We start from the raw sequence: 65,080 nt of genomic DNA, 5'->3' as shown, positions 1-65,080 counted from the left end.
TGAAGTCCTAAATTGGGCCTGACTTGGAAGAGCTTCCTTTTTATCTATTGTAAGTTGAAACTTGGCTGACCCTGACCAAGAGGAGCCTGGACTTGGCTTTTCTTTACTGGTCTCGTGGGTTCCTTATGTAGTTGCTACAGGCAGTTGTGAGGAGAGCCTGTTGGCGTTCCTTTCTTTGATTGACATGGGGCATTGGAAAAAGGTGAGGGGAATTAGAAACCAGCTAGAAGGAGAAACCAATGAGTCATCCTCCCATCTCCTAGGCCTTTATTACTTGCATTTTCTCTCTGAAAGTTGATTTAGGTCAGTAGGGAAATCATTAGTGAGATAGTGTAGCTCTTTAAAGATTTCTTACTTATTGATGCTGAAGGCCCTTTGTGATGTGCATTTTCTTTGTTCTATTCCTCCACAGTGGTAGGCGTTCTAGATAAAATATTAATCATAAAGGTTTTTAAAAATCATTTCCAATTGCACAGAGATATTAAGAGTTATGGCCACAAAGCCTTGGTACAGCTATATTTTACTGCCCACGTGTCTTCCCAGAGATGACACATATGCTTTTCATTTTGCTGTCATTATTCTTCATGAGATCACAGGGCATCCATCATCACTGTGGTGGAAAAATGAAGATGGAGGGACAAAAGCACCAATCTCTAAGCATAAGATGATGTGTTTGTCTGTAGTGGCTAGGGACAATCTCTAAATGCAGGAACCATAAAAGGCTCTGTGACTTGTACCTCAGGAATGAGATTCATCAGCAGTGAAATCAGAATCTCAACAGCAGTTTGATACGGAGGGATTTTGAGAAGCTGTGTCTCTGTCCGCATGTGTGGAATTTCATCCCCACGGGCAGGGTAATGCCATCAGAATCTGAGCTGGGATGAAAGAGTAGCCTGCTCTCCAGAAAGTCACATCAAGTGTGGCTTAGTTTATAGTGAAGATGAATGGGGTGGTGATGTCCCAAGAGAAGGGGCTCTCGGCGGACAGTGCTCTTGGCTCTTTGTTGCCGGTGGGAACCCCAGCTGGGCTTTGAAAGTGGCGTGTGTTCTCAAGTACCTGACATGTTCTACATGCTTCTATTGTCATTAGAATGTTGTTTTCCATTCTCAGAAGCCAGATCACAAGGGCAGAGTGCTGTGATGAGCATAAATACTATCAAACAAGGTCTACAGCAACAACAATAGTTATTATGTCATGAACATCTGCTTTGTATTTCACAAAGACTCTGTCCCAGTTCCTATCTGAGATGGGAGGTGTTATTCTCAGATGAGGAGACTGAGGCTGAGAGTGGTTAAAGTGTCAGGGTCACATGTCTGGTAGGGTTAGAGCTGAAATTTGGACTTCTGTAATGCTAAGTAAATTTGCATGCTGCCATGATGGCCAGTTATATGGAATCATCTAAACCTCTTTTTTTTATTTTTTTTATTATTTATTTATTTTTTTTTTTAGAGATGGAGTCTTGCTCTGTCACCCAGGCTGGAGTGCAGTGGCGCGATCTCGGCTCACTATAAGCTCCACCTCCTGGATTCACGCCATTCTCCTGCCTCAGCCTCTCTGAGTAGCTGGGACTACAGGCGCCCGCCACCACGCCCGGCTAATTTTTTGTATTTTTAGTAGAGACGGGATTTCACCATGGTCTCGATCTCCTGACCTCGTGATCCGCCCGCCTCGGCCTCCCAAAGTGCTGAGATTACAAGCGTGAGCCACCACCCCCGGCCATTTAAACCTCTTTTTACATTAAGCCTGTGGAAAATGAATTCCCAGTTCTAGGGTACCGCCTGCCCTGGTTCTACAGCATGGTTCCTTGCTTCTTCTAAGTCTCTAGGACCTTGTCAGAGTAGCATACAGTGGTGAGCAGTCTTCTTTTGAGATGAAATGGGCCCAGGGCTGCCTCCTTCATGACTTCATTGCTCCTCTCTCGCCCTGTTTCTGTGCAGCCACTTGTCATGTCAGTTCCACTTTAAAAGCAGAGTAAACAGTTCTTGATGGGTGCTTTTTAAGTTTAAAGAAAGATGGAGAGGATGTTCAGACCTAGGGAAGTAGACCTGTCTCTCAGCAGCCGAGTTATTCTGCTTCTGATGTTTTTATACCAAACTGAAAATACACAGTCCCACACTCACCCCTGGGGAAATGCAGAGGACTCTCTCTTCATGGGGGGGCCAGTGTTACTCTTCTGTCCTGAGTGAGCATTTAGTTTATTTTGATCCCTGGCCTTAAACTCAAATACCCTACTGCAGTCAAAAAGAAACTCCAAAGTCAGAATGGGGATGGTCAGAATTCATGCACTCCTGCCAGTGGTAATAAATGGCTTCTCTTTTGGGTCAGTAGGAAGTAAATTGGATGACTCCTCAGCTAGTCACCCTTTATAAAGTTCTTTCTGACGTTGAAGCTTAGAGGAAATTGACTGGAGGGCAAAACAGTATTTCCTAAAGTGTTTATGAAGTAGCACCCCATGATTCTTCATGGCCAGCGCTCTGTCCTTTGTGTCTGTGGCTTTGTTTTTTAGTGTTCAAGAAGTATTGGAGAAAAGAGTTCCCCAGGCATCTCATTTGGTTAAGAAGATTGCATCTCCGCATTGGGACATCCTGGCTATTTCCCAGCAAAATGCTGTGCCTCCCTCGACTGTACTACATAAGCTAATTAACCTCTTTATAAATTCTCTTTCTCCTTATTTTAATTCTCATCTGGTATTTCTCTAGGCCCTGGGCCTTGGGAATTGGAGACTCATTTGTTGAACTTCTGGCAGTGTGAAAATTTCTAATAGTTTGCTTTCTGTTCCCATGCCTAGTGAAGTAGGCATCAGAATCAAAGAAAATAATTGATGAAAAAAAAAACAAGGCTTGGAAAAACCCCGAAACAACAGCCATGCTCAAAAGAGGCAAGAGGACCATTGGGTACTTTTTTTTTTTTTCCTTGTTGGGAGCTGTTTTCCTTCTTTTTCCTCTGTATGGCAAAGTAGTAAGTGGTCGTCTTATTGGCTGCTCAGAATACTTTATCCTATATTTCTGTGTGTTTCTGTGGTTCTATACAACTGCCTTCCTTTGAGTTCCTCCTGGAGAACTAGACCCCTTCCCCCATCACCACTAAGCCATACCCACAATGAATATAAATCCAAGGAGATGGGATGAATTTCGAAACCATAGAGGGCCTAGAAAGTAGAGAAACTGTTGTGGCATTTACGGCTCTTCAATGTCCTTCCAAACAGAAGAACGTTTCTGAAACACTGAGCAGCAGCCACACCTGGGGTCTCTAAAGGCACTCCAGGATATGAACCATGACACCTGAGAATGTTCAACAAAATGAGCTTTGTTCTTTTGGGCCTGTGGCACAAAACATTCCTTTGCCCATGTTCAGGCACCTCAGCTTGAATTCATTTTGTCTACTGACTAATCAGACAACTTTGTATTTATTCTCTGCTGCTTTTGAAGAGGTGGTATAGTGGATAAGTACTTAGGCTACCTTTTTTGGAAATTTGCCTCTGCAAGATGTTTTAAAATCTGTTGATGAGCAGGTGATGTCTAGGTAGTGAATAGAAAAATCGCTTTAGCTTGTATCCGGAGTTTGCAAAACAGGAAACTTTCAAAATGATTTGTAGTTTGATTCTGAAACCATCTTAGCTCTAGCTAAGATGGAGCATCGCTTGTAACCAGACAGCATTTGTCACCCAGGGAGCTTTAGAAAAATCTACTGTTTCCTCATGGGGAGTAGAGGGATAGATTTTCAAGAATCTTTTTGGTTTATTTGAATGTGGGATTTTCCATAACCCAAAGTAATGATTAATAGTTTCTCTGCTCATATCAGGTTTTGTTGGCCAGATGTTTCTTTCAAGAACTTCACTCCTTTATTGTCTAAGTTGAATCAGCATCAGATAAAACATATTGCAACCTCAAAGTCAGTTGCAATCCAGCAAAATAAGATGTGGTTATGAACCAAAATTAGAGGAAGAGGCTAGGATGGCGCTGAAAATTTCAAGTGATTGTCAGATATGTTAAAAATGGCTTTCTCAAAATTTTGAATCTTTGGAAAAGCCATATGATTAATCTACATGCTAAATCCCTTTTTATTTTACTTCTCAGAACACAATTCCCAAAGCAATTACCATACTCCAAATTATAACATTTATCTTGCTTATTCAAAAACTGTGAAAAATCAGATCATATTTTCTGAAAATAGCTTTTCTGTACTTATATTTTGCATATCACTTCTGATTATGAAATTGAATTAAAGGAATGAGTCGCTATTGTGTTATCTGCCCGCAGATTATCGCAAAATGATAGATAAATGCTGTACCACCAGGATTTCCATTTAGGCCTGATATGTTAGCTGTAAAGAGAGGGATAGACACATGTATCTGTATTTGTAGTTGGGAGTCTCCATCCAGTAATGGAAATTGGATCAGTAATGATCATTGTTTTCTGCCCCAAAGAGAGGCTTATAGGATTATTAATATGAATACTACAAAATATCTGGATGATGCTTGTATCTAACAGTTTATCTTGGTGATGTATATCCAGAAACTGAATTTACAGTTGCAGGCAGGAAATCTGGGTTTATATTTGAGACTCTGCTTTATATGGGGAAAGGTGAGCAAATATTAAAACCCTAAGAACTGCATTCACCACTGGTCTAGGTAAAGCCTAAAATTCAGTGAATTAGTTGATCATTCCTTCATCTTGTAGCAGCCTGATAGAGGAAGAGTGTGGTGTGGTCTTTGGGGTCCGAAGAATTTGGAGAATGGTCCTTAAGAAAATCAAATTATCTTTTTAAGACTATTTGGGGTTTTATTCTGTAAAATGTCTTTAGTAATAGACAGGCTACATTAAGATCAATATAAATGAGGTATGGAAGGTCTTTGTTCTGTTGTTCCACAAGTACTAGAAGTTACTGTTTTCTTGCTAAAATAAACATTCTTAAGAAAAAAGGAAATTTAATATTAATCATTTGCACTTTGGGGTGAATTAAGAATTTAAGAGCAGATATTAAAAGCACTAAATGTAAAGAGGGCTTTAAATGGCTGGTTGTCTGAGTCATGTCCAGAAAAATGGATCCTGAAAGACACACTTCATAATTTTGCTAGTTGTTTGTTTTTGTTTAAATTCTTGAAGACCAGCTAGTTACATTCTTTGTTTTATTGATTTCTCTGGAAGTTTTAATGTGTAGAATAAAGACATTTCCTGCTGTTTTCCAACCTTCAAGAATGAATTTTTAGCTTAATTTTGTGAGTTTTGCTCTTTAAGGGAAAGAGTGGCTAGATTTGTTTGATCAGAGTTTCCCTTGGGGAGGGTCGTGCAAAGGTGATCTGTTCAGAGAGGATTTGGAAGAAGGTAATATGTTTGTTACTTCAGTTTATCCTAGGATCTTGATGGTCCATCCAGCCTAAACTTCCTAGCCGTGACATTTGAGAAAACTGGGGGTGGGGTGGGGGGGACCTGTCTTCTGATTTCTTTTCTTTTTTTTTTTTTTTTTTTCAGGCAGATCTATGAGAAAGGAGGTTAACTGAGCAATTTGGTCACAAGCTTAAAGTGAGGGTTGGGATGCAGAGGAGCAAGTTGAAGCCTCATCACAGATTTTGCTTTTAGCTGGATCTATCAGACAACCATATGTGCGAGTGAAAGAATTAAGCCAGAGTGAGGGGTGCCTGAAATCAGAACCTTTTGCACCTCACTGAGGCTGCAAGAGGGACAGCTTTGAAGTCATGGTTTAATATTCCCCGATACTTTAGTTATTTCTTTTTTGTTTGTTTGTTTGTTTTTTGTTTTGTTTTTTTGTTTTTTTGAGATGGAGTCTCGCTCTGTCACCCAGGCTGCAGTGCAGTGGCGCGATCTCGGCTCACTGCAAGCTCTGCCTTCCGGGTTCACGCCATTCTCCTGCCTCAGCCTCCCGAGTAGCTGGGACTACAGGTGCCGGCCGCCACGCCCAGCTAATTTTTTGTATTTTTAGTAGAGACGGGGTTTCACCATGTTAGCTAGGATGATCTCGAGCTCCTGACCTCGTGATCCGCCTGCCTTGGCCTCCCAAAGTGCTGGGATTACAGGCGTGAGCCACCGTGCCCGGCCCTAGTTATTTCTTAAAGGTGACTAAGAGTGCTTTCCTTCGGCCCCAAAAAACTATGCATTCTAAAATACGAAATGCTTTTCTACACCCCTACTCCATTTAAATTTTCTGAAGTGCCCGTTTTTCCTGTCTTACATGGTGAAATCCTAGCTATTTATTTTTATGTTCTTCAAGATTTAGATGGTGTCACCAGGAACCGAGTGCTCTCCCCATTCCACTACCCCATTATTTTCTTACAAAACCCAGATTAAGTTGTTTCCAGATAAACAGATAAAACTAACCTGATTTCTTTTAACATTGTGAATGTCAAAGAACCAATGCTATGCAATGATGTAAAATATCGCTCTAATTTAATTCCATTGGCAGGCCACATGTTTGCTTCAGTATTTTACCTTCTAAGTAGGGAGAACAATGCAGAGATAGCACAGCTATATTTTAATATGCATGTTACCCACCTTGAATTATCATAAGGCAGCTTCCTAATCCTATGAAATGGAAATTTATGACACTTTCAGATATAATGTCGTGCACACAATGTGAGTTTTTGGGGTGATTTTGTTTGTTCCTCTCTTCTCCTCCCCTCATTTTTAATTACATCTGCCTAGGTAAGTACACAGTTAATTTTCATCAGCTGCCCATATCGCTTGAGTTTTCTACTTCTTGTGTTCGGAACACTTATCTATAGTTAAGTTTTGAGGCTTAAAAGTCAGTCATTTATTTAGTACCTACTGTATGCCCAACACTAGGTTGTAACCAACTGGTGAACATAGGGAAAACAGAGGCATTTTCTCACCCACAAACTGCTTGCAATGAAGATGTATTTTGGAAACAATGGCTGAAGGTAACATAGGAGATTGTTCTGGTTGTTAAGTAAAGAGATATAACACACACACACACACACACACACACACACACCAGAGTTTATCTATGCAAATGAACATTTCCCTTAAAGTACAGAATTGCACCTATTTCCTTAAAAAATGTTGCAATTGCCTTATACATTTGGGAGCTGCTTTCTTTTGGTGATGAAATACACAAACCACAAAATTTCTTTTTGGTCCGTTATCATATTTACTTTCTAACAGTTTTATCCAACTCAACCTTTCACCTTCCTTACCAGTTTAGAATGATATTAAGTGTAAAAGATTAAATATACTTTTTAACAAAGATGAGCCATATTCTTTTTCAATATTCGAAGGGATGTGAGGTAGGTAATTTCAGAATGATTTAAACATCAGTGGTATTAGTGCCTAGAGACAACATTCATTTCGAGTACAAGTTTTGCTAGTTTTGCTAAATAAAATTGGGTACATTATTTATATTAAGTATCAAATAATGTATGTGTGGAATACAGGTTCTGATAGTTCAGGCCCCAACTAAGTGCATATAGTCTGTGGGTCTGCATTAGATGAAAAATGTCCTAATAAGGAGCACCTTGCAATGGCCCTTGCTGTGTGCTTCAGCCCCAGCCAACTTGCCCAGGACAGAGGAACTCATCCCAAGACTGTGGCAGGAAGGTTGATAACTATTATGGCAGTACCTGTTTCTCACTTCTGAGCCTAGCTATCAGTTCCTATCATCCCAAATCATTACCCAAACACGGGGACATCATCTCAGGCCTCTAACAACACAAGTAGCCAGCCTTATTTTAGAACAGACCAGAGGACTCTTGACATTCTAAATTGTCATCTTTTAATGGACTCATCCCTTCCTTCTTTAGGAAGTTCTCATATCTGTGTCCCGGTCTCTGCTGTCTGTCCCTGCTGTTCTCTGCTGTCTGTATCTGCTATTCTTCCCAGACCACAGGCAGGTTCCAACATGTGCTTTAATTTAGTCTCATCTCTCATAGGATGTTGTCCACCTTTAACCTGTCTGACGGTTGATGTGTGTACATGATACCTTTTGTTGGGTTATTCTGGTTTTCCTTCTGCTGTTTAGACGAGAGCTTCAGTCATTCTTTGGTCACTCAAACACTTTCAGACACAATAACACACTAGGCTTGTGACCATTTGGTATTTGGGGTCTTTGAATAATGTACACTGTATTTGACAGTGGTCTGGGACACCATCAATTGATCATTGTTGCAGCAGGGGATTGCAAGATAAAAACAAATCTCTATCATGAAAGTCAGAAATCCCAAATGTAGAAGAATAATGGAAGTTTGTAGCATTTTTAGAACACTATATGGTTTACAAAACTTTCACATTAGCTATTTTAGTTCTTATAACGGCCTTAAGTATCATTTCTCTGGTTTTAGTGTGGAAACTGAGATCTAAAGAGATCTGAATGATTTCCTCATGGTCACACAGCCAGTGAGTGACAGAACTTAAGGTATCTGACCACAGGGCCTGCGTTGTTCCCACCTCCCACAGCTTGAAGGAGTTGGAGTTCCTACTTTCCTCTGAGCTAGCTGCATGGCTTTAGAGAAGTAGGATGGAAGGGGTTAGTATCAGTGGACATGAATGTCTCTAATATTCTTCATTTCTAATTTTTTAAGTCTCTCAGGTTTGGACACGAAATTTTTAAAGGGCATAATTTAGATTTCTAGGAATCCCTGTTTCTGAATATTTGGGGGGACTAGGGCTTAGGTTACATCTTGGAATTTTTAAGGTACTGGAGCTATTTAACCCAAATCTCACTACCACAAAGAAGCTGTCCATCCATCAACACCAGTTTCCAGGCAAACAAGACTGGTCAGTCTCTCCAAGGCCTGCCCCATGAAAATTAGAGGGTGCTGGCATTACCAGAAAGCAAAGCTTCCATCCAGGTGTGGATGAGCTACTTCTGAGAAGGGAGTAATCAGTATGGACTGAAATAAATGGGAATTCTTCCTGAACATGTGCCATCAAGCTATAGAGCAGAAGTTGGGTGAAATTTCAAAGGTGGAGTAACAAAGGCAGAAGCATGCGGGCATGGCTAAGAACTTGGCCTTACCAGCTGGCTGACTTTGGGACTGTGCTTTGCTTTCTTCATTAGTATAATGGGAGTGGTAATAGCACCTACTTCACATGGGCAATGTGGGGATTAAATAGTCATCATGTAAAACCTTAGCCTGACGAGTTGATATACAGTAAAAGCAAACTATTTGTTACTAGCTGAGTGAGAAACCAGGGTAGCTAGGAACAGTTAGAGAGTCTTGGTAGGTTGGGTTGGGTGGGTTGGATTGGTCCCAGCTGACAGGGAAAGACCCTACTTGCCTCAAGAGTGGATGAAATAAATAGCTATGGAATAACTGTATGTGAGAACGTGCAAAGTATATGCTTTCCTGCAGGCTCATCACTTAATATGTATCGTAAAAGACAGTAATAGCTAATATCATAGGTAGCAAATTTGACATTTGTTCATTTGTCTTTTTGTAATGAATTATTCACGGTGAATTATGCTGATGTGTACCACCATCATTCCATTTGAATATGTGTCTTAATGTATAATGTCCTAAGGGCTGCCCAGGACTGGTGAGCAGTAACTCACTGCAGGAGGCCCCTAATTTGCCATTTCCACACCACTGCCCCATCCCTCCAGCCCCCTTAAGTTGGCAGCAGGCCACTCTGTCTTGTCTAGTAATGGTGATGGAGAGCCTGAGTTATTCTTAATCAAAGAAAATGACAGCTCCATTTACATTTGTACAGATCTGATATTCACATTTGGATGTAAGCCTAAAGTACCTGGCTTGAAAATATGTGGTGTAACATTGCTTAATCTTCCTAAATCATCCTGACACAGCCTTGGACTTAATAGGGAGTGGGACCCAGAATTGTGAAATAATAGCAGACATGCCACTGGAGGCTGGATTTATGTTTTATGAGATAAAGTGGTTCTGAACTATTTTTTGTTGCCATATTCAATAGCTAGTTACTTTTAATGTTTCTATAATAAGAAAACACTATGCAAAGATACACTTTAACAGAATTTCATAAGCTCCTACACTATGGGTAATAACCAGAGCTCTGAAAATAAGACTGTTACTTTCACTTGCATTTTAAGTCAGATTTATAGCTTTCTTTCATTTATAACTTCATCCTAGTCTGAAAGCAAAATCACCATTTTATTATTTCTTATTCAAAGGTTGAAAGAAAAAGGTACCAAGTAAAATGATTTTGTATGACAAGATCACAGGACTTGGCAGCAAAGACTTAGATTGAAACTGTAGCCTTGCCATTAACCAGCTGTGATGCTGAATAAGTCATCTAGTCTTTGTCTCACTTGTAAAATGGTATAATATTGATACTATAGTTATATTGCTATTACCTGGAATGACACCCCACTCTTATGATTCACAACCTGGACTTTTTATGACCCAGGTCTGTTTTGCTTTTAAAATCTTAAATGTACAGCATCCCAATCTTAGACCACAGCCTTTGATGCTTCCAGCCTGTACTCCCTCACACCCTACACACCTGTTCTTTGATGTTGACTAAGCCCTTGGGTCTTTTGTCAGTCTCTCAGTCCCCATGAAACTTTAATAACTTGTCTCTCCAGCCTTGGGCCTCATGATTTCTTAGTTTAATCATTTTTAGACAACATGTACTAGCTCCTTTATCCTTTGTTCTTCCATAATATCCACCTTGCAGACCCCTTCCCTAAGGTCAGTCTAGCTGTTTATTTTTCTGCATTTGGGCTGCACAGCTTAACAGCACTGCTTAATAATCAACTGTGTATGTACCTGCTCAGTTCCTTCTCCTGTTTTCCCTGGAATAGTTGCTCCCAATCTCCACCACTCTCTTCTCCTCCCTTCCGCTGCCCCTGCCTTCATTGTTCTCCACAGGTGACCTTCTTCTATGCCTTCTAGAAAAACTGGAGCCATTGGACAGGTATCCCTCATTGGGTAAATATCCCACAGGTCTCCCTCTGCCTCTCTTCTCAAACTCATCTTCTTCCCACATTCTTATCTTCTTTCATCCTACCTCAAAGTAAGACTTTTCCCTCTGTGTGAGAGGACTCCTCCTGCTGTTTCTGTTGTCTCCTCCCTTGCCCAGAATTACCTCTTTCCTCCAAGCATGCAGACATCTTCAGCAAGACTTCAGGACCAGTTTCATCTCTTTTCAGACCAAGCAACTTTTTTCTGCCCTCTTTGCCTCCACATAGTCACCTCCCATTTTTTCCTTCACTCTATACAAAGTGATGTCTGTCCCTGCATTGCTGGGTAAGATCCCAGGGGCTTCATAATTGCCAGATTGAATGAGCTCTTTTTAGTCTTTATTTCACGTGGTCTTCTATAGCACTGGCTCTTACCATACCTTCCTTTTTGAAACTCATCACATCCTTCTTCCTGAAACTTTCTGTTTCCTTGATTTGCAGTCATATTGCTACTTTCTTTTTTCCCCACCCCCTGCTTGTTTTTTCTTGGTGTTCGCTGTGAGTCCTTCTGTCTCCATAGACTGACTTGACCTCCTGAAGCCCAGCCTTCTCCACTGGACTAATGGACACATCTGTCTGGATGCCTGCCAGGCCCCCGAAAACCTTGTATGTCCTCGACTAAAGTCACCTCCTGCCTTCTTCATGTTTTCCCGAGTCTCAAAGAATGGCACTCTTACCCACCTAGATTGTACACACCAGAGACGTTATCTTCCTGGAGGACTTCTCTTTCTCTTTCAGTTCTCCAAAACACCATCTACATGTCCTGTTGATTCCACTTCTTATTTATTCTTTGGATCTATTCTCTTTTCGCTGCCAGCCTTTGTTTCAGATCCTGACTGGATTAATCGTCTCCAAATCTTGGTAGAGGACAGATGAACTGCAATCCTGGATCTGAGTGGTAGTGGGTAGGAAGGTGGGCAAGGAGTGGGGAAGGTGGTGACAAGGTGACCTTTCTGGAATCCAGTCTGATCCTGTAACTCCCAAGTGTAAACTCTTTAACATCGTACTCCTTAGCATGACACAGGAAGCTGTTCTTGATTGGGACTTTGTCTTCTCCAATTGCATATCCTGCTATTTTCTACACACATGTGATGTCATAGCCATACACAGACTCCAGCCCTTCCTCATACATTGGCCAGTGCCTTTACTTGGTGCTTGAAATGTCCTTCCTTGTCTTCCCCCCAATCTTATTCTTCTGATCTTTTAGGACTGAATTAAACTCCTACCTTTTCTACCATTTCTGTTCAGCCCAGTCTAAGTTGGTTGCTCTGTGGAAATTTTGGCCATCTGTTCATCATAATATCAACTTCTCATGCTGCCAGCCCCCTGCAAACCTTGTATGTCCTAGACTGAAGTCACCGCCTGCCTTCTGAAAACTCCATTTTGAGAAATGATAGCTGAAAACTCAAGATCTTGAGGGAAAAACTAGTGCTAGAAAGACTAAGATTGTAAGTGAACTCTGAAAATATTTTCAATCTAGTGAAAGCTCTTAGAAATATTTTTTTTGTTTGCTAAAAGGAAGCAATAAAGAAAATGCAGAAGTCAAATGAGATGCTGCCTATGTTAAATAATAGATACTTTCAACAAGTCATCTAACTTCTTTGTGCGTTTCCTTATCTGTAAAATGAGGGTAACAGTATAATGGGCTATGATGAGTTAATGTATGTAAAATGCTTATAACAGAACCTGACATAGTAGATATTAGCTATTAATAGTAACTTTCATTTACCAGCTACAAATCTTACAAACTATCTATTATTTCCAGCCCTCCTATTTTTGCTGAGGTGATTAGAATCTGTTTTGAAGTATGAATATAAAGGCATTTTTTTTTTTTTTTGGTCTGGTTCTCTACCCAAGTGTCAGTGGGATCTAATTTATTACTCATGGTTGTGGAGCCATCTTAGTTTCCACTGTTGTCTCAAAGGTGTATCTTTTTCTTTGACTTGAGAATGGCTTTGGGATTCTATCTAAGCAAATTAGGCTCAGGGAAGAAGGCAGAACAATCCAACCTTTCTCACCCTCTCCTGCAGCACTCTCTCTTCCTCCCTCACTCACACATAGCTCCTTTCCCTCTACCTGAAGCTGCACCCTCCAGGCCTTCTTTGCTTTCCTTCTTGTGTGTTTTCAAGGCTGCCCTACACAAGCATCTACTTCCGTTCTTCATCTGCTCCCCTCCCCCAAGTCTGTCTGTCTGTCTCTCTTATTTCCAATAGGATTTGATATTGATTTACTTAAATCAAAATAGTCATAATACCACAAATGTATAACAAAAGAAAGTCATGATTATAAGTTCCATGAGGGCAAGAAATGGCATTTTATTCAGACCTGCATTTGAGGCATTCAGTAGTGAGTGAATTCTTGGACAAAGGAAAGTTACCAGAAGCAAATGAGATGATCTACAGAAAAGAAATACATAAACTGTAAAAATTAGTACACAGATTTTAAAAATCAATCTATTCTTCCCCTCTTCCATTTGAATAATGGTAACACCTTGATTTTACCAAAATCTTGAGGATCTATTTTTTTTTTTAATTGTAAAAGTATCTTAAAAACATGTCCCAACCTTCCTGGGTAACTCTGGCCCTTTAATCACCTTCACAATCTACTTTATAATAAAATTTAAAAATTTAAATTGTGGTTTAAATGTTGTTTCATTTATTTTTAGTATGATAAGGTGATCAGCTGTTCTGGTGACATTCATGTATTTGTATGTTATTACATATTTTTTTGTCAGCCCATTCCTGAGGTTATGAATGTCTTGACAGTTTTACCCAATTGTGCTGTGTATCAAATCATTTCAGATCATGCTCAAAGGATTGTCTAAATTCTCTAACTTTGATTTAGGTGGTGGAATTTGTTTTAATTACATCCTTACTTAGGTTGAGTGTTGAAGAATGAAAGTTCAAAGTCTTTGTTTTTAGACCCCAAGTCCCTACACAGCTGGCACCTTTATACACAATGGAGATAGAAGTACAACACGTCTGAACTACTGCATCCTTTATTCAGACTTCTTTTTTCCAATCATTTGCTTTAATACTGTATTTCTTAAGAGTTTCTAAGAGTATTGGCAATCCAGGAAGAAATTGCTCATGAATCATTATTGGTATAGTTAAATGCAAAATAGCAGTTATGAAGTTTATACAAATCTCAGTAGCTTCATTGCTCCTTTTTCATAATCTTGTAGTAATTTCAAGCCATTTGTTGAAATCTAGACAAGCCCTATGATATACTCCTTATTAAAATTATTAAATTTAAATAATTTTAATAATAAATATATAATATTTAAAGAGAAGCAGTAAGTTGTCATCCCATCGCTATTGAGTTGATTTTTCTAGTAAAGTATATCAAATATCGGTGTCAATTAATGAAATACAATAATGAAGTTCATTTCTATCTCACTTTTGTAACATAGAGGCCAGTAGATTAAATTTTGAGTTCAAAAACATGATAGTTTTCTTAATAGTATATTTCCTTAAAGCCATGGTAGAAACAGTATGTGACCAGATGAAAAGTATGTACTGGCTAATATATTAGCCAGTACAAAATAAATTGGAATGCAGCAAATCCCTTTTTTGCTGTCATTTATTAAGCTCTTTGAGAAAAGTGGTTTTTCCCCCAGAATAAGAGTGTGTTTGAGAAGTATTAGAATCCTGATTTTTTGAGTAAATGAGTTCTCTCCTGAGAATAGTATAGCACTAAGCACAAAGTTAAAAATTTTATTTATGGCCGGGCGCGGTGGCTCACGCCTGTAATCCCAGCACTTTGGGAGGCCGAGGTGGGTGGATCACGAGGTCAGAAGATCGAGACAATTCTGGCTAACATGGTGAAACCCCGTCTCTACTAAAAAATACAAAAAATTAGCCGGGCATGGTGGCGGGCGCATGTAGTCCCAGCTACTCGGGAGGCTGAGGCAGGAGAATGGCGTGAACCCGGGAGGCGGAGCTTGCAGTGAGCCGAGATCGCGCCACTGCACTCCAGCCCGGGCGACAGAGGGAGACTCTGTCTAAAAAAAAAAAAATTATTTCTGTCTCTAAAAAAAACAAAATTGCAGTCCTCTTCAATTGTTTTCTGCACTTGAGCTTTTTCTCGAAGGACCTTACAAAGTAAATTAAGGAAGAATACTCTGGGTCTAACATCGATGGTTCTCTCTCAATGAGTTAATAAAGGTGGATTTCTTTTCTCACGATTTTTCTTTAATTATTATGTTTCCTAAAGACCACATATGTTAAAGATTTTCTTTTAGTGGTGTCTTCCCCCACATAAGATGCCATGAGTTGATCTTGGCCATAATTGATTTGGAGAAAGCCTCTGAAAATGGAACAAACGGGGAAAAATAAAAATACATATTTTTCATAAACCTTCCTCTAGGAGTAAAATCCATTAAAAATGAAGCTAAGTTTGTTGTGTGAGATATGTAAATAATTTAATAATAAAATTGACTTAAGACTCAGGTCCCTCGGAAATGAAGACAGTGCTTTATATATAATAGCTGCTCAGTAAGGAGTCTATGAATTTAACTTTTAATCAACAGGGCTACCAACATGTTCAACCCCAGAAGATGCCACTTTTATAGAAAACAATGGGAAGGGTGCTTTTCGGAGTTGCGTAACAATGTGGCTTGTGAGTTGGATAAGAAGGTTTTTTTTTTTAATTTACTGTGAATATTAATGTTCATTTTATGTGAAATTAGATTTTCTTCATAAGACCTTTCTTTGTAAAAACCTGACCACATTTCAAAGGGCACTGAAATCCATTTCAACTTACAGAAATGATGCCCTTTCAGTAAATTTTTATTGGCTGCCCTTTTCCTTAATAGTGTAATAGTGTATGTATTTATGATATGTTGTGAATCCCTGGGCAGCAGTTGCCAAGGTTGGACAACTCCACTGAAAGTGGAGTTCAAAAGAACTCGCCTTATCTGGACACTCCTGTTTGCATTTTAGTTCTGGAAGGGAAAACAGGCATAACAAGTATTTCTATTTCTCTTCTTCATGAAATCCATGAGAGCTAAAAAGATTTGCCTAGAGCCTTATTGAAAAATTGAAAACTGATCAAATTCTAAATAGAACCTATATATTTTTACTCCTTTAGCTCCACTGCATTTATTATTTCCAAAGATTTTTTTATGGCTTCTGAATTTGTTTCCTAAAATGTATTCTTCTCAAAAAGATTTTTTTATGTTTAAAAATGTAAAAACAGAAATAATGTGTTTAAGAGGTATAATTCAATCTTTTAAAGCATCATATGTGTGATTGCTACATATTTTTCAATGTTCAAGTCTGTGAACTGTTGAATGCTCATCAGTGGTTAATTAATATTGTGTTATTAGTGGCATTAAATTACTATCAGTGGTTTATTAAATCTAAGACAGACTTTCTGGTTAGGAGTTCCTGGGATATCATAAGGTATATTTTAATGACGAAATCCAGCAGTTCAGTTATTTTGCTTATATGAGTGCCAATTTTATTTTCTTAATGTCCCTCATGCAGACAGAAGCCACTAATGAAATAAACCATTAATGCTGCAAACACAAGACTGCTGAGTTAAATGCTAAAAAAAAAAAAAAAAAAAAAAAAATTGCAGATTGATACTGATCTTTTGGATCTTAGACAAGTACCTAAGGCCCAACCAATGTGATTGAAATCAGATACTGGCAACTAGGTTGAAATTAGACTTGATATTTTCAGATCACGTGCTGTTAGAAGAGATCTTGCTTATGAGTCTTTGACCATATGCCTACACCTATTTCACAGTCGAAAATGAGGCAGAGGAGGAAGGAAGGCAATTTTCATGTTTTTGTGCAGGTGTCCTTAACTGACTGAGGTCTTAACAGTTTAGGCAAAATTTCCATCTTTCCATATTTATGTCAGGGAAAGAGGATCAAATGTTCTCTTTGGTTCAAAAAGCACAGCCTCATTCTTTTTTTTTTTTTTTTTTTTTTAAATTTAAGTTCTAGGGTGCATGTGCACAACGTGCAGGTTTGTTACATATGTATACGTGTGCCATGTTGGTGTGCTGCACCCATTAACTTGTCATTTACATTAGGGATATCACCTAATGCTATCCCTCCCCCTCTCCCCACCCCACGACAGGCCCTGGTGTGTGATGTTCCCCTTCCTGTGTCCAAGTGTTCTCGTTGTTCAATTCCCACCTATGAGTGAGAACATGTGATGTTTGGTTTTTTGTCCTTGCAATAGTTTGCTGAAAATGATGGTTTCCAGCTTCATCCATGTCCCTACAAAGGACATGAACTCATCATTTTTTATGGCTGCATGGTATTCTATGGTGTATATGTGCCACATTTTCTTAATCCAGTCTATCATTGATGGACATTTGGGTTGGTTCCAAGTCTTTGCTATTGTGAATAGCACAGCCTCATTCTTAACTGCTACCTGTAAGGTTGATCTATTGGCTGCTGCTAGCAGAAATATATCTTAGAGATGCAGTTACCTCTACTTCTGTACTTTATATTGCTAATATTTAAATAAAGCATATATATTTACCTAGGTGGAAAATATATTCTGATTATCAGGCATTTTAATTTACAGTTCTGATCTTTATTTTTTAAACATTAGAGAGAATTTAAATAGAATTTAAAAAGAGACAATATCTTATTGTTTCCTTGACTTATATGCAAGGCCAATATGAAAGGAAAATATGACCTGGAAAAATCTTGGTTTTTTTGAGCCTCAGTTTGAAAGTCTCATAACAGTACTTGTTCTATCGGAGTTGTTATGCCTTCAAGTAAGAAGTGCTATGAATTTTTAAAAAGAGAACAGAAGTGCTGTAATCCCAGCACGTTGGGAGGCTGAGGCAGGCGGATCACCTGAGGTTGGGAGTTCGAGACCAGCCTGACTAACATGAAGAAACCCTGTCTCTACCAAAAATACAAAATTAGCTGGGTGTGGTGGTGCACACCTGTAATCCCAGCTACTCGGGAGGCTGAGGCAGGAGAATCACTTGAAACCAGGAGGTGGAGGTTGTGGTGAGCCAAGATCATGCCATTGCACTCCAGCCTTGGCAACAAGAGCGAAACTCTGTCTCAAAAAAAAAAAGAAGGACTTGGAAAAGTATTTCCACAAAGAGGTTAGGAATTCATTCATACAGCACATATTGATTGAGTACCCACCATGCAGGCGCTGATCTGCTACTGAAGACGGAACAGTGAACAAGACAAAGAGAAGCCGCTGCCCTCAAGACACTTCCCTCCTAGAGCAGGAAATGCCCAATACACATGATAAATAAATAAACTGTATAGTTTGTTAGATGATCTGTAAAGCAGGAGGATAATAAGAGTTAAAATGGAGTTGAAGTTTTAGATATAGCAGCCAGAAAAAGACTATTGGAGAAGAGTCATTTGAGACTCTTGGACACATTCGAGTCAAGACCTGAAGGCAGCGAGCATTCAAGTGTGGCAGGCAGAATAGAAATGTAAAGTCCCCATGGTATATTGGAGGAAAGGGAGAAGGACACTAGACCTGCAATGTGGGCAAGTAGGGGACTGGGGGGGAATAGTAGGAGAAGAGAACAGAAACAGAACCTCAATCACACTAAAAGCACTGTGATAACACCATTTACCCAGCCACTCTACCAAGTGTATCTACACATGTAATTTAATCCTTACTGCAACCTAGTGAGCTAATTGTTTTATATCTGTTCTACACAGTTAGAGGGTCTAACTCTAGACCCACTAAGTAGTCCAAGGGAACCTCATACCTCCTTCAAACCCTTTCCTCTTAACCTCCACATCCTCTATAGGGCCTGCAGAGCTCTAGCTACAGATAGTCAGTTCTCTCCTAGACTATGTGAAATACCTGCTTGAGAAGAGAAGATTGCCAAGAGTCAGCAAGATGCTCTCCTTGCCCGTCTCACGATCCCTGATGAGTCAACCTAAACTGGAGGCATGAAAATGTGGTGGAAAGAAGAATTTCACTGGAGTCAGGGAAAACTCACCCTCCTTGAGACGAAGCTACCCGATAGGTCACAGTTGGATCGCGGCTAAATTTAACTATAAATCAATGCATTTACTAACTAGTCAGCTACCCTCCCATTCAGGCCTACCCAGAGCTTGGGGCAGATCATATTTACTTAAAAGAGCCCTTGTTCTCAGTGTGTCATCATATTTCACCCCCGCCCCTCCCCCAAGATTTCAGACAAAAGTGTTCTCAGCATTATTGTCCTGATGGGAGAGTACAGGTTTCTGAGAGGCACTTGACTACTTACTCCCAGCAACTAGCTTCCCAGGGACAGATGTGTTTGCTGACAAATTGCTGTAGCCTCTGATGGCCATCACTTTGAAAGATTATGAATATGTAAGAGCCATCTTGCATTTATAAAACAACTTTCAGTTTTCTAATGTCCTTTTTGTCCTCTCACCCTCCTTCCCAAAGAACAATATGCAGGTCTTTGCTCAGAAAGCACAATCGCAAATGCAGTCTGTGCTGACACAGAAGACATCTGTTGGAGGGAGAGAGATATTTTCAGCCTTTGCGGAGATCTGGGTCTTCTGCTATTGCAGGTGGAACAATTAATAGGCCATAATTATTTCTTTCATACACTGTGGAGATTCTGTATTTGGATGTTATTCTTTGACCCTTGAGTTCTTTAATCCTTAAGTACCTAAAAGGTGGTGAATGGTGTCAGTGATACAGAATAATGGTGCTCATTTATTTTTTCTAAAAAATTGAATTTTGCTTTCCTTATTTCTTGGAAACAGATCGCTTACAGCAATTGCAAGATTCCTATATCCCTGCATTTGAAGAACTTATGTTGGATAAAGGCAAACACCTTTATTCTCTTGTCATTGACGATTACATTTTTAGCTTAAAAGTTCATATGACTTATATTTTAATCAAACAAAATAATATATTTCTGAATTGAGCACCTGATAACTTAAAACTATAAGTAAACCTTTAAGAAGAAGGAAAGAACACATAGTATGGAGAGTTATTAAGACCTAAATATTGTTTTAAAATGAAAATAGGATATTCTTTCTAAAATTAATATAATTGTATCCAGTTATAATAAACCAAATTCCATTTAGTCCTAATAATACTTCATTAGGTTTTTTAAAAATTTAGAATATGCTGCTTAAATGGGAAAGTCTTAGAATTGGCCACACAAAAGCCAGTTGAAAAGTGGTCTCAGAAGTCACTGGGTACAGTATTGCCTGTGTTCTTAAAGAACATACATTTTTGGGATTTAAGAAAAGATTTTACGTGTAAGATTCTACTAAGCAAGGAAAGAACAATTCGTCGTCTGCTGTGCCTCCCTTAAGCCATGGGAGATCCCTGAGGTCAAGACCTTATCATTTGATCTTTGTAGTATTAGTGCCTATTGCAGAATCTGACATTTCATAGACTTCAGCATTCATTGAGCACCTATGAAATGTCAAATTCTTTTAAAACATGGTTTCTCAACCTTGACTCCATTGACATTTTGCACCCAATTATTGTTTGTTGGGGAAGCGTGGTGTCCTGTGCATTATGAAGATTTAGTAGCATCCCTGACCTCTACCCACTAATTGTCAGTAGCTGCAGTCATAACAATCAAAAGATGTCTCCAGACAACATCAGATGTCCCCTGGGAAGCAAAGTTGCCCCATTGAAAACCACTGCTTTAAAAGGTTTGAGAGAGAGAATTTACATTTTTGGGGATTAAAAAAAAACCACTACTTTTTAAATTCTCTCTCCTCCATATGTATATATTTACAATGTAGTATATTTCTATATATACAATATTATCATTTTTAATTATTTTTTTTTAGAGATAGGATCTCACTCTGTCCCCCAGGCTGGAGTGCAGTGGCACAATCATAGCTTACTGGAGCCTCAAACACCTGGGCTCAAGTGATCCTCCCACCTCGGCAGAGTAGCTGGGACTACAGGTGCATGCCACTAGGTCTGGCTAATTTTTAGATTTTTTATAGAGACGGGGTCTCACTATATTGCTCAGGCTGGTCTCAAGTTCCTGGCTGCAAGTGATCCTCCTGCCTTGGCCTCTCAAAGCACTGGAATTATAGGCATGAGCCACCACACTCAGCCTATATATGTTTTAGGTATATAAATTTTAGATATAATTTTAATAACATACATGTTATGTGTATGCATAATAAACACACACATTCTTACAGAGGAGACATTTGGCTGGGAGTGATCATTGTAGTCTTTTTTTTTTTTTTTTTTTTTTCCGTGAGAATCATTATTTTTTTTTTCCGTGAGAATCATACTCCAGTAAGTTGCTCACTAAATTTCATCTGTCACTGTGTTCCCGCTCAGATACAACTAAAGCCTATTGAAATAGATTTTTGTGTCAGTAACAGAGCAGGGATTCAGTGAGAACCTGAAAGCTTCCCTTTCATTACTAGTCTTTTTCCCCCATATTACTTCAGATTTGGTGGGTCCTAATTATATTCCAGTCTTTTCCCTGCTGACATTTCTTTTGTTTTAATTAAAACTGCTGGAGGTTTAAGGACACTGTGGGAGAGGGTTTATTCATCAACAGCCCAAATAAAGAGCCAAATGGGTCCCCATTTGTGTTCCTGCCACCCCAAGAATGATAGCTGGGAACACTGTGGTCCTTTGCCTTTGTTTTTTCTCATGACACCAGTGTGGTCCTTTTTCTTTCTGAACCAGGAGACTGCTCCTGCTGCTGCTGCAGAAGTCTATTAAGTGACTGAGACAGCACTGTGGGTGGACTGGCTTCCTATCGAAGCCATACATTAGGCAAAATGAAATGCAGCATTGCCTTTTTATTATTATTATCATCTATTTCCCCCAACCCCCGGCCTGTTGTATCTGTGGTCCAAAGCCAACCCTGTCCACTCCCAATCACATGGCTGTAAATCTCAGACAATAGGGGCCAGCTTCGGGCTGCATTTGGCAACCCTGTGCAGGGCCAGGGGAGAGGATGTAATATATCTTCTTAATCTGCAGCTAGGAGGTGGGATGGAGCGGGCAAAGAGTCTGCCAGAGGTCCTGAGGGGAAGACAGAGTTGCCTCATAAAGTAGTCCTTAGAGAGGGAGCTATTGATTTGAAATCTTTAAAAATGAGCCCTGTTTCTCCAAGAACAGTCGCATCGTCCTACCTCTAGTTAGTACCATCTCGGGAAAAGAGGAGGCCGAGGTGAAAGGATGTTGGCAGGGCAGCGTCCAGACCTTGCTTTTCTCTTGATGCATCTTTCTCTCCCTGACCCTTTCCTCCGGTAAGCTGTTGCCATTATGACATGCAGAATGCTAATGTGTCTAGTGAGCCTCCAGGGCCTATTTCAGTGACCTAGTTTCTTAGTTAACACTTGGAAAAGAAAACAAAAACAGAATCTCGTTGAGCAAAACCCTCACATCAGATCACATGGCTTTCCCCCCCCCCAGTTATGACACTGTAAGCCATTCTTATAGTCCTCTTTTTTCCTAAGCTTCTGACACTCGGAAGTAGACATTTCCCCAAATTCTATCAGGATTCTCCCAGGTGTAGCCCCTGATGGATCACAGGAATCTGTTCATTGTGATTTGTGGCAATTTACAAGGTTCACTATGCCTAGAAACTTGATGTTTTCCAGTGTGATTTAGCACCTACCCTTTGCAAGATGCCATCCCAGGCAATGCCAGAGGATTAAACAGGTTTAAGGTGGAGTTCCTGCCTTTGAGGGGCTTTGTGTTCTAGTGTGTAGCAGCCATGTGCCTGGGGGACTGCGTTTTAAGGGCATTAGGGACTTAGAGCACCCAGAGGAGACAGAAGTGGGTTCCAATACAATTCACACAGGCTATTGTAAGTTATTAAGCGCTATACACCCTCACATTTAACTTTTTACAGGTTGTATCAAGAACCTTCTTTGTGTCTTAAGAGGGTTATTGACCCTTCTACTATTACCAAGTTCATGTATGTAAAAATACTTTTTCCTGGATTCTTAGATTTCATGGAGTACTAAAATCTCACTCTATAACCCCCCCACCCCCCGCCACCACTAAAACAAAACAAAACAGAAACAACAAAAACAGCAACAAAAACACTGGGAACCAAGATATGGTTGTTAACTTTTAAAAGTTAAAAACATTTCATTAATGGGCATTTGAACACCAAAAATAAGAATTGTGCTTAAGTTGAATACCTCTTGTTTGCTGAAAAAATCACCACCGGGTCCTTATTTTTCACCTTTTACTGGAGTTGTGTGTAAACTTTACCTTGGACTAGTGTTCAGGTACCAGGGTTTTGAATGCTGTTTATAGCCCCAGGTGCCATTCTTGGCTCAGAGGATAGGGAAGGCCATTGTGCTGGGTGGGGAGGAGTGGCATATTTGGAGAGGCTGAAGAGTTGGCTGCATGTACATATTTTGTCCCCATCTTTTGAGCTCCCACACCTAGGGGGGTTAGTCCTCCCAGAAATGAATGTATGAAAGCCACAGATGAGGTTGGGCGTGGTGGCTCATGCCTGGAATCCCAGCACTTTATGAAGCCAAGGTGGGCAGATCACTTGAGGTCAGGAGTTCAAGACCAGCCTGGCCAACATGGCGAAACCCTGGCTCTACTAAAAATACAAAAATTAGCTGGGCATGGTGGTGGGAGCCAGTAATCCCAGCTACTTGGGAGCCTGAGGCAGGAGAATCACTTGAACCCAGGAGGTGGAGATTGCAGTGAGCCGAGATAGCGCCACTGTACTCCAGCCTGGGCAACAGAGTGAGACTCCGTCTTAAAATAAATAAATAAATAAATAAATGAATAAATAAACAAAAAAATTTTTAACAGCCACAGATGATTGTGGTAATTCTGTGGTATAAATTAGATGAGAGCCAGTGAGAGCTTTGGTTTCGTGCTCATTTTTTGGGTTGAGAGGAGGTTACTGGGAAGTGTGTCCTTGGCGCAAGGCCCTGGCCCAGAGGCTGGCTCGTCTGCTTTTGAGCTCTCGTCACCCCTCAGCTTGTCTGCCTCATCACTGCTGTCACTTCAGCTGTGCGTGCCTTTCCTGGGTACAGGCATTAGGCTCCCTGCCACGGAATCTGCATACATTAACTATTGTCTGCTAAAAATTGTGACTATCTGATTTTTTTCCCTTTAAGCATCCATTTTGATTTATAAACTGAGCCAAGCTGGCAGCCATGAAGACTGAAGAATCCTAGTTTCTAACAAAGAAAAATGAAACCCAGGCTCTTCTTCCCCACTTCATGTCTGTGAGCAAGTCTCAGCTTTCAGTTGGCCCACCCCTGAACAGTCTTGAAAACAATCCATTTTCTGTCACTCAGAGGTGCCAAGCAAAGGAATTCACAGTGAGTGGTGTTGAGATGGAGAGTAATTGCTTGGGCACCATCCTGAGTTGGTACCTTGCTTTACCTCTGCCACAGGTCTGGGAGCCATAAAGTCTGAATCACAGTTCTGCACATACGGAGAGCAGGGTTTTTAAGCCACCAATGAATGGCACATGTAGGCCAAGGAAACACAAAGGCTCCATTTAACCTGGGGAAGACTTAGGAATGGACATCATGCCAAGTATGCTCTGTGAACATTCATGTTACTTGATCATAAGGATCTGTGGAGTCTTTTCATAAAGGAGTCTTGTCTACCTCTTTACCTCAAGACGTATTGTATCAAAGAAAGGTAGCATTCCTAAAGACGTCCAGATAGATATTAACTAACCTTTAGTCTCAACTGGGAGTGGAAAACCAGAGTTCATGTTTGCTGTCATCATGACAGCTCAGAACTAAAGCTAAAACCAATTTCTGGTTTCTCTGTGATCTATGGAAAGGGAAAGTAAATTGGTCTCTCTGTAGAGTTTAAAAGAACTTCATCCACTTAAATTCATCTTCCAGCTTTTTATTTATGAGCAAAATAATTATAATTCCTGCTTACAACCCCACCCTATCTGGTCCCATACACTCTGTGGCTGGGGAAATGTGCGGGTAAGGGAAACGGATGTAGACATGTGGATGGTACCAAGAACCCAAATGCAACCCTCAAATTTCATGCCTTCATTCAGTCTGTTTTTCAGCAAATATTTGCTGAGTCCCTGCTGTGCCAAGCACTATGAAGGCACAAGGGAAATGCATATCCAATCTATTCCCAAGTCCTCTTCATTTGGCCTCCTGTTCATTCCCACGTTCTCCACCCTTTCCATCCTAATCCAAGTTGCCATCATCCTTCACCTGTCTCCAGGAGGGAGCATGACCTTGGGTGAGGTGGCTCTTTGGCTAAGGGCCATTCCCAGAGAGGGACCTGACAGAGTTGTCAGATACTTCAGTCTGTACTCGAGAATCTTGGTGGCACACTGCAGCATCTATGATTGATACATAATAGGAAGGAGAATGAGCCACTCTCTATCTGTGTGTGAGGGTCCTTGAGCAGAAGGATGAAGATAGTAGGGGGAAATGTCTGAATTTTCAACAAAGATGGTTTGCTTGTGTGCTTTGCCAGAAATAAATGTATGTGGGTGACCTAGAAGTGAAAGTATTCTGTCTTCCGGTCTAGCCTTAGGGCTAGCAGCTCAAAAACCCTCTTGCTCTTCCTTAGAAGATAACAACAATAACAGAGGTGAAGCTTATGTGGCTGTTAAAACAAAACTGTTGTTTTCTCTTGCATTCATTTTAGGGAGGAGTTGAAGGAGTAGGGTATTGTATTAATCATACTTGAGTGATTTGGATTTCACCTCGATGTTGAATTATTTTACATAGAACAAAGATCAGCATAGTTTGTTGCCTCAAAAATGAGGGAGAAGAAGGGAAGAGGGGAGCAGAGTAGGTTCTTAAGTGTGTGTGAGGGCCAGGCTGAGCCGTGGCCCCAAGGCTCTGCCTCCCTTGTTTTGATGCCTTTCTTGTTCCTTTCTGGTGGATAGGCTTTTTATGTTTTAGGACATTATCTGACATTAGGCTTGGGGTCCTATCAGAATATCAGTTTTACTTTTCTAGATTTAGCATGTTCACTAGCTTTTGCCATTATTGGTTATTTCAGTAGGAAAAAAATAATTCAGTTCATCCTTTTATTAAAAAATGACTCAGCAACTGCAATCTGACAGGACATTTTCTCTCATTTTCATGGATAATTTTTTTAAACTCTTTTATCTCCTTTTAGAAGTTTTTTCTTTTCAGAATTTCATTTTTAGTTCTTGGTTGCACATGCATTTTTTTTTTTCATTCATACGTTTGTCCATTTTAGAGTTGGGATCTTGCTGTGTTTCTCAGGCCGGCCTTGAACTCCTGGAGTCAAGCCATCCTTCTGCCTCAGCCTCCCAAGTAGCTGGGAGTACAGACGTGCAAAACTGCACCAGCTTGAAACATGTATTTTAGATCTAAATTTAGATGGTGTCTATATTTGTATTAAATTTCTCTTGTAAGGAAAAATAAATTAGAATTGGGGTACTATTATATTTTCCCTTCAAAATTCTATTGTAATAACATCCCCTTTGTTGCACTGCCCCCAAATTTAAAAAATAAATTATTAAAAATCCTATGTAAAGCAAAGATGACTGGTTTGATATTTAGTTCCAGTTAAGTAAAATATTAAAAGTTTGTTTTAAAAATTATTTTAAAAGTTTGGTGATAGAAATTTGTGATTTAGTAGCTGGATGGTAGAAGTGGGATGGAGGAGAAAGTATCCTGAGTTTAGCTGTGAAGTTTTGGCCTCATCTCTAAAAGGAGAGGATTGGGTTAGGCTCTTAGGGGCCCTTCCTACTCAATTCATTTCTGATTTTATAAAGTTGCCTCTTTAAAAACTGTCTTACAATGACTGTGCCTCAGGTTCCTAGTAAGCTTTAGGTCGGCTGACTCCCTGCCATTCCCTCCAAGTCTGCCTTAATCTGGATCATAACTTAGCCTGATGTTCTCTGGGGATATAAAAGGCAGCTCACGCTGGGCAAGTTCCTTCATGGCCCTCCCCTGACCAGCAAAATGTGACAGCTCAGCATCGCTCCTGCTGTAGCGCGTGGGGATACCTTTGCCTGGGAGTGATCTGAGGCTGCTAATTGTTCCACCTCCAGGATCTCACGTAAGCCCAATCTGCCATCCCAAGGCATATTATTCAGTCATCTGTCAGACCCATTGAGAACTACTGTTTCAGCCGGGAAATGAAATTTAAAATTTAAAATGTTGTTTTCTTTTCCAATGTTACGTTCCGTCATTTTCATAGTGGCTACTTAAAACAAAAAACCAAAAAAAAAAAAAAAAAAAAAAATAGCAACAACAAAAGCCATGTATACTAGGTTTTTTAAAAAAGCTGATATTTTATTTATTCCAACAAGAACTGCCCACTGCCTGTGTTTGAAATGTAACACAGGTCACTTTTATCCCGCCTCATCTCTGGCCTTGGGCCAGTACCACGGGCTAGCTCAGCCCTAGGCTGCTGATGGAAAGAACTAGGTGTTGAGGTGTCCTTGTAACAAATTATTCACTCAAAGGGGATTTCCTGCTTCTTAAGGACTTAAAAATCTACTGCAAAGTCTCTCAAAGTGCATGCTGGCAGACATGCGTCAGGGACTCCCTCAGGAATGAGGGGAGTTGGGAGGCAGAGCAGACTAGAGTTGGGCAGTCAAGTCCCTGCTTTTGAACCAGGGGAGTTCACTTAAGGTTTTATTTGGGAAAAACGTTGGGCTGCAAATGGAGCCACAGGGGAAGGAAGGGAGAGAGGAAGGAAGACCAGAGAGGGAGAGAGGGATATTAATCCTTTGAGGTCCTTGGAATAATACACACAGGGACATGTTCATTGATAGAGGTGATGAGGAATCGACAGTGAGGTATCAGAGGACAGAGTACTTTAATTGAATCTCGAAAGAAAGAGTAAGTTGTCTGAGGAGTCAAGAAGGCAAAGGGCATCCCAGACCAAGAAAACATACCATCTGAGAGGCCAGAAACAATAAAGTACATTTACAGAAGTGCAAACAGTTTGTTCTCAAGGTCCACAGAGTAAGAGCAGGTGAGAGCCTACCAAGGTGGTATGGCAGAAAGGGGGTCAGCTCTTGGACGGCCCTGCAAGCCGTGTGCAGTGGTTTGTCTGTATTCTGTTACACGTACCATTAAAATAATTTCAAGGCAAATCAGCTATATAATATCAGACAGACCCTCTGTATTTGCCTACATTTCCCCTACCCTCTTTCAGTGCTTTAGCAGATGAACAGCCATTATTTAAGACATGATTTATAGCCATTACTTTAAAGTCCACTGTTGGTTACAAAGCTGGTGATTCCTTTGCAAGGGTCATCATTACGGCATCACAGACTCAAAAGAGGATGCTGTTGCTACTTCTTCCTTGTGCAAGATTGACTCGTGGTTTGCAGGAAAGGTAGCATTGCTGCTCTGCAAGAAAGTTAGTGTTCCTGGTTCTGTAGCAGTGGCACTTCTATCCCTATCAAACTTGTGAAAACTAAATTTCTAAATGCTGCTTGGGATGGAAAGTGTTGGTAGTGCTGATACCCACTCACTGCCCTCTCTACTAACCAGTGAGCCCAGTCTCCCCAATTTTGTAGATGGGGAAATGAGGGCCCAGACACACCTGGTGGTCATGGGCAGAGCCTGGACAAGAACTGGGCTTCTGGGATTCTGGTCCAGGGCTCTTTACAAGGTAACACACCGTCTTCTCCCTCGATTTCAGGAAAGTTGAAATAAGTGTGAGGGGCTGTGTCTGTGACCATATTGGATTACTGACCTACTGTCTCCTTCTTTGTGCTCTTTCCCCAGTGAGGAGGAAGAAAGGGCAGCAGAATGGGGGTCAAAAGCAGAAGGAAGCACCACCAGAATCAGAGTAAATTTTTAAAGCTAAGATATGTGAGAAGAAAGAGGGCAGGCAGAGTGGGCAGAAGTTTAAGGGCCAGAGGAGTGGGGAAAATTAGGGTAGTAAGGGAGAAAAGTAGCAGAAAAAGGGAAAAGATTCAAGAGCACAAAGATATAGGAGGTCTCAGTTACAAAATTGACCCACTAATGTTTTCTACCACAACTTTTAAAAAATTTGATCCCACTAAACTAGCACATTTTCACCAACTTCAACTACCGAATCCAGATCACGCAAGGCCAATCACTTTTTCCACATCACAATTAAACATGCCTCCTTATCTGTTGTTAATTCATAAACATGCCACAGCGTCTATGGGGTAGGCCCTTACTATCCCAGGTACTGGAAATACATTGATGAGACATGGTCCTTGCCTTTATGAAACATACAGTTCAGTAGGGAAGACAACATTTAAAATTCACCAGAAGACGGGACCATACATAATTATAGCCAGCATCTGCTGACAGCTAATCTGCATATGTCACTGTCAAGTACTTTGTATACATTATCTCATATCGTTCTCACTACAACTCTCTGCATTAGGTATTATTATTATTTCAGTTTTTGAGATGAGGAAACTGAGGCTTGGAAGGTTGAGGGGCTTGCCTAAGGTCATGCAGCTAGGTTTTGAATCCAGCTGATCTTAGAAGCTACATTTTATTGCCTGATAGCAGCAATAAGTAAAATGTATTTTGGAAGCTATATATAAAATTCATGTAAAAGTAGTGAGTATGACCATCTTTGCTGTTGTCTGAGAGTCAGATGTAGACATTATGTTTTCTCAAGGAGCAAACAGAGAAAATAATTCTCTTCCGAGAGTGCCCCCTTGGCGCTCCCTACTCGTTTCTGATTTTGCCATGTGGTTGCTGCTTCACTGTGGTTCTAAAGACCAAAAGAGCCCACCTTGGGGAAGCAGTTCCTAATGTTCAACACTGTCTCCTTGATCACAAATTTGGATTGATTGCTATCCGTTTTAGTTTAGGCTCCCTTTTAAGATAAAGATAAATGAACAATCTCAGATGAATTATAGCAGAAGCATATCCAGTTAAAACCATTACAGGATATTTTAAGAATGAAAGAAACCAAAGTTTCTTCATCTACCGAGTGTTTTCTAACAGAGAGATATTTGTGTATTCTTCCACGCAGGCCTAGCTCCCCTTCCACATAAATCCTCTCACATAAGCTCTTGTCAAATGCCTTGGAGAGGAGGTAGAACCAAATTGTTCAACATTGCATTTTTTATTTGACTTGACACCCACTGTGAAAATAAACAAAGTGACTGGGGATGTTTTACAAAATAAACACTAAGTAGACATGGTGTTTCTATGTGTGTCTGTCTTTCTGTCTCCCCCCATTGACATAGTACAGCGCTGATCCAAGCAATTTTTCTTTATGGTTGGAATTGAATGCTACTATTCGTCATCAGAACTAAATCTTTTGTTATTATTTTTTCTTTACAGGGTCGTCATGTCAAAACGGGCCAGCTTGCAGCCATTAAGGTTATGGATGTCACAGGGGTAAGTGTCTTTATTTTGCCATCTCAATAGCCATGCAGATGCTCTTTGGCTTACGACGGGTTCACATCCTGATAGGCTCATCATAAGTAGAAAATATCGTTAAGTTGAAAATGCATTTAATACCCATAACTTATCGAACATCATAGCTTAGCCTAGCCTACCTTAAACATGCTCAGAACACTTACGTTAGCCTACAGTTGGGCAAAGTCATTTATCGCAAAGCCTATTTTATAATAAAATGTTGAATATCTCATGTAATTTGTTGATTACTATAGCGAAAGTGAAAAATAGAATGGTTGTACAGGTACTTGAAGTATGATTTCCACCAAATGCATATTGATTTCACACCACTGTTAGTCAAAAAAATCGTAACTTGAACCATTGTAAATGAGGGACCATCTCTATATTTGTAATAGAGAAGTTAATGATAGAAAAAAATTGTTTTCCAGAAAAACAATCTCCCTAAATATCTAATATCTTTCCCCACTTGTGGCTAACATAAGGAAGCGTGTGCAGTAGCTGACTGAAGAGATCATGGGTACATCACTCTAATTAAATTTGATACCTACACACTGCCTTATGTAGTTAGAGTGAATACTGTGTGCCAATAATTTACATAAACACAACCACAGATATTTGCATATGAATGCAGAACAAGGATGTGAAGGTATTAAATGAATAATACTGAGATTATACAGAAGAAATGAGTCTTAACTGTTTTCCCAAAGGTCTGCCTACCACTGGAGTAGACAGGAGCTTGGATGGCTCTAAGATCTTAGTAGGATATTTAACATGAATATTTCCCAAAACAAAATATTACTGATCCAATAATCACAATAAACACAAATTTTTATCATTATAGAGCACCAGTGAAACAAAATTTCTGCCTGGATAATCAAAAGCAATCTAAGAAATAGATTTTATTTTAAATACAATCTAATGTTTTCGATCCCTTTGCTAGGCCTACTTAAAATATTTTAATGCCTTTTCAAGAGTACACAGCAAAAATCTGACTTGAAAGGATTCACTGGACATCAAAGGCATGTTAATAATTTTCTGTTGTCCTGGGGATTTTTCTAAGATGTCTGTCTGCTGTACATGAAAGCTAAAAGACCAAAGTCTTCCATTCAGCCCAGAAGTTGATTATTCAATATAAATAGACATAGAATGAATGAGTCACACAAAAGCATCAAATAAGAAAAACAAATAAGAAAAAAATAAATAGAAAGACACACAGTATGTCTGTATGTCAAACTTCAACCCATACCTTTTGGGCTCACTTTGTTACCTTTGATAAGTATATGTTATGTGATAGTTACCTACCATAATACACATTTCACTAATTATTGTTTACACCACACATTGTACTGACTTATTGTTGATCTAAATTCCTCTTTAAGTTATATATATTTTTAACCAGTAAAAGATTATGTTCCTGTATGTTTGTTACCATTTAGATAAAGTACTAATTCTTTTTATTTGTCTTAAATACATTATTTAAGTTTTAGGTATTACAGAAGTTCAAATATTTAGTCCCAGTTAGTTTATTAATTCACCTGGCCCTTACTGAATAATAAAATGTATGTGCATTATATTAATTTGGTTTAAGAAAACTCTAAATAACTTCGGATTAAGCATAATAGAAGTGTCTTGCTCTCTCATGTTAAAGGAGTCTAAAGGTGGACAGCCCAGGGATGTATGTCAGCGATGTGGTAGAGTGAAGGATGTTTTTATCTTTCTGCTCCATCATTCTAACGCATGGCCTCCACAGTTAAGTTTGCTTTATGGTTCAAGATATTTATTGGATTTCCATTGATCACACTTTATGGCAGGTAAAAAAGGGAGAGCAGGGGGAGCAGAAGGGTACAAATGAGCCCCTTCCAGTGAAATATTTTCTACTTCCATACAACATTACTACTTGCTTCTGCTTTCATTGCCTATATCTAGCTGCAAGGGAAGCTAGAAAATGTAGTCTTTTATTCTGCTAGTGTGTCTAGTTAAAAATCCAGATTCTGTTAGTCAGAAATGAAGGGAAAGTGGATACTGGAATGGTTGATTAGCAGGATCTGACACAAAAATTAAAATCAGATACTATCAGTCTCTACATAGAAACCCATTATAAACGTGTAAACATTTTACAAAGCTCCAACCACAGAACGAATCAGAATTTGTTTTGCAATTCAGCTGAAGTCATACTACTGTATTTTCCTTGGATTGAATAGGATCTCTGCATAATGAGATGAGCTTGGCAGTTTAACAATTAATGGTTGTGGAAGGAGTCCAAGACATTCATGCTGCAGATTAAATTCTATTGTGTGGTTCTGAAGAACTACAGATGAGAGTTCCACTGATTTCATTACTCTTGGTGCATAAAATATGTGTTGATGTTCAAAGTATGACTCTGAACAATTTAAAGCCTCACAAGTAGAACCAGAAACTACTCAAGAACCACTATTGCTAGACCACTTTGCTTGGAATTAAAAGTTACACAGTTATTTTTCCCAGAGCATGTATTTTCAGCTTAAGGAATGTCAGTTAGTCTTTCTAAACTGGGTTTCATTAAGCATCTAAGCCCTACAGATGATGATTTGAGAGACTGCCTTCTCAGTTCTTCCAAGGAGGGTACAGAGGTAAGGCCATTTTACATGCAAAGGAGTGTCAATCCATTGCATAGAGTGGAGGCTTTATAGTATTTAGGCTTAATTCTCTTGGGGAACTCCTACTGAGGAGGGCTAGATAGTTTCTGTGATTCAGTCACGTCATTGATGATTATTTAACCACTGACTTTTAACAAAGGCAAACATGGATGCACATCAGGAAATGGTTTTCTCATTTTTGTGGTGTCTGATGTGGCATCAAGCGACTTTTGTATCACCCCCTTACACATCACAGTCAACATAAGATTTCCTTTGTGAAACTCATGTGGTGCCTTTAGAAGACAATCTATTCTATTTTGCCATGTTGTCTATTGTGTATTACAGAATGCTGTAAAAGCTTCTTACCAATTATGATAATTGTACTCATTATGGCTGCTCTGTTAAAAACTGAAATGAATTCTCAAAGGTCATCTTTGTTAATTGTATGCTATGACCTACGACAAAGTTACTATAGTTTATTGTTATAAAACTGATAAAGCCATAAACTTGACATCAATTTTTAAATTATTGTTTTTGTTCTACATCACTTCCTTTTTGTATAAAATAGCCATTGAGAGAACTGGATATAATGCTTATATCCTTCCATTTTTAGAGCTGAAACACTTCCAAATTTGCCAACATTTGCTTCAGAATTTGTGCTTAAACTCAGAGTAGGCCTTGAAGATCTTATAGTTCATGAAATCATTATGGAAATTTCCCCACTTTGTCACAGTCTGGGGTTTACCTCTCAGCTGGATTTTTGCACTCTAGATTGACCTACGGCATCTAGGAGGATCCCGGGTAGTGTTTCTCAAAGTGGACCGTCAGCATCAGTGGGCAGTCGGCACCCCTGAGGTACTCATGAGAAATGCAAATTCCTGGGCCTGCTGCAGGATTTCTGGGGTAGCCTCAAAATCTGCCTTTTCTATAAACTCCTCGGAGCGTCACACACATCAAAATGAGAGTACCACTTTTCTAGGGCCTCGTATTTACTTCTTTCTGGCTACCAGGTGTGAAGGAGCTGTGGTTTTTTGGGTTTTTTTTTTTTTTTTTTTTTTTTGACAACGCTGTAAATAATCCCCATTTTCATTTGGATAAAAATTCCTAGTGTAAAGTAGTCCCTTTACAATGACATCCTGAAGTGCATATACGACTTAATGAAATACTAATATTGTAAGCTTTTGCCTTTCAATGACTGGTTGTGATTACACTACTCAGGACATTTGGGGTTGTAGTACCAAACCTCCACCCAAACTGAATGAAGCTGAAAAGAGAATTTACTAGCTTGTATGAATTAAAACAACAAAAACCTCAGCACAATGCAGAGAGTCACCTAACATGATCACGATTTTGTCTCTCTCCATCTGTGGGCTCTGCTTTCGTCCCAGCAGCAGCTGCAGGCTCATGTTTTCACTCCTCATTGCCATTGGTCCCAGCAAAGGTGCCAGTCTGAATATCAGTGGTCCAGCTTGGACCATGTCCCCATCCCTGAGCCAATTCCTGACTCTCCAGTCCACGCCTGGGCTGGATGCCTGGCTCTGGAACCTACCACAGGGACTGAGAGTTGGAGAGAGTTGATTTCTCAAAGAAAAACCTGAGAGTTATTATAGAAAAGGGTGGGAAAGATGCTGGGTGGGCAAAAACAGGAGAATTCTATGACTATAATATCATATAATAGTGAGTGTGTTCAAAACTGATTTGGTCCTTAAGTAAAGTGTTTCTCTAGTTACATTTTTTATATTCCTATCAAAAAGAATAATAATGGTAGCTAACACTAAATGAGTGATTACTATGTGCCAGAACTCTTTAAAATACTTTCTATATATTAATTCATTTGATCCTCTCAGCAACTAAGCAAGCAGGTTCCATGATTAGCCCCATTTTGGAAATGTGAAAGCCAGGCATTTTAAGTATCTTGCTCAATGTAACATGGCTGCCAAAGGAAGGAGTGAATATTTCAGCCTGAGCAACGTAACCCCATCCTTTAAGTCTATCTTCTTAACCACATTGTTTTCAGTCTTCAATTCATGTAGTGTTCAATTTCATGTGATTCTTTTTTCATTGATTTATTCAACAAATATTAACTAAAATCTACTTTATGATAGGCACTGGAAATTTAAAGATGAAAAAAATGGTCTTTTGCCTGCTCACAGTAATACAACCTTGTCCTAAATATTTATAAATAAAGCTTATACACTTTATAACAAGGCTGTAGAATGTGTAAATAACGTTACTTGTAAAGTTTGATGGGACTGTGAGGAGACAGTCCTCACTGAGGAAGCCCAGGAGGACAGTCAGGTGAGGACATTCCGGCCAAGAATACAGCCGGTGCCAAGGCATGAGGCTGAGAGGGCATGTTCTGGAAACTGCACATAGCTTAGTTTCGAGGTTAAAAGTGCCAAGAAGGGGTTGATACAAGATGAATCTAGACACATTAGGAGGGGCCAGGTCATGAAGGAATTTAATACTGTGACAAGGAGTTTACAAGGTTTTTAATTTTTAGTTTTCTCAGTAGAACACTTTGATCAAATAGTCTTAGAGAAAAACCCAATATATAAAAGAAGTGTAAGCAGGTTTTCTTTTCTTTTTTTTTAAACCAAGGGTGGGAGACCGTAAGTCCTGGCTCCTTTCCTCAAACTACTACTAGAGCCAGTGCAAGAGCCAGAAGTTGAACAGGAGAGTAACACCGTAGGATTGCCTACTAGGAGGATCCATGCTAAGCCCTGCTTCACCGAATTCCTATTTCTGTCTTACTGAATTTCTGTAGGTGAAGCTTATGACCAGCCTCCATCTCTTTCTGAAGAGTAAGGAAGTGTTCTTCTCCCAATAGTAGACTGTTTTGCCCATCATTAAAGGGCTCAGTGAATGCTTGCTGAAATTGCACAAAAAGAAAAGAAAAGTCTTTTCATCTTGGGTTGTTTGGAAGAGTAAGGGGGACACATTGTTCCAAGTACATTTGGTTCTTTCGTCCCAAAGGGAGGCAGTTCAGTGGCATAATTAATAGTATGCACTTAATAATATTGTTAATAATAATAATGACAATAGGCACGGGCCAAAAAGGGGCTAATACTGATTGTTTATTATGTGCCAAGCATTGTTCTTAGTACTTAACATGTATTAATTCATTTAGTCCTTAAAACAACGTCCATTAGGAGAGTACTGCTGTTATATCTATTTTACAAAGGAATTGACAGCAGAGAGCCTAAGAAACTTGCCCAAGCCCCACAGATAGTAAGTGGCAGGGTTGGAATTCAAATCGAGCCAGTCAGGGCATACCCACACTCTGCACAGACATCTTATTATAGGATGAGAAATGGGAGAGTATTGCCAGAGCACGGCCTTCAGATTCGGAGAGAGCTGGGCTTATATTCCACTCATCTCCTTACTGATTGTGACCTTGGGCAAATCTTAACTTTTCTGAGCTACAGTTTTCTTATTGGTTAATGTTGCAAGCTTGTTTTGGGACTTAAGTGGCATATAGTATCTTGTACCTGACACACAATAGGTCTTCAATAGATGATTTTAATGGTTAGTGCCAGTAAGGTACATTGAATCACTGAATAAGACAGGCAATAGGAATGAAAAGATTGTAGTGTGCATTAAAATCCTGTAGTTGTGTATTTTGATGACAGCCTGATCTGTGAACTACGTGCCAACTTGTATTAGTTAATTGCTGATATGGGTAGATAGTTTGCACTCACCCTATCTTTACCACCTCAGTTACAGAATTGTTAGCCTTACCCTGAATGGTATGTAGTTGAAAAAATAGCTTACTAGAGCAGGGTCCAGGAAAGAAAGTGAAGCTAGATTCCAGAGGCTGAAGGCTGAAATCACAAGATTTCATTCATTCATTTACTTGAGAATGAACGAATGCACTGTGCTACGGAGTCATCCTGTGAACAAGACAGACATGGGCACTATCTTCTGTAATCTTTTATTTTAGTACAAGACCTTTAGCAGTTAAACAATAGCAGTCACAATTCTGACTAACTTCCAAGCAGTATACAGAGTATGAGAAGAGAATTTAAGAAGAAACTGACCTAGCTGGTGGCCAATAAATGATTTCTGTGAAAGTGACAGCTATGTGAGATCTATAGGACGAGTAGACCTTGGTTAGCTAAGTGAAGGGGTAGGGGAGGTGCACCTCCACATTTGGGAGCTTGACCTTCAGGTGATGTCAGCAGAGCTTGGGGATTCCCATCTGAGGCTCCTTTGCCACAGAGGCCCTCTGGACAGCTCTTTGGGACTTTTACTTTGGGGCCATTTATGTAGATGTCTTCAGCAGACAGAACAGTCTGATCAAGCACATGGTCAAAACTTTCAACAGAGAAAAGATAAACAAATGGTTTTTTTGTCTTCATAATACCCTCCACCTTTGGGGCTATTTTCAGTGCTTCAATTCTGTATGCTATACAGCATGTAGAACTCGGAAAGCTTCTATGGTTCTAAAAATGAACAACTGAGCTGCCCACTCCATGCACACTTTAGCATCTGTCCTCTTCTTGCATACAGATTAGACCCCTTTAGGTGGCTTATATGTGTCTGGGTCTTTGCACATGTTCATGCATGCTGTGTGTAAGGCCTGGATGTTGGCCTTGTCATATGTGTATGCTCACCTGTTAGATGCATTGCTTAAGTGCAAAAAATAGGCCTGGGGGCTACTGTCTATACCTCCAAACTGATAAAGGTGAGCAATAGTTTTAAAAAATATTTTTACATCATAATAGTTTGTATTCACTGGTCCTTTTATTTGCATTTGATCAAAATTATAATTAATTGCTTTAGCCTCCTAGTGGGGTGGAGATGCCTATAGATGAGAAAATTGGCACACAGAAACTGGGGTGCTCGGAATCACTGACTGGGCTGTTCAAAGCATGATTTCCAACCAAGTTCCTCAGTAGTGGAACACAAGGTCTCCTTCTGCAGGTCCATCCTTTCCTTTATGCTGCCAACACTTGCCACCTCATATTCATTCCCCTCTTTTGACTTCACTAGGTCCTCTCTTGTTGAGCTCTGTTGCTCTTCTTTGATTTGACTTCCTCACCAATATTTTGAATTTCTATTTAATGACTTGGGAAGTTCAGCTTTTATTTTTATTTATTTTTCATTATTTAAGTTCAGGGGTACATGTGCAGAACGTGCAGGTTTGTTACATAGGTATACACGTGCCATGGTGGTTTGCTGCACCCATCAACCCGTCGTCTACATTAGTTGTTCCTCCTAATGCTATCCCTCCCCTTGACCCCACCCCACGACAGGCCCCATTGTGTGATATTCTCTCCCCTGTGTCCATGCGTTCTCATTGTTCGACTCCCACTTATGAGTGAGAACATGCAGTGTTTGGTTTTCTGTTCTTGTGTTAGTTTGCTGAGAATGATGGTTTCCAGATTCACCCATGTCCCTGCAAAGGACATGAACTCATCCTTTTTATGGCTGTGTAGTATTCCATGGTGTATATGTGCCATGTTTTCTTTATCCAGTCTATCATTGATGGGCATTAGGGTTGGTTCCAAGTCTTTGCTATTGTGAACAGTGACACAATAAACATACGTGTGCATGTGTCTTTACAGTAGAATGATTTATATTCCTTTGGGTATATACCCAGTAATGGGATTGCTGGGTCAAATGATATTTCTAGTTCCAAATCCTTGAGGAATCGCCACACTGTCTTCCACAAGGGTCAAACTAATTTACACTCCCACCAACAGTGTAAAAGCTTTCCTGTTTCTCCAGATCCTCTCCAGCATCTACCGTTGCCTGACTTTTTAATGATTGCCATTCTAACTGGCGTGAGATGGTATCTCATTGTGGTTTTGATTTGCATTTCTCTAATGACCAGTGATGATGAGCATTTATTCATATCTCTGTTGGTTGCATCAATGTCTTCTTTTGAGAAGTGTCTGTTCATATCCTTCACCCACTTTTATTTTTCCTTCTTTAAAACTTCTTTCTCATTTGAAGCCTACTGACTCTAATAAGCTTTCAAGGCCAGGGACAGGAACTGTGCATTATCCATCTTTGCACCCCATGCAGAGCTTGCTAAGGTCGAACCTGGCACTGGCACTGGCACCTAGTAGTTGCTACTACATTATGTATTATATATGCATATTATATGTATATCATATATATAAAATGATATGTATCATATATGTTATATATTATGTCATTATATATAACATATATAATATATGATATATATCATATATCATGTATATTATAGATATCATATAGATATCCTATATATTATATGGGATATATGATATATATCGATATATATCCCATATGATATATAATATAATAATTATAATAATATATATTGCTATATAATACATAATGTATATTATATAATGATATTATATATTATATAAATTATATTATATGTTATATAAGATGTATTATGTAATAATGTATATTAATTATTATATAATATATAATACATTATAATATATTAATATAATATAATTATAATATATAACAATATATTATATTTTATACAATATGTATTATATTATATAACAATATATAATTTATTATAATTATATTATTACTAAATTGTTATAATTATTATTTAATTTAATTATTTAATATAATTATTTATTATAATTATATTATTACTAAATTATTAAATTATTATAATTACTAAATTATATATTATATATAGTTATAATATACATAATTTAGTAATGGGTTTGCTGGGTTGAGTAAATCATTATTGAATGATTATATGAATATATATTATATGTTATAATATATAATATAATTGTATATTTTAAATATAATATATAAAATAATATGTATTTTAAATATATAGATATATAATATATTTATATATCTAATATATATTTACATATTATATATTTAATATATAATAAATATAATTTAATATAATATTTAATATAATATAATATATTTTATATAATATATAATAAATATAACAATATAAATATAAATATTTAACAGTTAATGTAGATTTAATATTAGATGTAGATAAATATATATTTAATATATCTAATATTAAATATATATTATATATTTATTAAATCTAATATTAAATATATATTATATATTTATTAAATATATAGATTTAATATATCTAATATATATTATATATAAATGATATGCATATAATACACAGATAATATATAATGCATAAATAGTATATACAATGTAAAAATATCTGTAGAGTATAATGCATATTTATGTAAAAATAAATATAAAAACAATATTAAGATTAGAAAGCCAGGTGAAGGATAAGCAAATTGAAATTACAGGCCACAGAGAACTTGCTAGTTATTTTTCCCAATAACCAAAGCCAAAAGGGGGGACGTTATAAATTACACCGTTTATACTATCAGAAAAAAAAAACAACTCATTCCAATTCCTGTGGGCTGTTATCTGAATTGTAAATCTAGGATCCTTGAAGATATAAGCCACGCCATTTATGGTAGACTTTAGCCACATGGATGACATTATTGCTAGGTTTGAAACTGTTTACTTCTGGGTTACTTGAGTTTGGGTCTTTTTGTTAATTCGTGGTTTTCTTGGGAGTCATGCCTCAGTGCAGGCTTGGGTATGAGAAAGACGTCCTTTTGTTATCTACTCCTTTAAGGGACTCCTTCATTGTAAGAGAAAGCAGGTTAGCCTGCTGGCAAAGAAGAGCCCTGCACAGTGTCAGTCTTCTGGAATATCCTAGTTCTGACACTTCATGGCTTTCTGACCCTGGACATATTGCTTAACCTTCTCTATTCTACATCTACAAATGTGGATAATGCCACTTCTCTCACAAAGTTAGTATGAGACGTAAGTATATTAATCATTATTTATGAAGGGTTTCAGAACAATATGTAGAACATGGTATTCAGTGCATATTGTTGTTATTATTACCGGGTCTTTTGCAGACAATTTTTATTTTTCTCTTTATAGCACCAAAAGCCTCCAAAGTAGACAACATGCTACACCCTCTCCAGCCACACGACCTTGGCAAACACTTTCTCTGCCAGGAAAATGTTTCCGTCCCAATCACACTATATCACATTTTCTCTTTTTTTCTTCCCAACTGGGTAACTTTCACCTAGCCTTAAGAACTCAGCGCAAACTTAAGTTTCTTGAGGTTAATTAGATCAGCTACCACATGCTTCTCATGGTAGTAATTTTGCATGTAATTGTCATTCTTTGATTCGTATCTGTGTCTTCCACTAAACTGTAGTAAGCTTCATTGTAGCAGAACTTGAATCTGTTATGCCTGTTGTAGTATGATTATATTACTGGCATTTAGCATTATGACTGGAATATAGTAGGCACTTAGTAAATAATTCTTTTTTCTTCTTTACTTTTTTTTTCAACTGTTATTTTAGACTCAGGAGGTACATGTGCAGGTTTGATGCTTGGGTATGTTGTGTGATGTTGAGGTTTGTGACAAATGATTCTGTCACCCAGGTACTGACCATAGTACCCAACAGTCAGTTTTAACTCTTGTCCACCTCCCTCTCTACTCTAGTAGTCCCCAGTGTCTATTTTTCTCATCTTTATGTCCATCTGTACCCAATGCTTAGCTCCCATTTGTAAGTGAGAACATGCAGGATTTGGTTTCCTGTTTTTGCATTAATTTGCTTAGGATAATAGCCTCTAGCTCAACCATGTTACTGAAAAGGACATGATTCCATTCATTTTTATGGCTGCATAGTATTGCATGGTGTATATATACCATATTTTCTTTACCCAGTCCACCATTGATGGGCACCAAGGTTGATTCCATGTCTTTGCTATTGTGAATAGTGCTGTGGTGAAAATGTGAGTGCAAGTATTTTTTTGGCAGAATGATTTGTTTGCTTTTGGATATATACCTAGTAATGGGTTTGCTGGGTTGAGTAAATCTTTCTTGAATGAATTAATTTAACTTAGAGTTAACATATACAGCAAATCCTGGTGCTGCCTGCAGAATGTCCTGGCAAAGTCCTATCAATGCTACAATGAAGAGATAGGGACTTAGACAACTCGTTGGACAACTCTGGGTCTGTTTCCTTAAATCTATTAGGTGTAATAGTTTTAGTACATCTAATTATTTATTATCTATTGTAATTATTTATTACAATCTGATTTATTACCATCTGTTAAATGTAATAGATTTAAGGAAACAGACCCAAAGCTGCGCGTAACTTGACCCTGAGATAATTTTAGGTGATTTACATGCTCAATTCTCATTTAATTTTAAATAGAAACATATAATAAACTGTGATTTAAAAAGCAGACCTCAAACTGTATGTTACACAGTTTGTATGTTATGTTGGTATGTTATACCAACTTTGAACACACTGGAAAATGCCAGCCTCTTAATTTGTGCTGCTAGGTTACCCTATTCATGTGCAGAATGGCATTGATTGTGAAGATTCTACTTAAATTTCAAGGCATGCTCTTAACTATTTATCTTAGGAAATGCAGATTTCTCTCCATCCTATAGAACCGAAAGAAAAATGAAAATTAATAAGATATTAGAGCTGATGTGTAACTTTAAATTTCTTTCTAATTTTGTATTCACTAGAACAACTTCTTGTCATTGACTAATTGTGTAAGTAGATATTGCATATACAAATAAATGTTTACTGATTTTAAAAATTTAGTTTTTGTCAGCTATATATTTGCATCCTGAAAAAAACTTCTATTGCAGGGAGGGATTTCACTTTTACAAATTATTTTAGAAGCTTTTTTAAAACCACATTCTAAATCATCGTGACGATCCCTTCAAATTCTCCTAGCCTGTGATCCTTTAATGATAAATTGTCTCCTACATTTTGCCACATTCAGTCAATGCTGAAGGTGAGAATGACGGATAACACAAACACCTGCTTAATGGCAACAGCTGCTGTGAAAGCAGTGCAGATGAGCGGGAGCAGACACGGTTCTAGCCAGTGTCCACACATCTATGGGATAGATGTATGGACACATCTATGAATCTGTAGACACATTCATGAATCTGTACACCTTATACTTCTCTCTAGACTTCATCCTGACCAGTCTCTTGGACTTGCTGTAGGAATTGCATAGTTTTATTCCTGTGCCACGGATTGAGAGTTAAATGTTGGGCAGACTTTATTACAGAGCATATAACTAATATTAAATGTTTTATTCCATTTTTAAATCCTAGCATATCATAGGTACTTAAAGTGTGTTCCCCTGTGTAATAAATATGCAACTTAAAATCCCTTCTTTATTCCTTGAAAGCAATCATAAGCAAATATTATTGTATGCTAACAAGCTTCTTTAATTGGAAGACAAAAGTCAGGGTTCTCTTCCGCCCTGGCTTAGGATGCTCTTAAACTCTTCCGATCAATGACTTTGGTTTTGGTCACCATGGATAATTGCCCTTCATCTGACTAGTAGTTTTCTGTATAGAATTAAGAATACTGGCTTTGGAGTCAGACAAATCTGGTCTTGAATCTGAGGTTTAACGTTTAAAATATGAGTGAACTTGGGAAAGTTACTTAACTTCTCTGAGACTCATTTTACTCATTTGTAAAATAGGATCCAGCTTCATAGCTGTTCTGAGTGCTCGATAAGATAGTTCATACATAGCTGCTGGTACACAGTAAACATTACATGAGGTTTTGGCTTTGGCTATGTTTTATGACCACATAGTGACAATCATGTTGCCATCAGAGGTCGTCAGTGGCTTAAAAGCATTAACTGGAATTCTCTATTTCCTTGCGTTTGAAAACTGCCTATCTTCCCATGATTTCTCATCTTCTAGAAGGTCAATCCCAGTTTCTCACATGGGGGCTGAAGGGTTGGTTCTCTGGCAAGCAGTAGGAGAGGGCCAGTCTCAAGGCACAAGTGCTTTTCGGGCCTCTGCTTCATCCGATTTGCTAATGTCCCCTTGACCAAAGCAAGTCATGTGGCTAAGCCCCGGTTCAAGGAGAAGAGAAATGGACTCCACCTCTTGATGCAGGTAGGACACATATCATGGCCATTTTCTTTTTCAGTCTACCACAAACACTAAGCACTAGGTAGATCCTGTGATCTTGAGAAATAATGTTATCTTCTTTATGTTAATACTAAAGCTACATTTAAATAAGCACTTAATCATTTCTAAGCCCTGAGAAGTGGCTTACATAGGTATTCTTATTCCTATTTATAGCTGAAAATGACTGACATTTGGAGAGTTTAAGTGCCATGGCTGAGGTTAACACAATGAATACGACTGGATTTGGAAGGCTTCTGATTTAAGTAATGCTTCTTCCTAGAGTACCGGACTTGGCTTATTGAAGTTACTCTTTTAAATGTATGATAATTTGGTACCACTACTATATTTTTCATTATTGCCCAGTGGTCTTTAGTTTATCAGAGGGCTTGATCCTTGTGCTTAATACTTAACATTTAGAAATAGTACATTTACAAAATAATTTACAAATAGAGTCTATTCAAATTCTCATAGCCTGTGATCCTTTAATGATAAATTGTCTCCTACTTTTTGCCACATTCAGTGTCAATTCTGCCACTGTGGGTGGCAATTCTGATAGGTGCTACAAAGGAGAAGATACATGATGATTCATGGGGCAATAATTTTTTAACTTACAACTTTTTAGTTTAATTCTAGCCTCCCTTGCTCTCTCTGCATTTTTGGAAAGCATTGTAACTCATCTCCCTCGATGGGCCATATTGTGAGAGGCTGAACTCTTTGAGGCATGGTTAAATGAATTATTGTCACTAGTAAGGGTCTTCCTTCCTGTTTCACTGAATAACTTACTGCCATCTGTGCCCTAGACTAAAATTCTGGATAAACAGGAGCCCCAAAGGCCTGCTAAATTGCATGCTGACTTAACAGGTTGCGTAAGATCAAGGATTTATATTTTAGAACTACCTAACCGTGACTTACAGTGGTTCCATAATTGTGTTTGGCAACAGTGCAATTTAAACCTAAAATTCAAGTGATTTACATTTTGGCCTTCCTGCCCTTTTATTTATTTATTTTTGGGTTACGTAGATTAGTAATAACATTTACTTTGTAGTGCACTTTATAATGCACATCCGTTATCTAAGTACCACAAAATGCTAGGACTTATAATATCTTTATCTCATCATAAATGAGAAAACTTAGGGTCCAAAAAGATAGGTGACTTTCTTGGGATCCTGCAGCCAGAAAGGAATGGTACCCAAACTCAACATGCACCTCTTCTGCCCACCCTCATTTTTCTGATCCCAGACTCAATGCATATGCTGTCCTTATTGTCATATTGCCTCAGTTTACCTTTGCAAAATGATGGAGAATGTACTGACTTTATTCTGACCTCCAGTACTATTTATTTTGGATTTAATTACGTAGTGCCTTCTGCTGCTATTTAACTGTTTTATAAGCTCTTATTTTCTTAATGACATGGTGAGCTTTTTATAGGCAGTCCCCCCCACCCCAACGTCTTTCCCACATCACCCACTATCCTGCTAAGAACCCAGGAGGCAAGCGGCAAATACTTGTAGAAGCAGCCTGATTTCTCACTAATAATGACTGATGCTAAGATTGACAGGCTGCAGTTGGAAAGTGATCCGTGTCTTTTATTACCTCATGTAGTTGCCTTTTTAATGGAAGCAGCTGTCGATGCTGTGCTGCCCACAGAAACCCTCAGGTCGTTTTTCTCCCTTTCTATTTAGGCTTCCCCAAAGTACATCCGCTCACATCCTACATTCATCCACAATTATTTGGCCCCATACAGCAAGTTTAAAAATAGCCAATGTGCACCACAGTAAGACGTTGGAGGTGCGCTGTAGGGACCCTTCAACAAGTTGAAGGCTGGCGAAGGTCATTCTCTCCACGACCTGCAATGAAGGCGTGGGGAGTTTCTGATAGCTGCTGAGAAGAATAGGTGGTCAGCAGTGTGCCTTCCCCTGTCTCGCCCCTTGACTCCCTTCCCCGCTGCTGTTCCAGCCACGTGCTTCTCCTTAGCTCGGCATCCCCAGCATATATTCTATTTTGAGATTACCTAGTCTTCAGCTTAGTTAAGCCATGTGATATGTAACATGCTTTACTTCTCCTAGGTTTGCAAATCCCCTTTGTTTTTTCCTAAAGCTTATTTTAGTAAAAAAGCATGGTCAGCAAATGTCAGCACTTCACTACTGTCCTCACTCTATTCTTACCTGTTCCTTTTAACATCACTAATGCTGCTTTAGGCATTGGGCTCTTTGCAGTTATTCGTTCCTTTAGTTGCATTTATTCACAGGCACTTTGCTTGGTGCTAGGGATGTTGTAGAGAACAAAACAGGCAGGATTCCTGAGTTTACAGTTCTTACAGACTGATGAGAAGAGACCTTAAGCAAATGATAAATGTGGGTGGCAATTCTGATAGGTGCTACAAAGGAAAAGATACATGATGATTCACGGGGCTAGAACCAAATTGGGCAGATCAGGGAGCTCTGCTGGGGAAGGAACTGTAGAACTGAGATCTGAAGATCTGGAGAGGAGAGCTTACGATATATGGAGAAGAGAGTCGAATAATGGGACACACCTCCAAACCAATGTCAACAAATACAGCAGGTATGTAAAGGAGTGTAGGGCCTATGACCAGATGCAGTGGGGGGACTTGACATTGCCTGAGAGAATTAAGGAAGAGATCCCTGGTGAATGTTGATTAAACTCAATCAGGAATGGTGAGTAGAGCTTATATGAAGAAGAGGTGGGGGAAAGAAGACAGCACACGAGAGACTGCAGGAAGTCCCAGTGATGCAGAGACACTGGAAGGAGGCAGTGCAGCCGGAGTGGAGGAGGGTACAGACAGGGGACACCATGGGTAGTTTTTCAGGTCATGGTAATGTCACATCTTACACTCAGGGACAGTCATAGCTTACTGCTGCATCTAAAAAATTATCCTGAGGTAGAAACTTTCTCCCCCAACCTCAACAATAAAACACTCCTCTGCCGTCCAACCAATATGTATACACATCAAGAAAATAAAATTATGGGAGGTCACACCGTCTCCACCAGCACTGCCAGGACCTCTGAAAAGGTTGGAGGACTCCAAATCCAGGTTGGTGGACTCCAAATCAAAATTCACAGTGAACAAAACCTGAATATTAAGAAACTAACTCTGTAAAAGGGTTGTCTCTTTTTACATCCTCAGCACCACCACATTTCCCCCTTTCTTTCTAAGGTGAGTTTCCTGAAGGTGAGGTGGGTACTCCTGCTTGGTGAACTTCCTTAGATCTAGAGAACTTACCTTTGCTCCTTTTCCCATCTGACTTTCATCATCTTCAGTCAGGTACTTCAATGAATGAAAGGAGCCTTCAAAGAAAATGAACCTAACAAAATTTAAATCTGAGAGCCCATGGTTTTAATATCGTTCACTTTCCTCAATCTTTCTTACACCAGATAGAATCAGTAATAGCTACTTCATGGATGTAGTTCCCAGAGACCTACAGTGAATTTTCTCTCAATAGTCTTTCTACCTTGATCTCTTCTAGGTGAAGAGATGAGGGATTGTTTGGGGTGTTTTTGTTTTGTTTTCCAAGAGATTGTGCTATGCCTGTTTGTTGTACAAAAAGAAGAGTCTCTTGGACAGCCAATGTGTTATGTTTTAGAATTGTTCTTTGCCCTCATATGTAATAATTATGCTCATTTGTCAACAAGGAAGAAAAAACAAGAAAAATTTTAGATGGCGATGAAGAACAGAATCCTGCTAACAACAATAGATTTTCATGACAAAATTTTTATATTGTTCTCATACAGGATGAAGAGGAAGAAATCAAACAAGAAATTAACATGTTGAAGAAATATTCTCATCACCGGAATATTGCTACATACTATGGTGCTTTTATCAAAAAGAACCCACCAGGCATGGATGACCAACTTTGGGTATGTAGTGCTGTCCAAATTTGCTTTATTCACATAAAGAACAAACAGGGCCAAATGGTTCATTTTTCTATCCTCATGACAAAATTTGATTAACTCCTTCTTTAACCCTTAGCCCCCATGATATCCGTAACATATTGTTTTCAGGGTTTGCTCCCATTTCCTTGAATATCTATCTTTTCAGGATCTCTAAATGTTCCTTCTGTCCCTTAATATGGACCATCCCCAAAGCCAATTGTTAAGTTCTCTGTTGTTTTGTTTTTTTTTTTTTCCACTAATTGACAACCTTTTATTGTGTTTTATTTTAGGCACCATGGTATTTACATTTTATGAATTGTATCATTTATTTTGCTTCTTTGAGTTAGGTATTATTCTTTCCCTAATTTCTTGAATGATGAAATTAAGGTTTACAGAAAAAAATGGGTAAACTGTTCCAATGTCTACATAGCTAGCAGGGATGGATCTAGGATCTAACCAAGCTCTATGTGATTCTCTGTCTATTACTGATGTGTGGGTGACTCTGAAACACAAACTTTAACTCTGTAAGTAAAATACCTAATACAGTGTCTAGTACCAAGTAGGGACTCTGCAAAGGTTGTTTTCCTTTCATGTTTCCCCTAGTCCACTTAGCTGTGTGCCACAGTCCTTTATCTTTGACAGTCTAAGAGGCAGCTCTAATTGGCTGTCCCACCAACGAGTTTACTGTGTTTGATACCAAACCCTGTCGCTGCTCTGCTGAGCCCAGACTGCCTTTTGCTCACCTTTCTGGTTTCTGTCCTTGGAACTTTTATTCACTTAGTCCTTCAGCAAGATTATAATGCTGTATTGGTTTGGCCTTCCCTTGCCAATTTTATAATTACCTCCCTAGTATGGGCCCATTCAGTGGAAGCCTGGACTTTACAATGGCCTCCCATGTGTTGATCTACTTTTCTTTCACTCTTTCTTCTTCCCTCTACCTCTGTCCTTCCGTCCCTCCTTCCCCCCTTCCTCTCTCTTAATTTCTGTTCATCCCACATGTCGTTGTTATATTAGTGCTTCTAAAAATACCTTTTTAACCCCTTACTGTCTTGCTCATTTTCCAGAGGTTTTGTATGTGCCTAACACACAAAATTTACTGAATTAGCAAGAGCCTACTATATGCCAAATACTGTGCTGAGCTGTGTGGATCCAGTGATGGCTATTTCATGGAGAATTCCCAAAGTACTCAGCCTTGGGTAGAAGTAACTATTTTAATGCATCAGACATTTCCAATCCAGTGGAGAAGACAGAATATAGACAATGAATGCAATCAGTGACCAAAAAAGATATAAAAATGTTAGCTTATAAAACTAACAAGATTTTCATGTCATTTAATATGAGTACTCAATCTTTGGAAATGAAAAGAACCATTGGGATTTTTTTTTTTTCATAAGGCTTATCTCCAAATTTAAAAGAAAAATTATTTGGGGGTAAACACATTTTATATAGTTTATGTGATTCTAAAAAAGTTACAGTAGGTTTTAATTGTGGCCTCTAAATGTATAATAGATGTAAATATGAAGATTCAACATATAAAAGTTGTGGGAGAAAATAAATATGACTATAATCCTAAAGAGAGATATATGACAACAAAGGGATACATCATAAAATATAATTTTGATGGACTTGACTATATACATGTTTTAAATGTCTTCTTAACAAAAAAACATGAAGTAAAAATGCAAATAACTGAATAAAAATATTAATTTTATATATAATGAACAAAGAATTTAGTAGCCTTCAGAGATGAAGCATTTTTATAAATCAATAGGAAAAACATGAAATTACTAATAGCAAGATTGAGTTAAGGAAAAGGTTACAACCAAAAAAGTAAGCAATGTCAATTATCACTAAAGGTGTATTAAAATGCTATTTATACTAACAATAGAAATCCACAAGAAAACAATAGATACCATTTCTTGCCTAGTAGACTGGCAAAGATTTTTTTTAATTATAATGTCCAGAATGGACACCCATACCCACTGCTCATGGAATGAACAGTGGTCCAACTTAAGGGCAGTTGGCATACACACAACACACACACACAGAGACATACACACACACACACACACACACACACACACACACACACACACATACACACCTTCCAAAGCAAGCGCCTTACTTTTGACTCCATATTTTCACAGGCAGGAATGTGTCCTAAATAAAGTCACTTATTTAGGTAACTACATAAGGATGTATGTAGAAGTTAACCAATAGGGAGTCACTTAAGGGACACTGCAGACAACTAAAATGATGTAGCTCTACATTTATAAATGGATAAGCATTAACAATTGTAGTAGGGGCTGGGCGCGAGGGTGGCTCACGCCTGTAATCCCAGCACTTTGGGAGGCCGAGGCGGGTAGATCACTTGAGGTCAGAAGTTTGAGACCGGCCTCCTGACCAACATGGTGAAACCCTGTCTCTACTAAAAATACAAAAAAATTAGGTGGGCATGGTGGTGGCTGCCTGTAATTCCAGCTACGCCAGAGGCTGAGGCAGGAGAATTGCTTGAACTCGGGAAGTGGAGGTTGCAGTAAGCCGAGATAGCGTCACTGCACTCCAGCCTGTGTGACAGAGTGAGACTCCGTCTCACACACACACAAAAAATAATTAAAATAAAATAAAATAGGACTTTGTAAAGCCTTTTGAAGAGGTTATAATTAGATATAGTATGTTTTCATTTTTGTGGAAAAAATACACATGTAGTAACTTGGTGGGGATATCTGATCTAATGTATACTAATTGTGTTGAAAATATTTATTTTGAGGTAGTAATTTCATTTTAAAAACATTTTTCTTTTTTACATCTGCTTTTTTTTTCTCTAATCTTCCTCTTCAGTACATTTTCTTTTAGAGACAGGGTCTTGCTCTGTCTTCCAGGCTGCAGTGCGGTGGCACCGTGATAGCTCACTGTAGCCTTAAATACCGTAGCTCAAGCGATCCTGCCACCTCGGCCTTCTGAGTAGCTCTGACTACAAGTGCACGCCACTATGCCCAGCTAATTTATTTATTTTTTTGTCTCACTTTCTTGCCCAGGCTGGTCTCAAACTCCTGGTCTCAAGTGATTCTCCTGCCTTGGCCTCCCAAAGTACTGGGATTACAGGTGCAAGCCACTGCACCTGGCCTGAAATTGCTCTTAAGTTCAGCATTTGAACCCTTTCTGCTGCTGCTTTTGTTATTGCTACTACTGGGCTGTCCTTGCTCCTTATAAAAGACTGTCTGCTCTCTGAGGGCAAGGATTGTGTCTTTTGCTTCCCTCTGCAGCATTTGGAAGGCACTGGGTAATATGCTGACAAAATCATTGGTTTATGAATGAAAATTATATTGTTAGAACAAAACCTGGTTGCAACAGGTACTTTTGAGAGCTCAGTTTCCCTGAGGCCTGCAGATTCAACAGGATGTGATGAGGTGGCATGAGTTAAGATATCTTTGTGTTTCCAAAGGACTTCTACATTGTCAACAATTTAGCATTTTAGCAGTGACCCTGAATTGCCAGAAGCTGCAGCAGATGACACATAGCGAATGATAGCTATTATCCCCCAGCTCATTATCAGCACCCTGGAAGTCCCCCTTGTGCTCCCTCTCTCAATCACTGCCACCCCAAGGAAAACCTGTATCCTGACTTTTTTTCTCCCAGTTGTATTAAGATATAATCAACAAATAAAAATCGTATATTGGCTGGGCATGGTGGCTCATGTCTATTATCTCAGTACTGTGGGAGACCAAGGCTGGGAGGGTTGCTTGAGCCCAAGAGTCCGAGACCAGCGTAGGCAACATAGTGAGACCTCATCTCTACCAAAAAAATTAAAATTAAAAGAAAAAGAATTTGTATATTGTTGGTGAGGATGTAGAGAGAAGGGCACCCTTGTATACCGTTGGTGGAAATGTAAGTTGGTAAAGCCATATGGAAAATACTATAGAGGTTTCTGAAAAAATTGGAACTAGAACTACCTTATGATCCAGAAACCCCGCTTCTGGGTATATATCCAAAGGAAATCAAATCAGTATCTCAAAGAGGCATCTGAGCTCCTGTGTTCATTGCAGCATTATTCATAATAGCCAAGAAATAATCGCTATTTTATAGTTGTCTGTAGAAAGGTGTTTTCTTTGGTCAGGGCTATGGTTCTCAATTAAAAGAAAAGCATTAATATAGCTTTAGAACCATCTCCCAGCTTATTACCTGAGCTAGAACAGCTATTTCTAGATGAGCCACACCTAACCATTAATTTCATTCATTTTGTGAGATGGGCCAGATAGTATAGTTGGTTTTCATGTTAAGTTGAATTATTAAAATTGGGGTAATTGGGGTGTTTATTTACAAATCGTTCGTTGAGGGAAGGAGGGGGTGGTCAATAGGGCTTGACTCTTTTTTTGCCTTTTTCCAGATCCTGAGATGATTTAAGCCGGAAGGGGAATTAGTCATGATACACTTTGCTGGGGACAGTGAGGTTAATTTACTTTCCCTGGGCCTCAAAACTCATTAGTGGATGATGCAGGACCAGATTGCAGACATTCTAAAACATAACACTTTAGCTTGGTCGGAAGTTCTGTGAAAGTCCCCTGGAAGTTTTTGTTAAAAAATGAGCAAAATCTTCAGTCCATTTTCAGATAGGTACTTGGAGAAAGCAGCACGCCTGCTGGCATCTGCATGGTGTTAATGGGAGGTATTGTACTCTGGAAATGAGTCACTTCCCACTAGGTCTCACCCTGGCCAATTGCTCTTCTCATGGAGATGGCTGTTGTTACTGGGAACCAAAAGCCTGATGTGTATGTGTTTATTTATATATATATACATGGCTAGTATAGATACATATATATATACTGGCTAGGCACAAGGCACTCTTCCAAGCACTCAGGTTATAACAGTGAACAAAATTTATGAAAGTACTTATTTTAATGCAGCTTACATTCTTGCTGTAGACTGCAAACAATAAACATAATAAGACAATTACAGAGGATGCTGGAAGCTAGTAAGTGCCTGGTAGAGTACTAATTGGGAATGCAGGTAAGGGTTGCAATGTGTTATGGACTAAACATTTGTGTGCCCCCAAAATTCATATATATTGAAATCCTAACCTTCAATGTGATGGTATTAGGAGGTGGGGCCTTTGGGAGGTGATCAAGTGATGAGGGTGGGAGCCCTTATAAATGGGATTAGTGCCCTCATAAAAAGAACCCAGAGAGCTCCCTTGCTGTCTTTCTGAGAAGTTAACAGTCTGCAACCTGGAGCCAGATCATGCAGGGCTTTGCAGGTCATTGGAAAGACCTCAGCTTTTACTCTGCATTAGGTGGGAGAGCCATTGGAGGGCTTTGAACGTGGAGTAAGGGGGATGGGATCTGACCCACATACTGAAGGGGTCACTTCAGTTGCTGGGTTGTGAATAGACCAGATGGGTCAAGGAGAGAAACAGGAGACCAGTTAGGAAACCGTTTTAGTAAGTGAATCCCCTTCTGAACTTGATGAAGGGGGATCTGCAAGTAGTGAGCACTTCCAAACTGGACCACATGGGGAGGAATTCTGCCATCACATTCGACTTACCCCACTTCAATTAAATTCAATTAACTGCAGGTAACAAAATGTGGAAATTACAGCTTCTACCTTCTGCCAGGTTTGAAGGACAAAGGGCCTAGCACTTGTCAGACTCCTGTCTATGCAGAGGGCTGCTCTTACCATCCCCTCTAGCAATTGTCTAGTAGCTTCTTTGTTACCAAAGATGAAGATAAAAGCGATGGAAGGCCTCATAAGGGCAAGAGCATCATTTCTTTTCCTAGTTGATCGACGTGGTGACAAATCAAGAAAGAACTAGGAAGAAGAAAGACAGAAACATAATAGTTAGGAAATTAATATCAGATTACAATATTGGTGGGAACACAGTCATAGAATATAACAATACATACTTATTCCAACGCCTCTGACTCACTAAATTTGGGGCATTCTGTGTTAATAAGAACAATGGGAGGAAATATTTATCACCTGCTTACCATGGGCCAAGTACTATGCTTGTTTACTTTGTCATATTATCTTATTAGATTTTTGCAGCCATTCTGCAAATCAAGTATTATCCCTACTCTGCAGATGGAGGAAACTAGGCTCAGAGAGTCCAGAAGTTTATCCAAGGTCTTATAGGAAGTCCGTGATGAAGCTAGCATGCTAGCTAACCCCAAGCTCTCTGATTCCAGAATCAAGCCCTTAAACCCTACACTCTTCTCCTTTGGTCATGAAAAATAGTTCTGATATCAGAAGCTGATGTTCTAAATAGGATTGAAGATTTATGTTTAAATAAATTTAGTTTACCTTCACCTTTAATCTGTACTCCCCTATTTACCCAATATTCAAAGAGGATAGTAAGACCTGTTAGCTACTAATAAGAGTGCTGTAAACTCTAAGAAATACATTTTGAAAAGTGCATTAGGTGCTTTGGGAGTGTTTTATCAAATAATTGCAAAGGTCATAGATAGTTGACTCTTTGGACTAGTGGCATTTTGTTAGGATTATGTTTATATAAAAATATTATGAATTATATAGAGGCATGACCTAAAGCAACTAAAAGCAGCACTTTCTAATATTTATTCCCTGTATTCAGACTACATGAAATACTCCCTAGATATTTATTTTGCTATGGCCGGAGGACAGGTTTGCATATATCCCACTAGCCAATATATGTCCTGTTTCAGGTGTCTGATTGAATTATAATCTGTACGAATCCTATCAGTCGTGTTGTAGAGATAAACTCTTGTTTAGCACTAGCTCTTTGTGGAAATACAACTACTTCAGATAATGGCCAAGTAATTCTCCTTTATCAACTGCTCAGGGTCTGATCCGGAAATCAAAAAAGGGAGCCCTTTCAATAAAGATTCTGATCTCTCAGAAACAAGGCAAGCTCTGACACACAACATCTCATTCTGCTGCCTATCAGTGATGAGAGGCTCTCCGTTTTGCTGCATGCCATTCAGACACTGGGAGGGAGTGAGAAATACTGTTTAGTAAATGAACTAATTTCTCAAAAATTACAATGTGAACTCACACATATTTTGCTGTCTTTTTTGATACCACCATAATACAGGGCTAGAATATGTCATAACAGGAAATAAATTTGTAATCATCTTCTGAAATGTAGGGTGGTCAAGTAAGATAGCAGATTTTGCCCTGTAATGGTTCAATAAGCTATTCATCAAGTTTTCACATGGTACACTTGCAGAGCCAAGAGCTAAGAAATTATACCATGTGCGTTTTAAGGACAAAGATTCTGACAGTCTGGGAATCTGGAGACCCAGAGTCAAACCTCGGCAGAACCAATGTGTCTGGCATTTGGGTTCTCCTTTATAAAAATGATAATATTAGACTAGTTCTTAGTTGGCAAACTGGCAGCCTAGAGGCTAAATGCTGCCATGATAAATATGTTGAGTTTGGTTCACATAAGGTGGTGGTGGTTTAATTATGCCAACATTAGAAAAATTGAGCAGTTTCACAGAAAAGTCTGGGTTCCTTGAAAAGTTTTGAAAAATCATATGATCTAGAAATATTGGGCCTGAAATTTCAAATAGTAGCAGTATTTTAGAGCAGTGTACCAGCTGTTTAGAGGGCACATATCAAATTTGCACCAGAGGCCCCAGTGGAATAAATATGCACTGTTGTCTTCCATACATACTCAATTTCATGTATTCACATTACTTGCCCAGTCCCTGTGTAAGATCATCTCAGAATAAGATACTGGGATGAACTAAGAAACAAACTCATTCAACTACCCATGAAAGGTCCTTTTTAGACTCTGCATTGATGTTGGCCACAACTCCTAAACCTAATTCTGCAGTATTTTGGATTTACATTGCTATAGCGTCTTGGCTTGGTAAAAATAATGTCCACTTCAACTTTGATTGTTTTAACATTTAAATGTTAGGTACTGCAGATAATGCCATTAAAAATTTAACCACCCTTGTATGACCTGGAGGTTGTAGGAAAAAAAAATTAACCACTCATAGCTGACTCCTTTGAACAGTTAAAATTTATCTTTTGTTAGTGCTGTGTATCAGAAATGAGGCTTTTAAAACTTGTTTTGATTAGTGTTTGTTACTTTTATAAGTAAAGAACTCCTTTCCTTCATATATAGAGCCTACGTCACTTGTCTGGAGGAGTTATTTAGTCTTCTTATTTGTGAGCAGAAATTTTTAAAAGGTTGAATTTGGCAAATATAGATATGCCTAACATGGTAAGAGGAATGATTGTAAACAGTCTCCCAGTTTCAGAGCTGCCACATTGCAAGACCTATAGAGACACAAGGTAAGTTACGTAGATACAAACACAGATCTGAAGCTACACGTAACTTAATACCTTGCAACTGGTGTGTGTTGAACTTTAATAGAGCCATTTTATGAATTAATGGGTGATTCTTTGATAAGAATGTGCAATTGATCTCTTCTTTTGTCCCAAAGAATTTCATTTGAACTTTGTTTAAACTTCTTTTCATTTAAGCAAAAGGAAGACTTGATATGTACCCAAAGTCATTTTGCTAATGGTCCATACAACCCTTTTGATTCCTTTTTTTAGATAACTTCTGAGCCAAAGTCTATGTTCCTATTTATGTTGTGTTTCTCAAAATCTTCAGCAATCAAGATGATTAGTCCTAAATGCTCTAAAGCTAGCAATTTCTTTTCTTTTCCTATTTTCAACCTGTCTGAAAACTGGCTCACCATTCCTCACCCCACATTCTTCTATTTGGGTGTAACATTCTGAGATGCAGAGTTGCAAATTTCTTCAATCTTAAAGTTAGCTTCTATGATTGGATCTTTGGACAAAATTGACATGTAGTGACTTACTCCTACAAAAAAAAAAAAAATATATATATATATATATATATGCAGAAAATTTTGCATGCATACTGTGGAATTTGAGTCCAGACACCAAATACAAGATGCAGCTAATGTCCGTAACATTTCTTTGAATGCTATCGTACTGACTCTGGGTTGTCTGTCTCTTTAGACATAGGCGACTTGAGCATTTGTAGTGGGCCTGTCCTTTGGGCAGACTTGTTGTTGCTAAAAATACTAGTTGGCTCAGTATATTCAAACTGTCTTTGCCGTGTTCAAGGTATAGACTTGTTCACTACCCAGAAGCTTTATTACAAAGTCTAGGACACTTCCCATCCTTGGAACTCATCTTTTTATCTTTGGAAGTCTTAAAATTTATAGTTCAAGCATTCTCTTTCCCAGTCGAAAAATATAATTCAGAAGCCAAGAGTTTATATATATATATATACACACTGTACATGCTAGTTTAAAAATGAATGTAGGCCGGGCGCGGTGGCTCACGCTTGTAATCCCAGCACTTCGGGAGGCCGAGGCGGGCGGATCACGAGGTCAGGAGATCGAGACCACGGTGAAACCCCGTCTCTACTAAAAAATACAAAAAAATTAGCCGGGCATGGTGGCGGGCGCCTGTAGTCCCAGCTACTCGGAGAGGCTGAGGCAGGAGGATGAAGTGAACCCAGGAGGCGGAGCTTGCAGTGAGCCAAGATTGCGCCACTGCACTCCAGCCTGGGTGACAGAGCGAGACTCTGTCTCAATATAAAAAAAATAAAAATATAAAAAATAAAAATAAAAAATAAAAATGAATGTAAAAGGCCATTAAAGTTGCTTTTTAAGATTTGAAGTTCCCAAGCTTTACTTTACTTCAATTGATTGAAATGATACATGTATTCAAATTATACCTACCAATTTTTGTATTCTGTATTTCTATATACACATTTTATATTTTGAGACTTAAACTACCTTTTGTGCATAAAGCAGCCTTCTGTACCGAAGTTACTGAGTTTGGACTTTGTTTCCACCGTCATAAATCATGCCGATGAGATCTGTCGTTATTTTCAGCCACACATTATGAAAATACTGTGTGCCTCATTGATGTTTCTGGGTTAAATCTTTGCAGAATTGTGTTCTTGGAAGTTTATTCTTCCTATTATTTATTTTTGTTTATATTTATTTATGTATTTACTTTGAGACGGAGTTTCGCTCTTGTTGCCCAGGCTGAGTTGAGTGCAATGGCGTGATCTCGGCTGACCGCAACCTTCACAGCCTGGGTTCAAGCGATTCTCCTGCCTCAGCCTCCCAAGTAGCTGGGATTACAGGCATGCACCACCATGCCTGGCTAATTCTGTATTTTTAGTAGAGAAGGGGTTTCTCCATGTTGGTCAGGCGGGTCTTGAACTCCTGACCTCAGGTGATCCGCCCACCTTGGCCTCCCAAAGTGCTGGGATTACAGGCGTGAGCTACTGTGCCCGGCCCCTATTACTGTCTTAGGGTGCCCTTTAAACTGCTTGGTGCAATCCCTTCTCACTTTAGGAAGGCGTTCATCTTCCCGCTTGCACCTCTTCCTGCCCCCTGCCTCCAACCCCTCCTTTTACTATAAAAGAGAAGGGATCTTTTAGTAGTCATTTATTCTTGTTGGGTGACTGACTAGTGACATTTAGGAGGAATTAGTTCCTGTCAGGGTATTCTGGGTAAGTATCTGCAGTTGTAAAATAACATCCTAAGACTTCGTTTCTCATTACAGGAACTTAAAACCAATAAACTAGCAAGGGAGTGAATACTTTAGGGACCCCAGGAATCATCCAAACCTTTGACTGCCTTTGAGAATAAATCTTTTAAAATTCTTTCAGAGGTTATTAGGGCTGGAAAGGGAAGTTAAAAGCGACCACATCTGGTGATTCCATGCTAAAGGCTCCCTGTCTCTTGTGAAGAGCTAACCTCAAGTGCTGACTCAGTATTCTGAAATGTTTTCTGGAATCAGCTGAGGCTGAAGACCCTTTACTTAAATATTGTCCTGGAGAGGGGAGAAGCACAGGAAGGCATACTAAGTAACCCTTGGCCAACCTCTACGAGAAAACATCCTACGAGAAACATGACAACCGACAGAAAGTGCTGACAATCAACCATGCAAATTGTGAAGTATCAGAACTCTTTGGCTTTTAAAAATTAACGTTTGTTATTTAGATAGTAATAACTACCCATGTCTAAATAATCCAAGCAATTCTTTTCTCTAATAAGTCGGTTGCTCCACACTGTGCTTTTTTTTGGACACCTGCTCCAGGCTCAGGCCTAGTCCTCATCCTGCCCCCAACCACCTTCAACTTGACCTTCCTTCTTTCTTCTCAAGTGGTATGCATGTTTATTTAAGTTTCTGACCCAGTTATTTATTTAGGCGGTGTTGAGTGAAAATTTCAAATGTAAGATTCCTGTAAAATTCCCCCACCCCCATGACCACTGCCTTCCAAATGAAAAGATCCATTGCCCTGGAATGCACCAGTGTGTCTTCTTGCTGTGTGGTACAAACGTGAAAAAAAGACATGTGTCCCTGGTGCCTTTTCATTAATAGAGGTTTTAGAAAAATGTGCCCAGTGCCTTTTACAAACATGTTTCAGCCCTGTCTCTTCACCATCCAAGTGAAGTGGACGTTGGGGAGGTATTGATGCTATCTTCCATGTCGGAAACTCTTTCTTTTTGCATTTTTATAAATGCAAAATAGACCAACGAATAGAAACATCATATATACATCTTGAGATTTTTGGCTGCTAGCAGCTTTATATCCATAGACACGATTAATGTTCACATCAAACCTGTAAGGTTGATGCTTTTATTTTGTATTTTATCATAGTGGTAGTGGTGGGGAGAGAGACATTGCTAAGCCCAGGGTGGTTAGGGAACATACCCAAGGACACATAACTAGTGATTGAGAGAGCAACATGCTTTCACCCTGCTCAAGTTCCTTAATGAGTGTAGACTATGGATAAAGTGCAGACTGTAACTAAGCTCTATTTCCAAATACAGAAAAAGGAAGTTAGGTGAAGAAGAATTAACGCAGCATTTGTAAATTGCTTCACCCAGTGCCTGGCGCATGGTAAGTTCTCAGCAAATGTTAGAAAGTATTATTATCCCAGTATAAACTCTTTGAGAACTTTCTTTCAGGGAGAATTTTAATGACCCATTATTTCTTACTTGTGAGATGTGAAGTTATTGACTTATCACTGCTGAGCTTGGCATGTTGAGCTCTGTTGCTGTTTATTAATGTGATGAGGTTACTTATGGGGAGGGAGGATCCCTGCTGTGTGGTGGCAGTAATTATCAGCATTGCTGTGTGGCTGTAGGAACCGATTGCTAGCAAGTGCTGTTTTTTTTTTTTTTTCTTTTTTTTTTTAAATCCCATTATATAATTTAACAATCATTTTGTTCCATAGTGAGATGAAAAGAATTTAGCAGCCTTCAGCTGGAGCTGAATGGGAAAGCAAATTATAGAAATCACTGACAGTAGTGCCTGGCTAGAGTAGGATTGTTTCCTACTGAATATTTGAAAGTATTTTGTCCAATCTAATTTTGAAAGACTCGAGTCACTGGGCTTCCATTGCCTTCCTTGGGAGCTATAATTACATGGCCTAATAGAGCTCAGTGGTGGGACATTTTCTCCAGCTGATACAGGAGCAATGGATGTGTTCACAGGAGGCCTGGTCAATGTACTTTTCAAAATGGGATTTAGAGAAGGGACACAAACATGTTTTGCTCATTCGGGAAAATATTCATTTCCTGCTACCAAAAGATGTTTCTTTGGTCCATCCTTCTGGCATTGAACGCTGATTTGCTATATAATGGGACTTTCTTTAACTTTGTATTGTGGAGAATCCTAAAAATACACAAAAATAGGCAGAACAGTATAATGAACACCTGTGCACCCAAAACTACCCCCAACAGCCTTAATCAGTGGCCAATTCCACCCCATCCACATGTCCATCTACGTTGCCCCTTCTAGTTATTTTGAAACAAAACTTATATCATTTTTTAAAATTCTGGTAACATAAACATAAAATTTACCTAAATTTTAACTACTTTAGAATGTATAACTCATTATCATTAAATGGAGTCACAATGTTATGCAACCATCACGAGTACCTAGTGCCAGAACATTTCCATCACCCCAAAAGAAGACTGTGTACCCATTAAGTAGTCATTCCTGTTACCCTCTACCCCCAGTCCCTGGCATCCACTAGTCTGCTTCTGTCTCTATGGATTGCCTATTTTGGATATTTCACATACATGGAATCATACAATATATGGCCTTTTTTGTCTGGCTTCTCTTTTTTTTTTGAGACGGAGTCTGGCTCTATCGCCCAGGCTGGAGCACAGTAGTGCGCTCGGCTCACTGCGAGCTCTGCCTCCTGGGTTCACGCCATTCTCCTGCCTCAGTCTGGCTTCTCTTTTACTTAGCATAATGTTTTTGTGATTCATCCACATATCATGCATCGGTATTTCATTTCTTTCCATGGCTGAATAATATTTTATTGTATGGATATCCCACATTTTGTATATCTGTTCTTCTGTTGATAGACATTTTGGTTTTTTCTGCTTTTTGTCTACTGTGAATTGTGCTACTTTGAACATTCATGTACAAGTTTTTGTTTGAACACCTGTTTTCAATTCTTTTGAGTGTACATCTAGAAGTGGAATTGCTGAGTCATGTGTCAATTATATGTGTAACTTATTGAGGAACCCATTAACTATTCACCACAGTGACTGTACCATTTTACATTACCATTAGCAATGTATAGAGGTTCCAGTTTTCTCCACATCCTCACCAATACTTGTGATTTTCTGCCTTTTCTTCTTCTTAAATTAATATCCATCCTAGTAGATGTAAAGTGATATTTCATTGTGGTTTTGGTTTGTGTTTTCCTAATGACTAATGACATCAAGCCTCTCTACATGTCATTGTTAGCCATTTGTATATCTTCTTTGGAGGAATGTCTATTCAAGTCCTTTGCCCATTTTTAAATTGGGTTGCTTGTCTTTCTGTCACTGAGTTGTAAGAGTTCTTTATATATTCTGGATAGTAGACCTTTATCAGATACATGATTTGCAAATACTTTTCCCATTCTGTGGGCTGTCTTTTCACTGTCTTGATGGTGTCCTTTCATTCACAAATGTTTATAATTTTGATAAAATTAATTTTTTCTTTTTATTTTATTTTGGTGCTTGTGCATTTGTTGTCATATTAAGAAGCCATTGCTAAATCTAAGGTCAAGGAGAGTTACCCCTATGGTTTCTCCTGAAAGTTTTCTAGTGTTAGCTCTTATATTTAGGTCTTTGATCCATTTTGAGTTAATTTTTTTGTATAGGGTGTGAGGTAAAAGTTTAACATCATTTTTTTGCATGTGAATATCCAGTTGTCTCACACTATTTGTAGAAGAAACTGTCATATAATTTTATCCATAAGTATTTCAGCATTTTTCTCTAAAAGATAAGAACTTCTTTTTACAAAACTACAGTACCATTATTATACTTTAAAAATATTGGCCAGGTGTGGTGGCTCACGCCTGTAATCCCAGCACTTTGGGAGGCCGAGGCAGGCGGATCACAAAGTCAGGAGATTGAGACCATCCTGGCTAACATGGTGAAACCCCATCTCTACTAAAAATACAAAAAAAATTAGCCGGGCGTGGGTGCCTGTAGTCCCAGCTACTCAGGAGGCTGAGGCAGGAGAATGGCGTGAACCCAGGAGGCGGAGCTTGCAGTGAGCCGAGATCGCGCCACTACACTCAAGCCTGGGTGCCAGAGTGAGACTCCATCTCAAAAAAAAAAAAAAAATTAACCAGATTTCTTGAGTATCATCAAATATCTAAGTCAGTATTCAGAATTGTAATTATCTCAAAATGTGTAATATCTTTTTTAAAAAAATTAATATCTAAGGTGCACCCGTTGCAATTTGTTCATGTATCTTTTTAAGTGTTTTTAAATCTATAGGTTTTCTTTGCATCTCTTTTTTTCTCCCTTGCAATTTATGTGTTGAAAAAACTCTTTGTCTTGACTAGTATCCTGGTCTAGATTTTGTTGATTGTATCCTCATGATGTTACATGTTCCTCAGTCCTCTGAATTCCTGTAAATCAGTGGTTGGAGCTAGAGGCCTGATCAGGTTCAGATTTTTGTTTTTATTTTTGGCAGTACTACTTCCTAGGTAATATGCATTCTTTTACCAAAAGGCAAATTATATTTACTTTTTTAAATGTTAACAGTCATTGATGATCACTGCCTGAGTCTGCTAGCTTATTAGGAGGCACAAAATGGTGGCATTCTTCTACTATGTCTTCTTCTTTTATTAGATGGAATACCTGCTTTTTTATGAAGAGAAACTTTCCCTCTTTTATTATTCAACTACCCAGTGGTAAGATTTTTATTAAAAAGGCAGTATAGACTCTTCAGTCTTTCCTTTTATTTGCCAGCTCTTAGTTAGTTCGTTATTTTTTTCTAACAGTGCCAGTCATATTCTTTGGGTGGGGGTGGGTGGGTTGACCTTGTTAAGGCATTTAATTAAGCACATTTAAAGTGTTTCTACACATTACAGCTATTATTGTTATCAATGCTCAAATTATCCCATCTTTCACCACTGGGAGTCTCTTGAAATTGAATCCTTTTTGACATGATTTTGTGGTCTTTGATAGTTTCTGGGCTATTACATATTGTAATTTCCCAACTTTTATCTGGTTGGAATGTAGTCTACTTGTGGCGCTTCCCAAATTTCCCTATAAGCACTTATAGGTCTTGAAACTTCCCTGACTTCTTGGAGAAGGTGGGAAGGTTTCCCTAGCCTTTGTGGAATCATAAGAAGACAAGTCAGAACAGGCTTTGAAAACTCACTCATGAAATGAGTTTCGTGAGATTTTATTTAGTTTCTATTAGGTATACAAAGAAAAAGAAAATATAATTTCTGCCTGAAGATTTTGGAGCCTGATGAGGTATCTTTTAGGACCTGGAAACATAGTGCTGATATCAGGAATGTAGATTTGGACAAAGCCAAAGCCATCAATGTGGTTTTATTGTGGCTCCATTTTAGTTCTGTCTCTACTACCAAGTCAGGAGTTGATTGCTAGTTATTCTGAATTCTTTTTATATAATTATAAAAAATATATAAGTACCTAATAAGGTGACCTTTGTTGAAGATATTTTTGAGGGTAAAAGTCTGGAAATGGATGTGTTTTTCTAAGCCTAGAAAATGCATGTAAAAGCACATAGATGGCTTTTTTTTTCAAATGGTCTCTACATCCCCGTTGAGTAAGGGTGATGTTTATTTTCTGCCTATTTTGTAAGTTGCTAAGTAGTGTAATGAGTTTATATTTATAGAGTGCTTGGAGCTTTTGCATGAAAGGTGCTAAATTAGAGTTTATTGTTTATTGAATTTATTTGATGTGTCCAACCTCCTGGGAACATTCGCTGAAGTTAATTAAAAACAGATAGTTCCCACACTGACAGCTTACAGTGCCACTTACAAACCAGTAACATAAACAGTGTGCACTTTTGTAACCCTAAGTTGGGACACCTAGAGAACCACAGTTCTTTCTGATAAGGGAATAATCCTACTTTTACGTGAAAATTTGACTGCTGAGTAAAAACAGAGATATTCTCAATTTTGTCTGAGTCACCTACCTACTCCCATTAAAAAAAAAATACTTAGAATATGGAGAGGTTCCTCAATTTTCAAATATAACTTACAGGTTGAAAAAAATAATGTTTCCTTTATATCATTTTGGGAGTACATGAAGGTAAAAGCTTGTGTTTTACATATTGTTTTATGATTACTTTTTCTTTGCAGGAATGGCATTCCAAAGCAGCCAATTGCTTGTGCTTTCTTTTCCCAACTTAATGGAAGCTGTGAAGCATCATTAAAATAATGGCTTGTTTGCTTCCTTTGCCAGTTGGTGATGGAGTTTTGTGGTGCTGGCTCTGTCACCGACCTGATCAAGAACACGAAAGGTAACACGTTGAAAGAGGAGTGGATTGCATACATCTGCAGGGAAATCTTACGGGTAGGTTACGAGTGGGGACTTGCCCACCTCCCAAAGTCTTCAAGCAACACGTGATATCTTATGAGGGACTGAATTTTGTTCTGACTTTCCAGTGAAATTCATAAGCATATCAAAAACCCTTTAAAAGTTTATCCTATCAGTGGTGGTGGTGGTGGTGGTGGTGGTGGTGGTAGTTTGGTGTGAAGGTCTGCTCTGATGGAAGTGAGCACCATTCTGGAGATAGGCCATGAGCATATTTTCATTTAGGTTGACATTGGGTGATTTCTCTTAACAAGGGATTCATTTTCAATGCTGTTTCCAATTAGAAACCTGATTTTAGATCATAAAGACAGTGTTCCACTTAGGAAATGAATGAATTATTTTAAGAGATATTTTAATCACTCATTTAAGTTATCTGTTTGTGAAAGTTCATAATTAATATATTATCCCTAATGGTGTAATACCTTCCCACCATATAAAGTTTATAAGGATTGTGTGACTTTAGTCATTCCTATACATACAACCAAGTTAACTGATTTTGCCTTTAAAAAAAAATCTTTGTGACCTAATCACTTAAACTAATCAAAATAGCTGAACAAGACTGCCT

The 65,080-nt window shown here is 38.7% G+C and overlaps 1 protein-coding gene across 1 annotated transcript; it reads left to right on the top strand.

Annotated features, from left to right (window-relative positions):
* The first annotated feature begins 30,116 nt into the window (after positions 1-30,116).
* On the top strand, positions 30,117-64,553 carry LOC116463946 (traf2 and NCK-interacting protein kinase-like). The gene is made up of 3 exons (XM_032147252.2): positions 30,117-30,169; positions 47,513-47,638; positions 64,384-64,553. Exons 1-3 carry the CDS (start codon positions 30,155-30,157, stop codon positions 64,546-64,548), a joined length of 306 nt encoding a protein of 101 aa, XP_032003143.1. The 5' UTR covers positions 30,117-30,154; the 3' UTR covers positions 64,549-64,553.
* Positions 64,554-65,080: the final 527 nt, after the last annotated feature.

This window comes from Hylobates moloch, unplaced genomic scaffold (genome assembly GCF_009828535.3).
Source record: "Hylobates moloch isolate HMO894 unplaced genomic scaffold, HMol_V3 SCAFFOLD_95, whole genome shotgun sequence".
In the NCBI taxonomy this organism is placed as follows: domain Eukaryota; kingdom Metazoa; phylum Chordata; class Mammalia; order Primates; family Hylobatidae; genus Hylobates; species Hylobates moloch.
The sequence above is the reverse complement of the archived record's forward strand: the minus strand, read 5'-3'. Positions and strand labels throughout refer to the sequence as shown.

Coding starts and splice junctions, on each gene's coding strand:
- LOC116463946 (XM_032147252.2), top strand. Junction 47,639..64,383: donor GCATGGATGACCAACTTTGG/GTATGTAGTGCT, acceptor TTCCTTTGCCAG/TTGGTGATGGAGTTTTGTGG.